This window comes from Marmota flaviventris, chromosome 4, assembly GCF_047511675.1.
Source record: "Marmota flaviventris isolate mMarFla1 chromosome 4, mMarFla1.hap1, whole genome shotgun sequence".
Lineage (NCBI taxonomy): Eukaryota > Metazoa > Chordata > Mammalia > Rodentia > Sciuridae > Marmota > Marmota flaviventris.
Genome location: NC_092501.1, coordinates 558,292 through 629,020, shown reverse-complemented (window position 1 = coordinate 629,020; position 70,729 = coordinate 558,292). Strand labels below are relative to the sequence as shown.

General features: G+C 50.0%; 2 protein-coding genes across 2 annotated transcripts; one reads left to right on the top strand and one right to left on the bottom strand.

Moving 5' to 3' along the window:
* Positions 1–37,274: 37,274 nt before the first annotated feature.
* LOC114083837 (olfactory receptor 226-like) lies at positions 37,275–38,231 on the bottom strand. The gene has a single exon (XM_027925111.2). It carries the CDS (start codon positions 38,229–38,231, stop codon positions 37,275–37,277), a length of 957 nt encoding a protein of 318 aa, XP_027780912.2.
* Positions 38,232–50,998: 12,767 nt separating this feature from the next.
* On the top strand, positions 50,999–64,815 carry Scart1 (scavenger receptor family member expressed on T cells 1). Its single transcript, XM_071611694.1, is given in 17 exon segments — positions 50,999–51,064; positions 52,014–52,034; positions 52,460–52,757; positions 53,681–53,977; positions 54,942–55,250; positions 55,652–55,984; positions 56,123–56,428; positions 56,505–56,544; positions 56,546–56,808; positions 58,175–58,492; positions 58,656–58,724; positions 58,800–59,114; positions 59,356–59,379; positions 60,060–60,197; positions 60,698–60,892; positions 63,837–63,905; positions 64,664–64,815. Coding segments are annotated over 17 exon segments (3,213 nt in total).
* The last annotated feature ends 5,914 nt before the right edge of the window (positions 64,816–70,729 follow it).

Below are 70,729 nucleotides of genomic sequence, written 5' to 3'. Positions count from 1 at the left end.
ATCCTCCAAGGTTATTACTGTTTATCCTGCTCAGGTAGCTTCTATTATTATCAAAGGTCGTTTGCTTTCTCGACAACATTTTGGCAAAGACCCTGATAATATTTTAATTCCATATACTAAGGACCAAACCCAATTTTTACTACAGACAGGGGATGAATGGGGTATTGCCCTATCAGGCTTTTTGGGAACAATTGATAACCACCTCCCCAATGACCCCCTTTTACATTTTGCCCAATTACATCCATTTATTTTTCCCAAAATTACTCAAAAGGCTCCCATTCCTCAAGCCCTTACTGTCTTTACAGACGGTTCCAGTAATGGCCGAGCAGTCTTTGTTGTCAATAACCAGCCTACCACCTTTGATACTGTCTATCAGTCAGCACAGCTTGTGGAATTGTTTGCCATAACACAAGTTTTTATAACATTTTTTGATAAGCCTATTAATATTTATACAGACAGTGCCTACATTGTTCACTCTGTGCCCCTGCTGGAGATTTCACCCGCTATTAAGGCTTCTTCCAACGCGGCCTTTCTGTTTCACCAGCTTCAGCAGCTAATTCAGGCCAGACAACACCCATTTTTCTTAGGACACATCAGGGCACACTCTGATCTTCCCGGCCCTCTAACACAAGGTAATGCCCAAGCTGATGCAGCAACTCATTCCATCTTTCCAATTTTTGTTGGCTCTGTTCAAAAGGCCACGGAGTTACACAATCTTCACCATTTAAATTCCCAGAGCCTTAGATTACTTTGTAAAATTACCAGGCAACAGGCACGAGAAATAGTAAAAGCATGTCCTGCTTGCGCTGTTTCCCTCCCCATTCAACACTTGGGAGTTAACCCCCGAGGATTACTGCCCAATCAGGTTTGGCAAATGGATGTTACTCATTTTCCTGAATTTGGAAAAACCAAATATGTACACGTTTCTATAGATACCTTCAGTGGCTTTATTTTTGCATCACCACATTCTGGAGAGGCTACCAAAGATGTCCTTTCTCATCTTGTTTCAGCCTTTTCTGTAATGGGTAAACCAATACATATTAAAACAGATAATGGTCCTGCATATACCAGTGCCAAGTTTAAACAGTTTTGTGCTACCTTACAAATTTGTCATACTACGGGAATTCCATACAACCCTCAGGGCCAAGGCATTGTGGAACGTGCCCACCTTACCTTAAAGACTTGGCTAACCCGCCTTAAGGCTTCTGCCCTTGTATTTACCACTCCCAGGGATCGCCTTAACCATGCATTATTTGCCCTTAATTTTCTTACCCTAGACAGTGAAGGCCATTCGGCTGCAGACAGACACTGGCATCCCTCGTCCAATTCTGTTCGCCCACCTGTAATGTGGCGCGATCCCCTTACAAATAAATGGAAAGGCCCAGATCCTGTCCTCATCTGGGGACGAGGCTCAGCTTGTGTTTTGGACCAAGAGCAAGCAGCCCCAAGATGGTTACCAGAACGCCTGGTTAAACAGGTTAATGACTTACCTCAACCCAGGGACGGAGGCCCTCCCCCTGAGGACAAATTTTCCTCTTTTGCAGATGCAGCCAACAATCTGTGTGAGGATCCTGCTTAAGGCACTTCTGCTGAACAGGTTTGTATACGGAGGCCTTAGCCCTCCACCTTCCAACATCAGGGAGTACCTTTTTGGCCCCCCCTGTGAATGCAGGGGAGGATCTTGGACTCAGGCTCCCACTAGTTGGACCCAGACTGCTGACTGCTTGACTAAGGTGGCTTACCTCCATGCCGAGGTTGAGTTCATCAGCCTAAATGGGTATGTGTTAACAAGCCAAAGATTATTCCCCCCAGTACAAGTAAAGCTCTCCAAAATTGTTCTGCAACTTGTATGCATACCCAGGCGATGCATGTCTCTTGTTATGCGTCAGCCTCAATTTGTGTTAACAAGCAGGGAGAACAATTTTTTGAAGCCACCCTAACTAAAACTCATGCAGCAGAGGGGACCACTATTCATTATACCCCCCTCCTCTTTGACCGGGGAGGAGAAGGCATATATACCAAGTTACAGTCAGCTGGGTGCCAAGGCACTGTTGGTAAACCCTCCTGCTGGCCCATTAAGGCCCCTACAGGGGTCTCTGATGGTGGAGGACCCACTGATGCTGTCAAGCATCTTCAGATAATCAAACTTTTGAAACCCCAAATCCCTGAGCTCACATATCATCCCTTAATGCTGCCTAAATCCCAGCTCCCAGATTTAGATACCAATACATTAGATATTTTGGAAACTACCTTCTCCTTGCTTAATAATTCCAACCCCACCCTTGCTGGTGATTGCTGGCTCTGCATGACAACAGGGGCAATCATGCCTATGGCAGTTGCTATTAATTCTATCATAGACAATGATAATACATGCCAACCTGGATTTCCTTTTAAAGTACAGCCTATAGGCACTTTTACATCATGTCTTTTAGGCGCGATGCAGAATAATACCTATGATATTGATGTTGGAGTTACTTCCTTTGGAAATTGCTCAACAGTAAAAAATTATTCCTCACCCACCCCATCTCTTTGTCCCCCCAATGGCACAGTTTTTATGTGTGGAGGAAACTCATCCTTCCCCAGGCTTCCAGCGAATTGGACCAGTGGCTGTGTTCTTGCCTTATTACTCCCTGATATAACTATTGTCCCAGGAGATGAACCTCTACCCATTCCTAGCCTAGACACCTTAGTCAAAAGACACAGGCGGGCAATACAGGCCTTACCACTCCTTGCCAGCCTTGGAATAACAGCTGCTGTGGGCACAGGTACAGCTGGCTTAGGCACGGCTATACACTCTTACCGTCGCCTATCTCAACAACTTATAGATGATGTACAAACTCTATCAGGAACTATTAAAGATTTACAGGACCAAATAGACTCCCTGGCAGAAGTGGTCCTTCAAAACAGACGAGGCTTAGATTTGCTGACAGCTAACCAGGGAGGTATTTGCTTGGCCTTAGGGGAAAGATGCTGCTTTTATGCCAATAAATCAGGCATAGTACGCACTAAAATTAAGCAGCTTCAAGAAGATCTAGAAAGGAGAAGAAGGGAACTATTTGAAAATCCCCTCTGGACTGGGCTTAATGGATTTTTACCCTACCTTCTTCCCTTATTAGGCCCTTTGTTGGGTTTGCTTTTAATGGTGTCCATAGGACCCTGCATTATAAACAGGCTGGTACAATTTATTAAAGAACAGATTAATATTTTGGCCTCTAAGCCCATACAGGTCCACTATCACCGTTTGGAGATGGAAGACCGCGCTGCCAACATTTAAAAGGATGTTCTACCCTTCTTTCAGGCTTATTTCTTAAGTTTACATCCCCACAGATCTCTCTTTCTTATATAAAAGTATAAGTAACAGCTCTGACCAACCATCTTCTGCCCTTGCCATAAGGGTTCGCTCCTCCATGGGCCCCTCCGCTTGGGGGAGGACTCACCCATGGAGTGAGGACATTAGGCCATAATGACAGAGGGTGCAGGAAGGACTGCAGGAGGATGGATCCACGGATCCCAAAACCCAAGACCTCTGAGTGACACGCTCTGGTGCATGGCGGTTGGCATGCTCCCCACTCAAAGCCGTCTCCTCCAAAAACATGCCAAGGCCACCACGAAATCTCCTAGTGAAGATGCTCGCTCAGATCAGGAGATATTCTAAGGCCTTCTAGAGGAACAGAGCCTCTATCACCCCCTAAAAACACGGCCGGTAAGGTATGGTCAAATATTTTATATAAGAAAGTGGGAGATGTCAGGGACTAGAAGGAAATTCTCCTTCAAAGATTAGCCTGACAGCCCCCTGGGAGACATCCTGCCTGGGAGGCATCCTGCAGCTACTTATCTCACCTGAGACATCCTGCGGCCACCTATCTTCCTGAAACCTATCTTCCTGAAACATCCTGCGGTTATCTCACCTTGTGCAGACATCCAGCAACTGCCGATAAGAGAGCTTCCCCATTCCCACCATATAAATACCCCTGTGTGAACAATAAAAGTTTGCAGCTTGATCAGAACTTTTGTCTTGCTGTCATCCTTCTGTGTCTCTTGTCCCTTCATTCCTCCCCATCTAGGTTCGCTGCCCACGTTGATGTGTCCTGTCAGACGGGACAGTTTGACATGTGTAAAAAGCAAACAATAACTATATGCTCTATACATATGTCACACTTTAAATACAATATGCCCATAGGTTAAAAGCAAACTAAGGGGAAAGTAAGCATGAGAAATCTGAAGTAGAGCTATTAATATAAAATACATTTCAAGAAAAAGTATTTTCAGAGATAAAGGAGAACATTTTATAACCATAATAGGGTAACTTCTTCAAGAAAGTATAATAATTCTAAATGTGTATGTGCCTAATATCAAAATTTCAAAATACATAAAGTAAAAATTAATAAAACTAGAAAGACAAATCCACAATCATATTTGGGGATTTCAAGCACCCTCACTTTGCTGGAAAGAGAAGTGATATAGAAACCCTAACAACATTATCAGCCACCCTGATCTACTTGTTATTTATAAAGAACTAAACACAAAATGACAAGTAGGAAATTAATAAGGATAGACTATGTTCTGTCATAAAATAAGCTTTGAGAAATTTAAAAAATTTGAAATTATGCAGACTGTGTTTCTTAGAAATTTTAAGAAGATTTCTTAAAATCTTCACTTTAAGATATATAGAACCCCACCCCCACATCTCAACTACTTCCAAATTAAATAGCGCACTTATAAATATCTCACAGATCAAAGAAGAAGCACACGAAAAGTAAATAAAAAGTGATTTAAACTAAGTGATAATAAAAGCTTAAAATATCAGAGTTTCTGGGATGAAATAGAACTCAGATGCACACTTATAACCTAGAAAATTTGTATCAGAAAGAAGGTAGATTAAGTGGATGCTGATCCATAATGGGGGGGGGCATGGCAAAAACAGAGGACTTTGGGCCAAGAGGAGTGGGTATGGGGGCAGGAATGATGGTGGAATGAGATGGATGTCATTACTCTAGGTATATGATGACTGCACATATGGTGCAATGCTACATCATGTACAACCAGAGAAATGAAAAGTTGTGCTGCAATTGTGTACAATGAATCAAAACACATTCTGCTGTCATATACACCTAATTAAAATAAATAAATTAATTAATAAAAATAAGCTAGATTAACAATCAAATTATTTTCAAATTAGATAGTATGAAGGAAAAAAATGAGAGTAGGAGCAGAAATATGTGAAATGGAAAAAAAATACAGCTAAAAATTGATAAAAATCTAACACATCTAATCAAGAAAAAATATAAACGGAAAGGGAGCTATCAAAACAACCCTACAGACACTAAAAATGTATTAAGTTAATAATACAATTGTATAATTATAATTATATAGCTTACATAACTTAGTCTATTTTAGAGGATAGAAACCTCTACTTGTTTACATGATCCCTGTGAGTGATCTGTTTTCTCCATCCTTTCACCTTCAGTCTGTGGATATCTTTGTCTATGAGGTGAGTCTCTTGGAGACAGCATATTGCTGGGTCTTGGTTTTTAATTTAATCTACCAGTCAACGTCTTTGGATTGATAAATTTAGACCACTAATGTTCAAGATTATTATTGAGGTATGATTTTTGTTCCTGGTCATTTGGGTTTATTTCTAGTTACTAATTTGAATTAGTTTCTCCTTTGATCAACTATTCCTTTAGTGTAGTTCCTCCTTTTGCTGGCTTTCACTTTTTTTTTCCCATTTCATCTTCTTGGAATATTTTGTTGAGAATATTCTGAAGTTAAGGCTTTCTGGCAGCAAATTCTCTTAATATCTGTTTATCATGGAAGGTCTTTATTTTATTGTCAAATCTGAAGCTTAATTTTGCTGAATATAGGATTCTAGGTTGGCATCCATTTTCTTCCAGAGCTTGGTATATGTTATTCCAGGACCTCCTAGCTTTGAGGGTCTGGGTTGAGAAATCAGCTGAGATCTGAATTAGTTTCCCCATTTGTAATCTAACACTTTTCTTTCACAGCCTTTAAAACTCTAACCTTATTCTGTATGATAGGCATTTTCATTATAATATGCCTTGATGTGAATCTGTGGTAATTTTGCATGTTTGGGGTCCTGTAAGCCTCTTGTATTTGCTTTTCTATTTCATTCTTTAGATTTGGGAAATTTTCTGATATTATTTCATTGAAAAGACTGTGCATTCCTTTGGCTTGTATCTCTGCATCTTCATCTAGCCCAATAAATCTCAAATTTGGTCTTTTCATGTTATCCCATAATTCTTGAAAGTTCCATTCATGGTTTCTTTTCTTTTTTAAATATTTATTTGTTAGATGGACACAACACAATGCCTTTATTTTTATGTGGTGCTGAGGATCAAACCTGGGTCCTGCCCACACTAGGCGAGTGCTCTACCGCTGAGCCACAATCTCAGCCTCATTCATGGTTTCTTAACATCTCTCTGTGGTCAACTCTATTTTTAAGATTACATATTTTGTCTTCATTGTTTGAGGTTCTGTCTTCCAAGTTGTCTAGTCTGTTGGTCATGCTTTCTATAGAATTTTTAACTTGGTTTATTGTTTCCTTCATTTCAAGGATTTCTATTTTTTTCCAGAATCTCAATCTCTTTATTAAAGTGATATTTTGATACCTGTATTTGCTTTCTTACATCATCCTTTGTTAGGGTCTGTAAACAAGTGGGATGGCGCCTGGCATTTTGCCAGGGGGAGTGGTTTGTGAGGTGGCATCAGCGAGCCATTAAGTGTGGAGATTCCTTATTGGTTGACTGCTGTATCTAGTTTATGTTAATTAAGATAAGCTGTGTGTAATATATATATACCCCTCCTGTCCTACAATAAACGGCTCCCACTCCTGCTGTATCAATCTACACAAGTTGCTCATCACGCCCCAGTTATTTTGCTGCAGCCGGACTGCGGCAATCCTTTACTTTGCAGATCAGTTAAACTCCTTCTCTGACATTTCTTCCACTGTGGTGTCAATGGATTCTGTTACTGGAATATCTTGGTTTGCTTGGGCTGATTTGTTCCCTTGCTTTTTCATGTTGTTTGTGTAGCCCCCCATCTAACAGTATGCATCTGAGGCAGTAGAGTTTCTACCTTGTGGACTTATAGTGTTCTTGAAAGTTTCTAGTACCGTATTATTTAGGGGGAGACAAATAATAATAAAAACCAATGCAATTTACAGGATTAAGCCAAATAGTTCCTACTATGACCTCTACAATGTTAATTATCACAATAAACAGAAATGATGTGATCAGTTATGTCTATAATAAGAATAGCAAGTTTGCAAAAGTGTTTACATTTTCAAATGGTAGACAGGGCGAGAACAAAAGTGACATAGGATGTGATGATTATGAGGGAGGAGGAGAGAAGATAGAAATAAAATATTAAAGGAAGAGTGAAAGAGAGAACAATAGAGATTGGCTGTTAGCAGAAGAAAAGAGAGAATCAAGGGCAACAGATAGGCAGGAGAAAAATATATATTGCAGAAATTTAAATAAAAAATTAAAAATAAAAGAACACAAAACAAAACTAAAATATACTAATCAAGCATCCTACTTCACAAAAAACTAACCCACGTAAAATAACTGTATAAATGTCCATGTACTGTTAAGGTCACAATTGAACAGTGAAAAAGAACTTAAAAAAATCTTGATGAAAGGTTAAAGAATTCTTTCCGTTGGAGTTCAAAATATTCTCAGCTTCTCAGCAGTTTTAGGTGGGGTCTTCTTGAGTGTGATGCTCCTCCCTCTGGAATGCTAGAGTGAGAGAGGTGATCCTGTGGCTGGAATTCCTGGAGGCAGGGTTTAGGCTTAGGTGGGCTCCAGGCTCTTTGCTGAATGCTAATTGGTCTGGAGAATCGGTGCACCTCCAGCGCCCAGTACCTGCTGGCCCATGCTGGAGGACTCTACCCCAGGGCTCCCTGGGTTCCACTCGTGTGGTGGGGGAGCCAATTCTTAGTTCCCTATGACACCTGCAGACCCCACATTTCCTGGTCTCCTGTTCAGTCTCCAAACAATTTCTTCTGCCACCAGTCTTTTCAAGTTCCTGGGCAGATGTGTCTTGCCCAGCCAGTCCTGCAGTCAGTCAGATTCGAGAGGGAGCGGGGGAGCTGGATGGGTTTCTGAGACCTGCTGTCCCTTGTGTGAACCTCTCTCCACATTGATTTTCTCCTGGTCACTAAGCACACTCTACGGAGTGCAGTGTTTACTGGGCCTGTAGTTCCAGGAATGGCTCCCTCAGCTGCCAGCCCCCACGCCACAGCTGCGAAATGGCTCCTTCCTTTGTCTTCCCATGCCACCTGGAGAGACGGTGGCTTCTGTTTCCACATGTGGATATCGTGCAGCATGTCCTTAGGTTTGTTGGGCAATGTCCTTGTTCTCCAAATGCTCTGTACCCAGACATGCCTTGGGTCTCCCAGAAGTGCAGGTCCCTTTAGCTCCCTTATCCCTCCACCATGCTCACAGAGGACCTCTCTGGTAGAGCTTCCCGCTTGGCAGGGGCAGCAGCTAGGCGGCTGGGGTTTTCCTTATTTTATTATAGTCAACTGTTGGGGGAGCCGCTCCAGAAAGCACTCTCAGTTTGAATTTCAAATCAAAAGAGAGCTTTATTTACCTGGCCAGGGACTGTCACCCACTATAGAGACTCAAGCTCTGTGGGAGGACAGCAGCTTCCTGGTCCATCCAAGGAGAATATAAGCACAAAACCACAACTTAGAGACTTGCTTATTGTCACGTAAGCTAGCCAATCACAGAAATCAACACATTAATAAGTGGGATCTGTGGGCTCTAGGCAGGACTGGAATTTCCCAGTCAGCAAGCAAGCGATAAACAGAAACAAACAAACAAAAAATTAGCTTTGCAATTCAGTTGACCACAGTCCCAGGTTCAAGCAGACACTGGACAGTTGCATCCTGAATTGGGGCAGGGTCAGCAGGGTGAGAATCTACTTCAGAGTCATGTAGACCCACAGGGGCATTCAAAACCAGGATGTAGCTCACCACGACCACCTCTGCATCCTGAGTAGGATACGATTTGTGGGATACAAAGTGCAGAAAGACAATTTTTTAAAAAGAAAACAGCTTTAGTTTTTATTTCCTAGAAATGGGTCATGCAGTTCTCTCTTCAGAGGGACAGTAACAAAGAAACTAAGATGGAGTTTCTCTATCACATCTTTGTACTCAAATGACTACAGTGACCCCATTCCCAAAAATCCCAGCAAGGTGGGAATCGTTGCAAGTGACTAATGAGTCTCTACCAGAGAAATTGCTTTACACACTCAGTACTAGTAACTTATTTGATGCCTGCTTAAAACTACAGTTATCTTCTGGCTTACACACACATTTTCGTCTATCATTTTATTAATATCTATAAACCCTACATCTTTATCCTATGCAAGGCTTAGTTGCTATGTTAACCTAACCTTATCTATATCTATATTAACCTACTTGCTTATATTTATTTATAACTACACTGACTCACTGACTTATCATATGGCTTAAATCCTATGTTTTACAGTAACCTGATGTTTCTACTATTACTTAAGCTTATTCCTGATGAAGTTATGTCTTACTATCGCTTATCTGTTATCTTACCTTATTCCTATAGTCTTTAATCTATGTCTATTGCTTATTGATTATCTATTATACCTTGCCTTATACCTATAACCTATATCTATGACTTATTGATTATATTGACCAGCTCATACCATAATACAACCTCCTGCATTTGAGCATTTCTTCTTACTTTCTCCCTTGATCCTGGGCTGGGGAGCAGGAAAGGGTTTCTGTGGGACACTCCTCTGCCCACTGGCCTCAAGGACTGCACTTGGTCATATGATGGTCAGCAGTGCCCAGAACAAGTGCCAGCCTGTAGGTGGTGGGCCACATGCCATCTCTGTCCCCTGTTGTGCCTCCCAAGAGTTCCATGGGAAATGGATAAAATCAGCCAGCAAGCTCATCTTAAGTCCTAAGATGTGCTGGATGGGGCCAGAGTCAACTGTGAGCGGTTCATGCCTTATGTGGGTCCCCTCAGGGACCACCACTGGGTAGCACTTGGCTCAGGTCCTCTTAGTAGCTGTGTCTGAGTAAACATGCAGCTCTCCTGTGCTCAGGTTTTCCATCTGCACAGAAGTGATGATCACACCTGCCTTCACACTTGTCTTCCTAATGGGACTGAGATGGAATCCCACTCGGCAGGTCCTTGGTGCAGGATCTGGGCTTCTACCTGCGTCTCATGCCTGGCTCAGCCTGGGAGAAGGAGGCACCTGAGACACATGGCTGTGTGGTCCCTTTGGGAGCCAGGGACTGTGAAGTCTCAGTGTGCTGTTCTCTCTCTGTGGGAAGTTCATGGCCCCAGGTCCTTGGCCGTTTGGGCTGTGCTCTGAGAATGCTGTCTGTTGCTGTCCCCCGTCAAGCCTGATGGGCTGCTCTGCACATGACTCTTAGGTGAAAACACCCTTTGGGCATAAATCCCCTCTGGCCTGTGAGCTTTCCCTAGTCACTGTGGTCACCGTTGCTGTTCACACTTGTACTGATTGGTGTGCACTATTGTGAGAGGTTGTACTCAGGCAGCAGGTGGTGAGCCCTAGATGGCTGCAGGGTGGTGGCAGGTGCCACAGTGTTTCATAGACAGCTGGAGAAACCCCTGCCCATCCCTGTCACCCTGAAGTCAGCTCACATGCCAGGACACGTGACATGCAGTCATCCAGGCCCACAATGACGGGTGAAAAATTGCCTCTGACCTCAACAGCTTGCTCTGGGAGGATGGCATGGAAATAGCTCACATATAAACATAAGCACCTTCAGCTTCCTCTGTGCCCTGCTGAGCCCTGGGCTGCACTGAAGGCATCCTTGACAGCTAGAGGTGGAATTTCAAGCAAAGTGTTGACGCTCATCAACAGACACCCTGGGGTCCCATGTTCAGTTGATCTTTCAGAGTGGCCCTTCCCTGAGAAATCTGGAGGAACAAATACTGGCAGCAAGGCCTGAGTGTTCAGGACCCTAGAGCCAGCCAGACAGCAAGGCCTAAGGGCCCAGATCTGAGATATGAGGGAAGGCCCAAAGGGCAACCCTGAAGTTCAGATCATTTCTCTCATGGAGATGCTGCTGATTCTGGTAGAGTCACATGGGGAGGACAAAAATCAGAGTTTAGAGCTTGCTAAAGTGGAGAGCTCTGTCGATTATCTAGGATTGTCTGGAAACTCAGAGGGATATGCTTTTAGGGGAAGGCAAACTGAAATACACCAGCTCTCAGCAGCAGTGCAAACTTTGAGTCGCCTCAGCCTCTGAAAAGATCCAGGAGCTTTGGCATTGTGGATGGCCTGTTCTAGCCACCTTTCAGGGGCAAAGGCAGACATTCCTCAGAGGGCTGGAATACAGATCGGAGCCACAAATAAGTACTGTAATTAATTTGTATGACTTACCAAACCCAATCAGAAATAGCCAGACATATGAGGAGACAGGATGTACAAAAAGATCAAGAAAAATAGTAAGTAATAGGAACAGATTCACAGCAACAGGGGCTATCAGAGGGAATTTAATAAGATGTGCATAATATATGTAAAGGACTAAAATAAAGAGTTGAAAATTTTGGCAGGGAAATGGATAAAAAATGAAACAAAATACTTCCCACCCCTGGAAGTCCTGAAACTGAAAAATAAAAAAATGAACTCAAGAACTGAATGGATGGGTTTAACAGAAGATGAGACACTGTTGAACAGAGAATTAATGAAATGGAATACAGATTAAACATCCTGACGAGACAGAGAGACCAAATGATATACAATGCAGGATGTGTACAGGAGATATACCTAGCTCACAGCCTGCACCCTCAGAACACACAATGTTTCATGTGCTTGTGAAGCATTTGCCTACTATGCTGACTTGTGCAGTGTTCACTGCCTTGCTTGCTATCCTTTCCCACCCTCTGTGCTCTCTATGCTACATGGCAAACACCCTCCAAATTTGCACACTTAAAGTGAGAACAATTGGCTGGATATTTCTCAGGTTGGTCTTACCTGGCTCATTCTCTACAAGCAGCTCATTTACATGGGGGGCAAGGAAGGTGGTCGCAGCTGAGCTGCTGTCCACATCTTTTATCCAGGCATCTTCATGGCCTGGTGGTTTCAGGGTTCTTTGGGGGAGCAACAGCTTCCATTGTGAGGTTGCCCAATATCACATCACAGCATTCTCTTGATCAAAGCAAGTCCAACGCCAGCACAGGATCAGGGTATGAAGAGTGAGGCTGCCTCCATGAATGGTATGAACCACAGTGCCACCTGTGGAGGGTAGATAAAAGTTATTGGCTCAAAAGATACCAATTTTTATTAAACACATGCTTTGAAATTATTTTCTCCCAGGTTGTAGTTCATCTTTTCATTATCTGAACTGTATCTTTTGAAGATTTTAATTTTTATAAAGTGAAACTAATTAATTTTTTCTTTTATGGATTTTGGTTTTGCTTTCATATCTAAGACATTTTTGCTTAACTCAAGGTTAAAAAAAATTTTTTTGCATGTTTTATTATAGAAGTTTTAGATTTTACACTCAGGCCTGTGACTTTATTCTTTCTTCATTCCTTCCTTTTTTTTTTTTTTTTTTTTTTTTGTGATGCCAGGCATCAAACCCAGGGCCATGCACACGCTAGGAAGCATTCTGCTACTGAGTGATATCTGCCAACACTTGAGTTTATTTTTAATTGAATTATGGATCAAAGCCCATATTTTGGAATCTGGATATACATCATTTTCCAGTACTATTTGTTGAAAAAATTATTCTTTCTATACTAAACTACCTTTGAATCTTTTAAACACAGCTGTCCTATCCATTTCTGCACTCTCTGCTGTTCTGATCTGCTTGTCTACCTTGATGCCAATACCACACTTTCTATGTGACTGAAGCTTCGCAACAAGTCTTGTGATCTGGTTGTGTTAGTCCCTGGACTCTGTCTTCTAGGTCCTTGATTTCCCATATGAACTTTAGCAACTGCTTGGCAATTTCTAAGAGAGATCTGCTTGGATCTTGATTGGGGTTGCATTAACTTTATAGACCAATTTGGGGAGGAATGGCATCTTAACAATATTGACTATTCCAATCAATTAACATGGGTTATTGATCCATCTTTTTAAGTGTTCCTTATTTTTCTCAACCAAGTTAAAGAATTACATAACCTAAGCATAATAAAATAATTTAAAAACTAAAAATAAAAATTTAAAGTAACAAATGAATTTATAGTTTTCATTGTATAAGTTTTGCATATATATTTGTAAGATCTACACCTTTTGCATGTATATTTTTAAGGTTTATGTTTTTGTTACTACTGAAAATATTATTTAAATTTTTCTATGTTGTTGTGAGTATGTAGAAACACACACAATCCAGTCATTAAAAAAGATTCTTACTTCTTCCTTTCCTATCTGGGTTTCTTTTATTTATTTTTCTCTTATTGCACTGTTGAGAGCCTCCAATACTGTGTTGAGTAGAAGAGAAAGAATAGACAGTTTTTCCTTGTTCTAGCTTCACTGTTAAGGATGGTGTCAACTGGGATTTTTGCAGATGCCCCTTTGAGTCACTGGATCCTCACGAATTCTTAGTTTGCTGAGAGCTTTTTTTCATGGATAGGCGTTTGATTTTTGTCACCTGCTAAGATGATCACATGGTTTGTCTCTTAAAATTTATTATTGTGTCAAATTGTATTGATTGATTTTCAAATCTTAAGCTAAACTTGCATTCCTGATAAAAACCAAACTTAGTCATGGTGTATTTATTGTGCTTTGTGTACATTGTTGGATTCTGCAACCTAAAATTCATTTAGAAAATTTGCATCTATATTCATAAGAAATATGGTCTATACCTTTCCTCTTTTGTAAATTTTTTGAGGGGTTTGATTTTGAATCAATGTTATGCTAGCCTCATAGGATGAGTCATGAAGTATCCCTTCACTTCAGTTTTATGGAGATGTTTGTGTGTTTTTTCTTCAGTGTTTTGTAGCACTCACCAGGAAATCCATCTCTCCTGAAATATTTATTTTTTGTGTGTGTGTGGAAAGATTTTAATTTAAAATTTAATAGGTACAGGACTATTTTGATTATCAATTTCTGCTTGACTGTGCTTTTGAAGCATAATTTTTTTCAAGCACATTGTCTAATCTATATTAATTTATTGCCATAAAGTTGTTGGTAATGCTTTTAGTATCCTTTCAAGGTCTGTTGAATCTGTAGTGATATCACTATTCTCATTCTCATTAATTTATGTTTTATCTCACTTTTCCTGATCAGCATGATTAGAAGTCCATCAATTTAATTGACATTCTCAATGAAAAAGTTAGTGGTTTTACTGGTTTTATGTGTTGCCTTTCCCAGTTTCTATTCCATTGATTTCTGCTCTGATCTCCACAACTCCCTTGTTTTCCTCATTTCGGGCTTCACTGATCACTATATCTCAGCTCCTTCAGGTGGAGGCTGAGTCACTGATTTAGGATCTTTTTCCTGTTCTAATACAGTCTGTGGTGTTATAAATTTCTAAGTACTGCTTTAGTAGCATCCTGTAATTTTTGACGTGTTGTGTTTTCATTTCATTTCATTTCTTCCTTTCTTTTTTCAATGCTGAGGATCAAACCCAAAGGCTTGAATATGCCAGACAAGTGCTCTACTATGGAGCCATATTTCTAGCCCTAAAATATTAATTTCTTCTTGGATTAATGTACTATTTAGAAGTATATTGTTTTTGGATACTTGGACATATTCCAGAAAACTTTCTAGTTTCTTGATTTTTATTTTAGTTCTATTGTGGTCGGAAAACATGCCAGGTATCACTTTTAGTTATTTTAGGTTTGGAATTTCTTTCAAGGCCTAGAATGTAGGTCTGCCTTTGTAAACATCCCATGTGTGCCAGAAAAGAATACTGTGTCAGCTTTTTGTGGTGGTGACTAGAGTGTTGACAAGAACTACTTACTCAGAGGAGGAAAAGTTAATTTGGGGCTCAGTCCTTTATCAGCCAGCATCACTGTGGTGAGCTTGAGGTGAGGCAAGACATCAGGTGTAAGGGCCCAGAAGATGAAGGCTGTCAGCTCACAGGGCCAGAAAGCAGGGCGAGTGGGAGAAGCCATGGACAAGATGCTCATCCCCAAGGCATGACCCACCTGCAGGTACTACACAGTGGTCCATTCAAAGCATTAATCCATCAGATGGATTAATCCACTGATTGACTGACAGCTCTCATCCTCTGACCATTTCCTGCCTCAGTGTAGGAGCTTCTGGGGGGACACCTCACATCCAAGTCATAACAGATGTGCATGCTGCTGCTGGGCGAGCACTCTGTGAATATCACCTGGGTCACCTTGATAGAGGGCCAGCCTTCCATGCCCTCTGGCTTTCTGATGGCCCCTTTTAATGGGTTTCATGGAAAGAGCTGCTTTGGAGGCTGCTTCCTGATAAGCCTGATGCTTGCTCTTCCACCAGCTCTTATTTCTTCCTGGGACATCTCCATGTGTTGAACACTGTTGGAAGGATTACTTGAGGGAATGATTCCACTCACTCTGACACTGACTTCCTCTAGAAGGGACATTTTGTGTTTTTACTTCTTCTAGACACATGGTGGAAGTCTAGCATCATGTGACTCCAAGTTCAAGGTCTGCACTTTGACATGACTGGTGATCCCAAGTTGTCCTTGGCCCCCAGAGGCTGGGTCCTACCTACTCGTCCTCAATCCTGGGGTGCACCCTGTGGAACCCACTCAGGCAGGGTGGGGTTAACCTGTGTCACTGCTTCTGTTTCCCCTGAACATTCTGGAACTCTCTCCTCATGTTGTATCTCCTCATCTAATTCTGTTCTTAAAACACACCCAGTCTCCATTTTCCACCTCACCTTTGGTTTTCCTCTGTAAGCAGTTTCTTCTTCCTGTACTTATTGAGTCTTTATCTGCCCACAGACTGGGTGTTCTCCTCTTTTTCTCCCCCTTTATCCTTTCTTCCTGCTTTAGTCATCTTTTTTTTTTGCCACTGTGACCAAAAGACCTGGGCAAGAACAGTTTTAGAGGAGGAAGTTATTTTGGGGGCTCCCAGTTATAGAGTTCTCAGTCCATAGACAGCCAGCTCCATTCCGTGGGGAGCAAGGTGAGGCGATTCATCATGGTGGAAGAGTGTGGTGGAGACGAGCCTCTTAGGACACAATTATCAAGAAGGAGAGTGGGGTGCCCAAGGGCTTTTCTTCCTGCCACACATGTCCACCCTGGACAGAGGGTCAACAGGACAGGTGTGACCTGGCCACATGGTGCCAGAGATGCGCACACGGGCTTTGGCAGGCCTGGGAGTCCTGACTCCCACCAGGAGCCAGGCTGGACTAAGGGCATTGCTCTGTGCAGACGCCCTTGGAGACAGGCCCGTGGGGGGCTGGTGGGGGGTCACCCTTCTCAGTGTCCTGTGGTGGGGCAATAGGAACAGATGTGCCAACAAGCTGTCAGTGAGGAATGGGGCACAGTAAGTCCCAGGGAGGGACGATAGCAGGGTCACTGCAGTCCTGACAGGCATTTCATGGTCACCCTATGAAAACAGAGGACCTGGTGGTGCTGGCGATCAGAACAGGGTGGCTGGTGGTGGTGAGGCCAGGGAATAGGAGCTCTGGAGGGCCCTGGAGGGGTGTGGGCCAGGGTTGAGGAGATCTGGAGGGTCCTGGAGGGGTCTGGGACAGGGAAGAGGAGCTCTGGAAGGCCCTAGAGAGGGTATGGGCCAGGGAGGAGAAGTTCTGGAGGGACCTGGAAGAGTCTGGGACAGGGAGGAGGAGCTCTGAAGGTCCCTGGAGGGGCGTGGGACAGGGTGGAGAAGCTCTGGAGGGCCCTGGAGAGGTCTGGGCCAGGTAGGAGGAGCTCTGGAGTGCCCTGGAGGGGTCTGAGCCAGGGTAAGTGAGCTCTGGAGGGCTGGAGGGGTCTGGGCCAGGATGGAGGAGCTCTGGAGGGCCCTGGAATGATGTGATCCAGGGAGGAGGAGATCTGGAGGGCCCTGAAGTGGTCTGGGCCAGGGTAAATGAGCTCTGGAGGGCCCTGGAGCTGTCTGGGCAAGGGAGGAGGAGTTCTGGAGGGCTCTGGAGGGGGTCTGAGTCAGGGTGAAGGAGCTCTGGAGGACCCTGGAAGGGTCTGGCCAGGGTGGCGTATCTCTGGAGGGCCCTGGAGGGGTCTGGGCCAGGAAGGAAGAGCTCTGGAGGGCACTGGAGGTGTCTGGGCCAGGAAGCAAGAGCTCTGGAGGGCCCTGGAGGGGGTCTGGGCCACGAAGTAGGAGCTCTGGAGGGCCCTGGAGTGGTGTGGGCCAGGGAGGTGGAGCTCTGGAGGGCCCTGGAGGGGTCTGGGCCAGGAAGCAAGAGCTCTGGAGGGCCATGGAAGGGTCTGGGAGAGGGAGGAGGAGCTCTGGAGGGCCATGGAGGTGTCTGGCCTAGGGAGGAGGAGCTCTGGAGGGCACTCAAGGGGTCCGGGCCAGGGAGGAGGAGCTCTGGAAGGCCATGGAGAGGTTCTGGGCCAGGGAGGGGGAGTGCTGGTGGATCCTGGAGGGCTGTGGGCCAGGGAGGAGGAGTTCTGGAGGGCCCTAGACGGGTGTGGGCCAAGGAGGAGGAACTCTGGAGGAACCTGGAAGGGGTCTGGGCCAGGGTGGAGGAGCTCTGAGGTCCCTGGAAAGATCTGGACCAGGTTGGATTAGCTTTGGCGGGCCCTGGAGGGGGTCTGAGTCAGGGTGAAGGAGCTCTGGTGGACCCTGGAAGGGTCTGGCCAGGGTGGCGGAATTTGGAGGACCCTGGAGGGGTCAGGGCCAGGGATTAGGAGCTCTGGAGGGCCCTGGAGGTGTCTGGACAAGTGTGGAGGTGCTCTGTAGGGCCCTTGAGTGGTGTGAGCCAGGAAGGAGGAGCTCTGGAGGGCCCTGGAGGGATCTGGGCCATGGAGGAGGAGCTCAGGAGGGCCCTGGAGGGGTCTGGGCTAGGGAAGAGGAGATCTGGAGGGTGCTGGAGGGGTTTGAGCTAGGGAGGGGGAGCTCTGGCCAGCCCTGGAGAGGTTTGGGCCATAGAGAAGGAGTTATGTAGGGCCCTTTAGGGGTCTGGGCCAGGGAGGGGGAGCTCTGGAGGGCACTGGAGGGGTTCTGGGCCAGGGAGGAGGAGCTCTGGATGGCCTTGGAGGGGTTTGGGCCAGGGAGGAGGAAATCTGGAGGGCCCTGGAGGGGTCGGACCAGAGTGGAGGATCTCTGGAGGTCCCTTGAAAGGTCTGGGCCAGGGTGGAGTAGCCATGGAGGGCCCTGGAAGGGGTCTGGGCATGTATGGAGGAGCTCTGGAGTACCCTGGAGGGGTCTGGGCCAGGGTGGAGGAGCTCTGTAGATCCTTGGAGGGATGTGAGCTAGGGTGGAGGAGCCTTGGAAAGCGCTGAAGGGCATCTGGCCCAGGGTGCAGGAGTTCTGGAGGGCCCTGGAGGGTGTCTGGGCCAGGGTGGAGGAATTCTGGAGGGCCCTAGAAGTGTGAGAGCCAGGGTGGTGGAGCTCTGGAGGGACCTGGCGTGGTCTGGGCCAGGGAGGAGGAGCTCTGGAGGCCCTGGATGGGTCTCGGCCAGGTGGAGGAGTCCTGGAAGGCCCTAGAGCTGTCTGGGCCAGGGTGGAGGAGCTCTGGAGGGCCATGGAGTGTCTGGGCCAGGAAGAAGGAACTCTGGAAGGCCCTGGAGTGGTTCTAGTCCAGGGAGCAGGAGTTCTGGTGGGCCCTGGTGTTGAGAGCCACAGCTGAAGCGGCCCCAGCAAACTTCCAGCTGATTGGCTCACAGCGGCCCCAGCAAACTTCCAGCTGATTGGCTCACCAGGCCCCAGCAAACTTCCAGCTGATTGGCTCCTCTGCGGTGATGCTCATTGGGCTGTTTCCCCGCCCTTTCAGACCACAGAGCTACTCACTGGGGGACTCTTTGGGCTCCGCCCACGCAACCCAGCCACTCGGCCTCAAGAGCAGGAGGAGTGAGGGTTAGAGGCTCGCTGGAAGCCGGTGGTGACAGTTGGGCTCTGAGGGAATTCCTGAAGAGCTTGTGTGGTGCGTCGTGTGTGTACTAAAAATAAAGTTCATTTCTGCTTGACAAGTGGCTCGTGAATTGTGCCCAGCTAGACTGCGGCATTTGGTGGCCCGCATGGGGAACAACTGAGGGTAAGTGATAAGATAAACTACTCACCCCTGAGGGCAGGGCAAGAGGATGGGTAGACATTTTAAGATTCTTCTTTCGTTTTGTTTCGCTTTTGTTTTAAGTTGCCTGTCCCTGGAGATGGGTGAGATGGAAGAAAAACTGCTCACATCTGAGGAAAAACTATTTGCGTCTGAGGAACAGATAGGGAGAAAGGACGGATGGACATTTCAGGAGGATAGAAAGGCTGATATAATGAATTTTTGTTCCATTTTTTGTTTCATTCTGTTTCGGTTTTGTTTGGTGTTCTCTTGTTTGGTTGTGTTATAGTTATAGAAATATGGGATCAGAAATTAGTAAAAACAAACCGAAAGAGTGTTAAGTAAATTGTTAGAGGAAGGAGGCGCCCCAGTAATATCAAGAACAGTTAGGGCATACGTTAATACAATAAAAAAATGTAGCCCATGTTTCATTAAAGAGGGGTTATTAAATATATCACAATGGAACCATCATGGTGAAGATTTAAAAAGGATAGAAAAGGAAAACCCAGGAACTCTGCCAGTTGGCACATTGCCATTGTGGATGATGATGCGATTTTATTTGCCTAATCCAAAGCTTTCAGTGCAGATTATGGTGGAAGACATATTAGATCAGGAAAAAGAGGAGGCCTCCGGAGATAGTCAGAAAGGGGAAGAAAGTTTAGAGCAGAAAAAGCTATCAAGGGAAAAGTTACAACAGGAGGCTGCTACTAACACCTTTCTATCACCAGAGGGCATAAGTGTCCAACCAACAGCTCCACCTATGGAGACAACATATGCTGAGTGGCCCTTAACCCCTGTAGTTGATAGATGGGATCCTGAGACAGGACCTCAAAGATTAGCATGCCCTGTATTTGAGCAGGCAGGAGGGCAGCAAATTCACCATGCTTTAGATTTCAAAACAGTGAAGCAGCTAAAAGAGGCTGTAACAACCTATGGTCCTCAAGCACCCTTCACTGTAAGCATGGTTGAATCAATTACCAACTTGAACATGACGCCAGCAGATTGGACTAGTATGTGTAAAGTTGTGCTAAATGGAGGACAATACCTGTTATGGAAGGTTGCCAGTGAGGAATTTTGCAAGGAGATGGCTAGGTGAAATGCAGCAGCCAGTTATCCTCAGAGAAATCTAGATATGTTGTTAGGAAAGGGACCTTATGAGGGTCAGCAGCAACAAATTGCATATGATCCTGCCATATACTCACAAATTGCTGTAGATGTGGTTAGAGCATGGAAGACTTTACAAGGACATGGAGGTTTACAAAGTCAATTATCTAAGGTAATACAAGGAGCTAATGAACCTTACGTTGAATTTGTAGATAGCTTATTCAAAAGCTACCAGAGTTTTTGGGAATACAGAACAAGCAATGCCATTAATAAAACAACTGGCTTATGAGCAAGCAAATCATTGGTGCAGAGAGGTCATTAGACCATGGAAACATGAAGATTTAAACACATATATTAAATTATGTAGAGACATTAATGAACAAGGGCAAGTCTTGGCAGCTGCAGTACAACAGGCTTTAGATGCCAGGCCAAAAACATGCTACAATTGTGAACAAACAGGACATTTTAAAAGTAATTGCCCCATAGAAGGAGGGTTTAACAAAACTAGGTATCAAAGGAGTAGAATACTGGGTATTTGCCCACGATGCCATAGAGAGAGACATTGGGCTAATGAATGCCATTCTCAAACCACCATAAAGGGTACTCCATTATCAAAAAACGGACAAGGACCAGGTGTTTACCCACAATATCATGGAGAAAGGCATCGGGCTCCATTGCCAAAAAACAGACAGGGGGGCCCAATGCTCCGGGGCCCATGACCACAAATATACAGGGCACTGGAGGAACCCAGCAACACCATGGAGGAACCCAGCAGCACCATCAGGGTAGTGCCCAGGACACATTATCAATTAGATCCCTCACTAGACAAACCAGAGGAAGTACAGGATTGGACATCTGCGCCTCCACCAGAGCAGTACTAACTCCAGAGATGGGAGTTCAAATCATTCCTACAGGGGTAAAAGGGCCTCTTCCCCAAGGACTTCTACTCTAAAAGGACTTATGATAAGTCCTGGGGTAATTGATCCCAATTATGAAGGTGAAATAAAAATTATAGCCAGTTCTCCAAGGGGTATATCAGTAATTTCACCAGGAGATAGAATACCACAGTTATTAATAAAACCCAGCCTGCATGATAAATTTTCCAGTCGTACTGTAGAAAGAGGTTCCAGAGGATTAGGCTCCACAGGTGTAGATTGGGCTATGCTTTCTTTAAATTTAGATTCTTGCCCCATGCTAAAACTAAATATTCAAGGACATGAATTTAATGGGCCACTGGATACAGGTGCAGACCTTAGCATCATCTCTCATCAAGAATGGCCAAAACATTGGCCTTTACAACAAGCCACTCAAACGCTTCGAGGCTTAGGAGTGGTGACTAATCCCCATAGAAGTGTGATGGTATTAGATTGGAAGGATCCTGAAGATGTAAGGGAACTATACAGCCATATGTATTGGATCATCTTCCTGTAAATTTATGGGGACGAGATGTCCTAAATCAATTAGGACTAACATTAACAAATAACATCAATTCAAATGCGCCCACTATTATGGCTAGACAAGGTTTTAGGAAAGGAAAAAGATTAGGAGAACAAGAACAATGTATAGCAGCATCAATACAAATAGATCAAGGAACAGACAGACATGGATTGGGTTTTCAGGAGGGGTCACTGAGACAATAAAAATTACTTGGAAATCAGAAAGGCCAGTATGGGTTCCTCAGTGGCCCCTGACTAAAGAAAAGATACAAGCAGCCCATGACCTGGTCAAAGAACAATTAGCAGAAGGACATATACAACCTTCTGTATCTCCCCATAATACTCCCATTTTTGTCATCAAAAAGAAATCTGGTAAGTGGAGATTATTGCAAGATTTAAGAGCCATTAATGATGAGATGGTTATTATGGGACCTGCTCAGTCGGGGATTCCTCAATTGTCTGCTTTGCCAAAAACCTGGTATGTTTTAGTTGTAGATATTAAAGTTTGTTTTTTTTCAATTCCAATTCATCCTGATGATAGTCCACGTTTTGCATTTACTGTCCCTGCACTGAATCATGAAGGTCCTGATCAGAGATATGAATGGAAAGTACTCCCTCAAGGGATGGATAACAGCCCAACTATGTGTCAAATTTATGTTAACAAAGCAATCCAGCCACTTAGAAATCAAAATCCTGAACTACAAACATTTCACTATATGGATGATGTATTATTAGCACACAAAGATAAAAACACATTGCTAGAATGTTATGCTACACTTACAAACTTATTAAAAAATTATAATCTAGTGATAGCAATAGATAAAGTACAATTAAATTTTCCAATTAATTATTTAAGAGTTCTATTATCCTCAACCATTGTCCGTCCACCAAAAATTCAAATATGAGTAGATCAACTCAAATCACTTAACGACTTTCAAAAGTTATTAGGAAGCATAAATTGGATAAGGCCTTATCTAGGCATACCAACAGGACAGTTGGGACCTTTATTTGATATCCTAAAAGGTCCATCAGATCCAAATTCACCCCAAATGTTAACACCTGAAGCAAGAAAGACATTAAAAATCATTGAAACATATATGGAAAATATGCATTTGGATAGAATTGATATAAGTTTGCCTTTATTATTTATTGTACTACCAACAAAAAATATTCCTACAGGAGTATTTTGGCAAGAAGGTCCATTATTATGGACACATTCATCTTATTCTCCTAACACTATTCTTACTAGGTATCCTGAGGCTGTAGGACAATTAATACTCAAAGGAATAAAAGCAGCAAAGGGAGTGTTTGGAATTTCTCCCAATAAAATTATTACTCCATATACTATGGATCAAATTGATGAGTTAGCTAATGAGTTAAATACTTGGGCAGTAATCATGTGCAAATCTAATGTTTCATTTGATAACCACTTACCATCTAATCCTTTGTTGTCTTTTTGGTCATCGCATTCTGTAATTTTTCCAAAAATGACAAGAAAAACACCTATCATGAATGCTCCAAATATATTCACTAATGGGTCAAATAATGGTACAGCAGCAGTAGTTACCCCTGATAAAACTTTTACATTTTTATTACCCAAACAATCAGCTCAAAAGGTAGAGCTTAATGCAGTATTACAAGCTTTTGTGATGTTTAAAGATTCTGTATTTAATTTATTTTCTGATAGTCAGCATATAGTTAATGCTATAGTATCCCTTGAAGATGCTGGTAGCATTTCCCCTTCCTCTACTGTTTTCTCTTTGTTTTCCACTATACAAAGTCTAATCTGGGACAGAAAAGATCCATTCTTTATAGGACATATCAGGGCACATACAGGATTGCCTGGAGCCCTTAGTTTGGGCAATGACTTAGCAGATAAAACTACACATGACATACATATTTTCTCTACAATAGAAGAAGCTATGAATTTTCATAAAAGGTTCCATGTCAATCCTAATACTTTACAAAAGCATTTCAAAATAACTAAGGAACAAGCTAGACAAATAATAAAACAATGTCAAAATTGTGTGACCTTTTTACCACAAGTTAATCTTGGAGTCAATCCTAGAGGACTGATGCCTAACCATATTTGGCAGATGGACATCACACACTTGCCAGAATTTGGCAAATTAAAATATTTGCATGTTACAGTTGATACTTCTTCCGGATTTTTGATGGGCTCCCTTCATAATGGAGAAAAAATTAAAGATATTATAGCTCATTGCTTACAAAATTTTGCCACTGTAGGTGTTCCAAAACAGTTAAAAACAGATAATGGCCCTGGTTATACTTCTACCTCTTTTAAACAATTTTGCTCAACATTTGGCATTACTCATATAACAGGAATCCCATACAATCCACAGGGACAAGGCATAGTTGAAAGAGCTCATGAAACTATTAAAATGGACTTATTAAAGCAAAAAGAGGGAATTGGGAAGGGGTATATATCCCCCAAAGATAAACCTAAAATAACCCTTTTTACTCTAAACTTTTTAAATTTGGATTCATCAGGGCTTAGTGCTGCGGAAAGGCATATGTGTCCAAAAAATGTACATAAGCCCAAGGTACTTTGGAAGGATATTCTAACAGGACAATGGAAAGGTCCTGACCCAGTGATTGTCTGGAGTCGGGGGTCTGTTTGTGTGTTTCCACAGGGAGAACAGCAGCCGATTTTGATTCCAGAGAGATTAACTAAAGCGATTTCTACAGACCAAAAAGAAGATGATTTGGCTCAAATCCATAACAGCTGATATCCAGAACTCCAGTTTGGCTATCCTTACATCTGTGACAGTGGTTCTCCCACACCTGGAGGCTCATGAAACCAGAATTTTTTTTTCAATATCTATTTTATTATTGCCCTTTCCCACACCATGAAGTTCTATTTTATTTTTTGAGCTCATACAGACCTAGGTTAATGTTTTGCTGATCAGTTCTATTTTTTGACTATGGAGTTTTTAAACATTGCAATGGAGATTTCACCTGTAAAAAGTTATAAGGCCTTTACTATTATGTTATGTGTTGTATGTATTATATCATGTGTGCACACTTGTGTTTTATGTTGTATGTTTGTATGTGCGTATGTCCATATATCATATATGACGAGCACTCATGAAAAAATGGATTCAAATTTTTTTTCTTATTCATGTGATTTAAATGGTTTAATTTAAATTGGTATACAGCTGTTGAGGATTGTTTTAATATGTGAACAAAAAAGGAAGTTAACAGATCTGTTTGTTTACTTTCACCTTTCCTTTTCATTATATTTAATAATTCTGTTCAGGATAATGTAAATTGTTCAGAAAATTGTTTTCTTTTAGTGCCTGCTGAAATGTTTCATAATTTTTTCTTTAGCCATTATTGCCAGAATTCCTATCTTCATCCCCGTACCGGTGAAGACAAAGATAAAACCAAACTACAGCTTCTGCAATAGCTATCACTGAACTGCTTGTAGAACTTGCCTGGATTTTGTATCACTTGTATGCATTGTGAACTATCTGTTGGTGCAGCGACTTGTGGTAGTGCTGGGGTATTTTTGCTGATGGTGTCATCAGTGGTACAATTTTTCCAAAAGGAGCCATCAATTGGCTTGGTGTATCCTCCTCCTTTCTGCTTGTGATGGTCGTTCAGCTAAAATTTGGGGGCCAACAGAGGTGAGGCAAAGAACCTCACCCTCCCACTGGTACAAAGGCCTATCCACAGGTGTGGCTGTATGCTGGACCAGTAGTTAATGACAGGTAAGATCCAATTGCAATGGTACCAACCTAAGACAGGAGGCTGATGCCTTGAGGTCAGCTCATCTGATGACGGGTAAGGACCATATGTAATATTGGACAACCTAAGGCAGGCACGGTCCCTAAGCCACATGCTTGTTGTTTAATTAAACAGAAGGGGGGAGATGTTGAGAGCCACAGCTGAAGCAGCCCCAGCAAACTTCCAGCTGATTGACTCACAGTGGCCCCAGCAAACTTCCAGCTGCCAGCTGATTGGCTCCTCTGTGGTGATGCTCACTGGGCTGTTTCCCCGCCCTTTCAGACCACAGAGCTGCTCCGCCCACATGACCCAGCCAATCGGCCTCAAGAGTGGGAGGAGTGGGGGTTGAGAGGCTTGCCGGAAGCCGGTGGTGGCAGTTGGGCTCTGAGGGAATTCCTGAAGAGCTCCTGTGGTGTGGCGTGCGTGTTCTAAAAAAAAAGTTCATTTCTGCTTGACAAGTGGCTCGTGAATTGTGCCCAGCCAGACTGCGGCACCCTGGAGGGGTGTGGGCCAAGGAGGAGGAACTCTGGAGGACCCTGGAGGGGCTGGGCCAGGGTGGATGAGCTCTGAGGTCCCTGGAAAGGTCTGGACCAGGGTGGAGTAGCCTTGGAGGGCCTTGGAGGGGTTCTGAGTCAGGGTGGAGGGGCTCTGGAGTGCTCTGGAAGGGTCTGGCCAGGGTGGCGGGGCTCTAGAGGGCCCTGGAGGTGTCTGGGCCAGGAAGCAAGAGCTTTGGAGGGCCATGGATGGGGTCTGGGCTCATGTGGAGGAGCTCTGAAGGCCCCTGGAGTGGTGTGAGCCAGGGAAGAGGAGCTCTGTGTGGCCTTGGAGGGGTGTTGGCCAGGAAGGAGGAGCTCTGGAGGTCTCTGGATGGGTCTGGGCCAGGGTGGAGTAGCCATGGAGGGCCCTGGAGGGGGTCTGGGCCAGGGTGGAGGAGTTGTGGAGGGCACTGGAGGGGGGTCTGGGCCTGGGATGTGAAGCTCTGCAGGGCCCTAGAGAGGGTCTGGGCCAGGAAGGAGGAGCTATGGAGGGTCCTGGAGTGGTGTGGGCCGGGTAGGAGGAGCTCTGGAGGGTCCTGGAGTGGTGTGGCCAAGGGAGGAGGAGCTCTGGAGGGTCCTGGAGTGGTGTGGCCAAGGAAGGAGGAGCTCTGCAGGACCCTGGAGGGGTGTGGGCCAGGGTGGAGGAGCCTTGGAAGGCCCTGGAGGGGGTCTGGGCCAGGGTGGAGGAGCTCTGGAGAGTCCTGGAAGGGTCTGGGCCAGGAATGAAGAGCTCTGGAGGGCCCTGGAGGGGGTCTGGGCCAGGGAGGAGGAGCTCTGGAGGACTCTGGAGGAGTGTGGGCCATGGTGGGGGAGCTCTGGAGGGGCCTGGAGGGATCTGGCCAGGGTGGAGAAGTCCTGGAAGGCCCTGGAGCTGTCAGGGCCAGGCTGGAGGAGGTCTGGAGGACCTGGAGTGGTCTGAGCCAGGGAGGAGGAGCTGTGGAGGGCCCTGGAGGGGTCTGGGTCAGCGTGGAGGAGCTCTGTAGGTCCCTGGATGGGGTTTGGGCCAGGGTGGATGAGCTCTTGAGGGCCTTGGAAAGGTCTGAGCCAGAGTGGAGGAGCTATGGAGGGCCCTGGATGGGTCTGTGCAAGGGAGGAGGAGCTCTGGAGGGCCTTGGAGGGGTGTGAGCCAGGGAGGAGGAGCTCTGCATGGCCCTGGGAAGGGTCTGAGCCATGGAGGAGGAGCTCTGGAGGGTTCTGGAGAGGTCTGGTCCAGAGAGGAAGAGTTCTGGAGGTCCCTGTATGGGTGTGAGCCAGGGAGGAGGAGCTCTGGAGGGCCCTGGAGGGGTGTGGGTGAGGGAGGAGGAGCTCTGGAGGGCCCTGGAGTTGTCTGGGTGAGAGAGGAGGAGCTCTGGAGGACCCTGCCTGGTCTGGGCCAGGGTGGTGGAGTCCTGGAAGGCCCTGGAGGAGTATGGGCCAGGCTGGAGGATCTATGGAGGGCCCTGGAGTGGTCTGGCCCAGGGAAGAGGATCTCTGGATGGCCCTAGAGGGGTCTGGGCAGGGGAGGAGGAGCTCTGGAGGGAATTGGTGGGGTCCGGGCCAGGGAAGCAGAGCTCTGGAAGGCCCTGGAGAGGTTCTGGGTCAGGGAGGAGGAGTTCTGGTGGGCCTTGGAGGGCTGTGGGCCAGGGAGGAGGAGTTTTGGAGGGCCCTGGAGGGTTGTGGGCCAAGGAGGAGGAACTTTGGAGGACCCTAGAAGGGGTCTGTGCCAGGGTGGAGGAGTTCTGAGGTCCCTGGAAAGGTCTGGGCCAGGGTGTAGTAGCCTTGGAGGGCCATGGAAGGGGTCTGAGTCATGGTGGAGGAGCTCTCGTGGGCCCTGGAAGGGTCTGGCCAGGGTGGTGGAGCTCTGGAGGGCCCTGGAGGGGTCTGGGCCAGGGATGAGGAGATCTGGAGGGTCCTGGAGGGGTCTGGGCCAGGGTGGAGTAGCTGTGGAGCACCCTGGAGGTGTCTGATCTGGGGAGGAGGAGCTCTGGAGGCCCTGCTTGGGTCTGATGGAGGAGTCCTGGAAGGCCCTGGAGTGGTCTGGGCCAGTGTGGAGGAGCTCTGGAGGGCTCTGGAGGAGTTTGGGTTATGGAGGAGGAGCTCTGGAGGGCCCTGGAGTGGCCGGAGCCATGGAGGGGGAGCCCTAGATGGCCTTGAAGGGGTCTGGGCCACGGAGGAGGAGCTCTGGAGGCCTCTGGATAGGTGTGAGCCAGGGAGGTGGAGCTCTGGCGGGCCCTAGAGGGGTTTGGGCCAGGGAGGAGGAGCTCTGGAGGTCCCTGGAGAGGTCAGGGCCAGGGAGGAGGAGCTCTGGAGAGCTCTGGAGGGGTGTGGGCCACAAAGGAGGAGCTCTGGAGGGCCCTGGAATGGTGTGTTGTGGAGAAGCTCTGAAGGACCCTGGAGGGGTGTGGGCCAGGGAGGAGGATCTCTGGAGGGGTCTGGGTCAGGGTGGAGGAGCTCTGGGGGGAGCTGGATGGGCTGGGCCAGGGAGGATGAGCTCTGGATTGCTTTGGATGGGTCTTGGCCAGGGTGGAGAAGTCCTGGAAGGCCTTGGAGTTGTATGGGCCAGGGAGGAGGAGCTCTAAAGGGGCCTGGAGGGGTCTGAGCCAGGGAGGAAAATTTGTGAAGGGCCCTGCATGGGTCTGGGCCAGTGTGCAGGAGTCCTGGAAGGCCCTGGAGGTGTCTGGGCCAGGCTGGAGGATCTCTGGAGCACGCTGGAATGGTCTGGGCCAGGGAGGAGGAGCTCTGGAGGGCCTTGGAGGGTTTTGGGCCATGGAGGAGGAGCTCTGGAGGGCCCTGGGGGGTCTGGGCCAGAGTGGAGGAGCTCTGGCGGTCCCTGGATAGGTCTGGTACAGCGTGGAGTTACCTTGGAAGGCCCTGGAGGGGGTCTGGGCCAGGGTGGACGAGCTCTTGAAGGCCTTGAAAGAGTCTGGGCCAGGGTGGAGGAGCTCTGGAGGGCTGTGGAAGTGTCTGGACCAGGGAGAAGGAGCTCTGGAGGGTCCTGGATGGGGTCTGGTCCAGGGTGGAGGAATTCTGGAGGGCCCTAGGGGCTCTGGGCCAGGGAGGAGGGGCTCTGGAGGGCCCTGGAGTGTTCTGGGCCAGGGTGGAGAAGTTCTGGAGGGTTCTGGGCCATGGAGGAGGAGTTCTGGAGGGCCCTTGAGGGGTCTGGCCCAGGGAGGTGGAGCTCTGGAGGGCTCTGAAGGTGTCCGGGCCAGGTAGGAGGAGCTCTGGAGGGCCTTGGATGGGTCTGTGTCAGGGGGGAGGAGCTCTGGAGGGCTGTGAAAGTGTCTGGGCCAGGGAGCAGGAGCTCTAGAGGGCCTTGGAGGGGTGTGAGCCAGGAAGGAAGAGCTCTGGAGGGCCCTGGAAGGGTCTGAGCCATGGAGGAGGAGCTCTGGAGGGTTCTGGAGAGGTCTCATCTAGGGAGGAAGAGTTCTGGAGGTCCCTGAATGGGTGTGATCCAGAGTGGAGGAGCTCTGGATGGCCCTGGAGAAGTCTGGGTGAAGGAGGAGGAGCTCTGAAGGGCCCTGGAGGGGTCTAAGCTGGGGAGGAGTTGCTCTGGAGGGCCCTGGAGAAGTCTGGGTGAGGAAGGAGAAGCTCTGAAGGGCCCTGGAGGGGTCTGAGCTGGGGAGGAGGAGCTCTGGAGGGCCCTGTCTGGGTCTGGGCCAGGGTGGAGGAGTCCTGGAAGGCCCTGGAGGTGTCTGGGCCAGGCTGGAAGAACTCTGGAGGGTCCTGGAGTGGTCTGGCCCAGGGAGGAGGAGTTCTGTAGGGCCCTGGAGGGGTCTGGGCAGGGGAGGAAGAGCTCTGTAGGGCACTGGAGAGGTTCTGGGTCAGGGTGGAGGAGTTCTGGTGGGCTTTGGAGGGATGTGGGCCAGGGAGGAGGAATTCTGGTGGGCCCTGTAGGGTTGTGGGCCAAAGAGGAGGAACTCTGGAGGACCCTGGAGCGGGTCTGGGTGAGGGTAGAGTATCTCTGAGGTCCCTGGAAAGGCCTGGACCAGGGTGGAGTAGCCTTGGAAGGCCCTGGAAGGTGTCCGAGTCAAGGTGGAGGAGCTCTCGAGGGCCCTGGAGGGGTCTGGGCCAGGGAGGAGGTGCTCTGGAGGGCCCTAGAGGGATTTGGGCTAGGAAGCAAGAACTCTGGAGGGCCCTGGAGGGGGTCAGGGCCAGTGTGAAGGAGCTCTGGAGGGCCCTGGAGTGGTGTGAGTCTGGCAGGAGGAGCTGTGGAGGGCTCTGGAGGGGTCTGGGCCAGGGATGAGGAGCTCTGGAGGGCACTTGAGGGGTGTGAGCCAGGGAGGTGGAGCACTGGCGGGCCCTGGAGGGGTCTGGGCTATGGAGGAGGAGTTCTGGAAGGCCCTTGAGGGGTCTGGGCCAGGAAAGTGGGGCTCTGGAGGGCCCTGGATGGTTCTAGGCCAGGTAGGAGGAGCTCTGGAGGGCCCTGAGAGGTTCTGGGCCAGGGAGGAGGAGCTCTGGATGGACTTGGAGGGGTGTGGGCCAGTGAGGAGGAGCTCTGGAGGGCTCTGGAGGAGTCTGGACCAGAGTGGAGGAGCTCTGGAGGGTTCTAGAGAGGTGTGGTCCAGGGAGGTGGAGCTCTGGAGGGCTCTGGAGGTGTCTGGGCCAGGTAGGAGGAGCTCTGGATGGCCTTGGAGGGCTGTAGGCCAGTGAAGAGGAGATCTGGAGGGTCCTGGAGGGGTCTAGCCCAGAGTGGAGGAGCTCCGGCTGTCCCTGGATAGGTCTGGTCCAGCGTGGAGTTAACTTGGAAGGCCCTGGAGGTTGTCTGGGCCAGGGTGGAAGAGCTCTGGAGGGCCTTGGAAGGGTCTGGGCAGCCTGGTGGAGCTCTGGAGAGCCCTGGAGGGGTCTGGGCCAGGGAGGAGGTGCTCTGGAGGGCCCTAGAGGGATTTGGGCTAGGAAGCAAGAACTCTGGAGGGCCCTGGAGGGGGTCAGGGCCAGTGTGAAGGAGCTCTGGAGGGCCCTGGAGTGGTGTGAGTCTGGCAGGGGGAGCTGTGGAGGGCTCTGGAGGGGTCTGGGCCAGGGATGAGGAGCTCTGGAGGGCACTTGAGGGGTGTGAGCCAGGGAGGTGGAGCACTGGCGGGCCCTGGAGGGTTCTGGGCTATGGAGGAGGAGTTCTGGAAGGCCCTTGAGGGGTCTGGGCCAGGGAGGTGGGGCTCTGTATGGCCCTGGATGGTTCTAGGCCAGGTAGGAGGAGCTCTGGAGGGCCTTGGAGGGGTGTGGGTCAGGGAGGATGAGCTCTGGAGGGCCCTGGAAGGGTTTGAATCAGGGAGGAGGAGCTCTGGAGGGCACTGAGGGGTCTGGGCCAGGGAGGATGAGTTCTTGAAGCCCGTGGAGAGGTTCTGGGCCAGGGAGCAGGAACTCTGGAGGACCCTGGAGCTGGTCTGGGCCAGGGTGGAGACGCTCTGAGGTCCCTGGAAAGGTCTGGGCCAGGGTGGAGTAGCCTTGGAGGGCCCTGGAGGGTCTGAGTCATGGTGGAAGAGCTCTCGTGGGCCCTGGAAGGGTCTCACCTGGAGCTCTGGAGGGCCCTCGAGTGGTCTGGGCCAGGGTGGAGTAGCTATGGAGGGCCCTTGATGGTCTTTGTCAGGGAGGAGGAGTTCTGGAGGGCTCTGGAAGAGTCTGGGCCAGGGAGGAGGAGCTCTGGAGGGCCCTGGGCGGGTCTGAGCCAGGGAGGAGGAGCTCTGGATGGCCTTTGAGGGGTCTGGGCCAGGGAGGAGGAGCTAGGAGGGCGCTGGAGGAGTGTGAGCTAGGGAGGAGGAGCTCTGGCAGGCCCTAGAGGGCTCTGCGCTAGGGAGGTGGAGCTCTGGAGGGCTCAGTTGGGGTCCGGGCCAGGTACGAGGAGATCTGGAGGGCCCTGGAGAGGTTTTGGGCCACGGAGGAGGAGCTCTGGATTGCCTTGGAGGGGTGTGGACCAGGGAGGAGAACCTCTGGAGGGCCCTGGATAGGTCTGGGCCAGGGTGGAGTAGCTATGGAGGGCCCTTGATGGTCTGTGTCAGGGAGGAGGAGTTCTGGAGGGCTCTGGAAGAGTCTGGGCCGGGGAGAAGGAGCTCTGGAGGGCCTTGGAGGGGTGTGAGCCAGGGAGGAGGGACTCTGGAGGTCCCTGGAAGGGTCTGAGCCATGGAGGAGGAGCTCTGGAGGGTTCTGGAGAGGTCTGGTCCAGGGAGGAGGAGTTTTGGAGGTCCCTGTATTGGTGTGAGCCAGAGTGGAGGAGCTCTGGAGGGCCCTGGAGGGGTCTGGGTGAGGGAGGAGGAGCTCTGGAGGGCCCAGGAGTGGTCTGGACCAAGGAGGGGGAGCTCTGGAGGGCTCTGGAATGGGTGTGGGTCAGAGTGGAGGAGCTCCAGGGGCACTTGGAGGAGGACAGGCTTCCAAGGGGGACTGGCAACTCAGTGCCTATGAGTCACTGTGGACAGTGACAGGCGTCTGGGCTTCCATAGTCAATGGACTTTATGGTAGGAATCTGCTCCCAGAGTCGGAGAAGCCTCTGGTGTGTGGCCCTTGGAAGGGTGTGGGAGGTAGCAGGGTATCCCCAGGAGTCCTTCTTATCCAGCAGAGACTCTCCAGCTGCCAAAGCTGCGCTGCCCTGTGCGTGCCCTGCCTGCATCACCTTCAGTTCCTCTCTTTCTCCAAGTCCTTTCTGTCAGTGAATCTGTGGGTGTCACTATCTCCACCTACCTCTCCCACCCTGCTCCCCAAGCCTCCGACCTCATTCTGGGTGTCATTCATGGGCCCCAATGCTCAGTCTTCCCAACAGCCAACTGTGCTGATGGGCTACCTCATCCATACCCACTGGCCGTCCCCAGTTCTCATGCCCCTGGGGGTTCCTCTCTTTCCGTTGCCCTGATGCACTCTATCTACCCACCTAGGAGGTGTCCTTGCACAGTGATATCTCAGTATGTTCCTGCACTATTGGAAGTGCTTTCATAGCTCCCACCTCCTCAGGAGGATGTGAAATTAGCCCTGGGGTCAGGAGGAATGCCAGACAGCCATGTGTCCTAGGTCTTACACTTAAGGAGGAGTTCTGCTGCCTGTAGGACCCCACTCCTGCTGGGACTCACTCACAGATGCCTCCCTGTCTCCAGAACACCATGTCCCTCCTGGAGCAGGTCTTGTGCCCCCACACCCTCTGTTCTGTGCCCCCACATCCTGTGCCTGGCAGACCTCACTGTGAGCAGATCTTGTGCCCTATGCCCTGTGTTCTGTGCCCCCACATCCTGTGCCTGGCAGACCTCACTGTAGGCAGGTCCTGTGCCCTATGCCCTGTGTTCTGTGCCCCCACATCCTGTGCCTGGTAGACCTCACTGTGGGCAGGTCCTGTGCCCTATGCCATTGGCCCTGTGCCCTGTGCCTCCATCCCCTGTGCCTGGTAGACCTCACTGTGGGCAGGTCCTATGCCCTGCAACCCCTGTCCTGTGCCTCCACGTTCTGTCCCTGGTAGACCTCGCTCTGGGCAGGTCATGCGCCCCCATGCCCTGTGCCTGGCAGACCTCACTGTAGGGAGATTATGTGAGCTCATGTTCTGTGCCTGGCAGACCTCACTGTGGGAAGGTCCTGTGCCCCATGCCATGTGCCTGGCAGATCTCACTGTGGGCAGGTCCTGTGCCCCCATGACCTGTGTCTTGGTTCCCACATCCTGCGTCCTGTGCCCCAAGCCTATGCCTGGCATATCTCACGGTGGGCAGGTTCGGTGACCCCATGCGCTGTGTCCTGTGCCCCATTCTCTGTGCATGGAACACCAGAAAGTGGGCAGGTCCTGGGCCCCCGCGCCCTGGGCCTGGTAGATCTTGCTGTGGGCAGGTCCTGTAGCCCTCACACCTTGTGCCTAGCAGACTTCACTGTGGGCAGGACCTGTGCCCCCACACTGTGTGTCGTATGCAGCCATGCCCTGTGCCTGGCAGACCTCACTGTGGGCAGATCCTGTGCCCCCACACTGTGTGTCGTATGCAGCCATGCCCTGTGCCTGGCAGACCTCACTGTGGGCAGATCCTGTGCCCCCACACTGTGTGTCGTATGCAGCCATGCCCTGTGCCTGGCAGACCTCACTGTGGGCAGATCCTGTGCCCCCACACTGTGTGTCGTATGCAGCCATGCCCTGTGCCTGGCAGACCTCACTGTGGGCAGATCCTGTGCCCCCACACTGTGTGTCGTATGCAGCCATGCCCTGTGCCTGGCAGACCTCACTGTGGGCAGATCCTGTGCCCCCACACTGTGTGTCGTATGCAGCCATGCCCTGTGCCTGGCAGACCTCACTGTGGGCAGATCCTGTGCTCCCACACTGTGTGTCGTATGCAGCCATGCCCTGTGCCTGGCAGACCTCACTGTGGGCAGATCCTGTGCCATCACACACTCTTCCTGGCAGACCTCATTGTGGGCAGGTCCTGTGCCCTCATGCACTGTGCCTGGCAGACCTCATTGTGGACAGGTCCTGTGCCCCATGCCCTGGGTCCTGGCTCCCACACCCTGTGTCCTGTGCCCCATGCCCTGTGCCTGGAGACCTCACTGTGGGCAGGTCCTGTGACCCCACACTGTGTGTCCTATACTCCCATGTCCTGTGCCTGGAGACCTCACTGTGGGCAGGTCCTGTGACCCCACACTGTGTGTCCTATACTCCCATGCCCTGTGTCTGGAGACTCACTGTGGGCATGTCCTGTGACCCCACACTGTGTGTCCTATACTCCCATGTCCTGTGTCTGGAGACCTCACTGTGGGCATGTCCTGTGCCCCCACACTGTGTGTCCTATACTCCCATGTCCTGTGTCTGGAGACCTCACTGTGGGCAGGTCCTGGGCCCCCACACTGTGTGTCCTATACTCCCATGCCCTGTGCCTGGAGACCTCACTGTGGGCATGTCCTGTGCCCCCACACTGTGTGTCCTATACTCCCATGTCCTGTGTCTGGAGACCTCACTGTGGGCAGGTCCTGTGCTCCCTCACTGTGTGTCCTATGCAGCCATGACCTGTTCCTGGCAGACTTCACTCTTGGCAGATCCTGTGCTATCACACCCTCTTCCTGGCAGACCCTTTGCGGGAAGGTCTTTTGCCCCCATGCCCTCTCTTGGCTCCCATATCGTGTGTCCTGTGCCCCATGCCCTGTGCCTGGCAGATATCACTGTGGGCAGGTCCTGTGCCCTCACGCCCTGTTCCTGGCATGCCTCACTGTGGGCAGGTCCTGTGCCCCCAAAGTGTGTGTCCTATGTTCCCATGCCCTGTGCTTGGAGACCTCAATGTGTGCAGGACCTGTGTCCCTAGGCCCCATCCCTGGCAGACCTCAATGCAGGCACAGGGCTTCAGCTTCCAGTGATCATGCCAGGCTGTGGCCACCTGGTTAGCTGGTCTGTATAGTGTAGCAACTAGGGCTGGCACTTGATATGTAATTTACTAATGAAAAGGTGCATGAGTGGAACATTTTTTTTTCTGTTTTGGTGATTGGATTGAAATCAGTGCACTCTACCACTGAGCCACATCCTCAACCCTTTTTATTTTTTATTTTGAGACAGGGTTTTCTATGTTCCCTGGGGCTGATCTTGAAATCCTCCTGCTTCAGCCATCTGAGTCACAGGATGACAGACATGTGCCACCCTGCCAGCTCCATTCTACTTTTTTAACAGATAGATTTACAGAAGTTTGATTTGGAAGTCCATCCATTTGGAAGAGAGAAGTGCTCATGATTTCTGAGTTAAGGCACCTCTCTTGGAACATTTGCTCCATTGTCAGGCTGCAGGGCCAGGCCTCCTCTGCTGGGCACATGGGGCACTGCTCTGGGTCTCTCCTGATGCAGATGCAGAGGGGGCCCCTCAGGTCCAGCAGTGCCCGGAAGGAAGCCCTCAGGTGGTCTTGCCCAGAGTCCTGGCTGGAGTGCTTGGTTTGTTTGCCTTTGTTCCTCTCTGCTCACATCTCCCCTGTTGGCAAAAAGTACCCAGAGAGACCCTGAAGCCGCACACTGCCCCTGGAACAGCTGGGACGCCCTGGTGCATGTCCCTGCACCCCAGGCACATGTCTTGTGAGCCTTCTGCTTCGGTTGGGTCCATGGTTTGCATGCTTAGGTCGGCTGTTGGTCAGCAAGGGGCCCATTCCACATAACCAAGCACAGACTTGAGTGACCAAGGAGGGCCCCTCCCTCTGCTGTGTGTGCTGTGAGGGTCCTGAGCGCAGCACAGGACTGCCCAGTGTCCTTTGTAAGGTGGATGCTCTGAAGTTTTGCCAGCACAGCTGGAATTGTCTTCTGAACCCACATAGGCCTGGTGGCTTCTGACCACATGCAGTGTCTCTGGCTCTGGCTGGGGCGAGGGTGGCCCTGGTCCTTGTGGAACCTGATTGCATGATGACATGGCTCTCACACAGCCCTCAAGCACTGGGAGGGGATCTGGAGTGTGGGCCTGATGTTGCTGCCAGAGCCTTCCTCTCGAGCCCTGAGGAGGAGCAGATGGAGGCTCCTCCAGGAGACGGAGGGTCTGGGTTCCCCAGTCAGCCCTTTGAGCTGGGCCCAAGGTTGGCATGGGCACTGATGGTGGGTCTTGGCTGGGCTCAGGGCCCTCCGCAGATACCCACCCTTGAGTGGCTTTGAAGCATCTTTATAGGGGACTGCTTAGGCCTCCAGGGGCTCCTCCTCTGTGCTGGTGGACAGCATGGGACGGGGGTAGGACAGGGACTGGAGAGTTGGGCTCTGGGTATAGACCTTGGGGAGGACCTCCCAGCTCTGGCCAGTGTCCAGAGGGCTGGGTTCCAGGTACCATTTTCTGTCCCAGACTCCTTTCTTCCTCTGGCTCCTAACAGCTGGATGTGGGCCATGGACAGGTGAGTCCCAGGTGGGTACTGGGTGGCTGAGCAGCTGCCATTGCTTGGTCATCCCTGTCCCACCTCCTCTGCCCTGCCCTGCTCTGAGCAGTGTGTTGCCTTCCTCAGATGTCCTCTCAAAGACCATCATGAGGCCCCAGAGGCCTGGTTGGAGGGCTGGAGGGGACCACACAGCACAGGCCCCAGGGCCTGGGTCAGTGGGGTGGGGACGGGCCTGGCACTGTCTGCTGCACTCCCTGTGCAGGTGTGCAGCCAGAAGATCTGTGCACTGAGGTTCCCACCTGCAACTTGGGGTTCCCTCCCCCCTTGGTTGGAAGGGGCTGTGATGTGTGTTGAACACTGCCCTTGTGGGGCCCCTGGAGGGTCAGTGAGGGCTCCTGGGGTGCCTTCTGGGCATGGTGGAGGTAAAACACATGGGGGCAGCCAGGACACAGGCCAGGGCATGAGGAGGTGCCCATACCCTTGCAGCCCCCACTGGCCCTGCTGTCTGCAGGGGCTGGGATCAAATGAAGGTGACGTGGGCCTGCCTAGGAGGGGTTCCCCAGGGCCTGGGTTGCCCTCTGCACCACCCTGCGCAGTGCCCACTTGACCTCCTGGTTCCGCAGGCAGTAGATGACTGGGTTGAGCAAAGGTGTGAGCACAGTGTACACCACGGACACCAGTTTGTTGTAGTCGAAGGAGTAGATGGCACGTGGCCTGGCGTAGATAAAGAGGGAGGCTGAGTAGAAGATGACCACTACGGCCAGGTGTGAGCTGCAGGTGGAGAAGGCCTTCTGCCGGCCGCCGGGGGACGGGGTGCGCAGCACTGCACCCAGGATGGCCGAGTAGGAGAAGATGGTGAGCAGTAGTGGCCCCAGCAGGATGAGCAGAGCCAAGAGGAAGTCCACCAGCTCTGCCGCTGACATGTCAGAGCAGGCAAGGTTTAGCAGCGGGGACACATCACAGAAGAAGTGGTTCATGACGTTGGGGCCGCAGAAGCCCAGCCGGGAGATGAAGAAGACCTTCCCCAGGGAGATGGTGAAGCCTGAGAGCCAGGAGCCTGCGGCCAGGAGGCTGCAGAGGCTAGGGCTCATGACAGCTGGGTAGCGCAGGGGGTTGCAGACGGCCACGTACCGGTCGTAGGCCATGACGCCCAGGAGTGTGCACTCAGTGCAGGCCAGTGCCAGGAAGAAGTACAGCTGCGCCATGCAGCCCGTGAAGGAGATGCGCCGGAACTCCGGTGCAGCCAGGCTGAACAGCATCTTGGGCACGGTGACAGAGATGTACCACACCTCCAGGAAGGACAGGTTGCTGAGAAAGAGGTACATGGGCTTGTGCAGCATGGGGCTGGTGCGGATCACGGCGACGATGACCAGGTTCTCCATGACAGTCAGCACGTAGGCCAGCAGGAACAGCAGCAGGAGGCACAGACGGAGCCCCACAGGGCCTGTGAAGCCCACCAGGATGAACTCCACCACCTCTGAGTGGTTGCCCCTTGCAGACATGGTGCCTACTGCCTCACCTGGGGGAGCAGAGATGGAGGGTAAGGGGCTAGGAGTGGTAAGAGGTTGAGCTCCCCTTGGGTGGGAGAAAGACTCATCCTTGGTGTGCTCCAAGACTGCCCAAGCTCACCCTGGGCTCTGGGCCTGTTTCCTGCTGGACCGTGGAGGCCAACAGCCACCTAGCACAGACAGCAGACAAGCGTCCAGGTACTGAGAGGATGCCTGGCTGCAAGAACTTGCAAAAACAGTTGGACAACTGCACAGACCCGCCCTCCCCGCCCCTGCCCCAGTTTCACCCCACCCCAGTCTGGCCCTGTTCCCCCTCCACATACCGCTCACACCCACTGCCCGTGGGGTGGGGAGATACCTTGGCTGGGGTCATCCCAGGCCCAGGGGCTGGTGGGCAGGGGTGTCAGAATCAGGAAGGAGGACCTTGGGCTGTCTCAACACTATCAGGCAGACCCCAGGAAAGGTGGCAAGGAAGGAGGCCTGGGGACGGCAGAGGAGTCGTGGGTTCAGTGGGCAGGTGAGTGGCACTGGGCGAGATGGTAAGGGCTAGGGCCTACCCAGAGTCCTCGTCTGCATGAAGCAAGGTGGGGCTCTGCAGAAGCTCCCCAGGGATTAAGAGGGTCCAACCCCACCCCCAGTGCTGCTGGCACCATAGGCTCCGCAGAGGGAGGTTGACCTTAAAGGAGTGGAGCCCAGAGCAGAGGTTGCCCCTTGCCCCCATTGTGGAGGGAGCCTTCTCCCCAGCCAGGTCTCCCCAGACATGGCTGAGCTGCCCAGCTCAAAGTCAATCTGCCCTGTGGAGCGGGCTTGGGTTTTGCTGCTTACCTGGCATCCTCAAGCCTAACCTCAAAGCAAAGCTCAGCAGTTTGCTGCACAAGCTGGTGTTTCCTGAACACACCTGGGCAGGCACAGTTGAGGAAACTCCAGACTTCTCCACCCTGTACTATCTGTCCTGCCCTCAGCTGAGGTGGCTGGTGACCAACACAGAAGGCAGTGTCCACCGGCTCCACAGCTGTCCAGGAGTCCCAGGCTTCTCCTGTCCTAGGCTGTAGGGGCCTCGGATGCTGGTCAGTGAGCAGAGGAATCAATGGGTGCCTGCTCTGTGCTCCCTGGCCCCAGCAGCAACTTAGACCAAGATCCCTGTAGGGCAGCCCTCCCGTTTGGTGCCCATCCCATCCCTGCTGTTGGTTGCCCAGATGCCCCCTCTCCCTCTCCAGGCCCTGTGTGTCTCCCACCCCCAACCCCAGCATGCTGCTAGGGGCCTGGGAAGACCTACAGGAAAGGACTAGAGAGGCAGCAGAGCTCTGGGCATGGGCTCTGGGACAGCAGCTGGGTTCAAATTTCTCCCTGTCCTTAGCCTGTGATCTTGGACAGAACAGTCTATGGCCATGATGAGAGTCATGGCAGGACTCCACTTGGCTACAGGGACAGGCCACAGCAGGCTGCCCCAGCTGCTCACAGGGTCAGAGGGCAGGCTGTAAGGACAGGGCAGCCTACAGGTGGCATTTCTTCTGCCCCATGGAGTGGGAGCAGTCTGGAAGCTCTGCAGGTGCCAGGCCCTGGGTGGACACCGCAGGATGTGCCCACTCTGAGCACCTGGGGACCGTTAGGAATGCAGTGCAGCAGGAGGGTCTGGTTAGGCCTGAGTAAGGTCAGCCCTGGTGTGCCGAGGCCTCCCTTTGTGCAGCCAGATCCTATGCTGCTCTCTCTGAGTGGCCTGTCTAGGAGCTGGGCTGGGAAAATGAGGCCTGGGCATTGACATGGCTCTTGTGGCTCATGACAACCCGCTTCCACTCAGATCTGCCACCTGTCAGCTGAGGGCTTGGGACAAATACCTGCCTCCCCCAGTCGTCTCTGAAGGATGGATCTGACAGAACTGTGGTTAGGGAAGCAGCAGCAAGTTGGCTCTCCTCATGCAAACTTGTGGACACAAACCAGAAGGTCCTGGCACTGCTGCCGAGGGACCACGGACTGCTGGTGACCCCAGAGCGGCTGGGTCTGGTCCAGGGGAGTGTCACATCCTAAACTTGGAGACCCTGGGGACAAGCTCCAAGATACTCACACGCAGTACACACACTGCACAAACCCCCAATATGCTCACCCAACATATGCACCCCAAACTCAACACAGGTGTCAAATAACCCCATTCCCCACACTCAGATTCACTCACAGTGTAGCCAGGTGCCCACATAAGCATCATGCCCACATCCAGGCCACACACACATGCCCTTGGCACAAGCCTCATGCAGGCAGCAGGCTCCTGCTGGGTAGACAAACAAGCTCCCCAAACAGAACCAGCCTGGGCACATGCGGGTGTCCCTAGACCCTGGTGCACAGGAGATACACACTGAGTTCAGCCTCTGGAGCCCCCGCTCTTCCACAGAAGCAGGTAGGAAGATGCAGCCGTGGAACAGGGATAACCATGAAGCCACAGATGCATCGACCTCTATGCTGACACCCGCCCAAGAGAAACATGCTTGCCAGCAGACCCCTACAGGCTCCCTGCCAGCAAAGCCACAGCACAGGCACACATGGGCATGCTCAGGAGCATTGAGGTACATAGGAATGAGCAGGCTCACACAGGTATAGACACCTGTACAGGTGTGCAAACAGGTGAGCACACAGATGTACACTCAGACATACTTGGGCACATATGCAGGCATACACAGGTGCATACAAAAGCATATGGGCACACGTAGGTTCATGCAGGTGCACACAGTGCATGCAAATGCACACAGGTGCATGCAGGTGCATGCACAGGTGCATACACAGATACACACATAGACACATGCAAGTGTGTACAGGTGCACATAGGTGCATACACAGATGTGCCCACAGGCACTTGAAGGTGCATAAACAGGTGCAAACACAAGTGTACATACAGTCTCATGCAAGCACACACAGGTGTGCACACAAGCACACTCATGACACAAGCACTAGAACCCCTCATGTCTCACCTGTGCAGGGGCTGGTGAGGTTTTAGACGCGGATCTGGGTTTGAGCCCACCTGTGCCCCACTAGCTCTGCTCTGCCTGCCAGCTCACTTCTATACTGTGAAGGGACTGGGGCTTAACTGTCCTTCCCGGGCTTTCCTTTCCATGCTGCTTGATGGTTAGGGACCCAGCAGACTTGCTTCCTCACCTTGACCTTGAGGACCTAGGGACTCAGTGTGAGAAGTGGCAGTGGTGGTTCTGAGGGAGTGAGGACCAGGGCCAGGCAAGGCTGACCAGGGGCCAACCACAGAGGACCTCTCACTCTCACTGAAGCCATCTGGATCTCCCCAGTCCACAGGAATCCCCAGAAAATGAGGAAAGTGGTGTTTGCTCTTGGATGTAGCACAGTCTACCTGTGACCATCAGAGTCTGTTCCAAAAAGATCAGAGTTTGGGGAGTGCAGACCTAGAGGTGACTCCCCCCACAATAAAAGAGACTTGTCCGTGTCAGATGAGAATGGACGGCGGAGACTGAAGCAGGTGCCTCTTCCTGTGTTCTGCGGCTCCACACGTTGGGACTGGTGCAAGAGTTCCTGTGCTGGGCAGGCCTGCAAACACTGTCCTCAGCCTGGAGAGGGCAGCCAGCCTGCCCGCCTCAGCCAGAGTGTGCGTCCAAAGAATAAGCTGGCTGTGTACCTGAAAGCCCTCCTCCGCCCTGGCACAATCCCTTCCTCCAAGAACTCACAGGAGAGAGAAGCTGACTAGGCGGGGCTGGAGCTTGTGAAGGGAGTGGAGGCCACTCCTTACGCAATCCCCAGGTGACACATGGAAGGTCCTTCTTCCCTCTTCCCCTTCCCCTGTGACCATGTCTATTAGACTGGCTAGATCAGGGCAGATGGACACCTGCTCCCAATACTACTGTCCTTGCAGGACACAGCAGGTGTGGGGGGCATGCTGTGGGCCCATCAGTCCTCTCATCCCCAGCAGGGGCCTGAGGAACAAACCCTTGGGTCCCTGGGCCCCCTGCCTACCCAGGCCCAGAGCTGTGGGTGCAGCCCCAGACTTAGGCCTGCTTGCTCAGAGCAGTCCCACCTCATCCTCACCCTCCTATCCCTCCTTTCACTTTGAGGGACACGGGATGGGTTGAACTGTGAAGCAGGTGCAGGTGCCAGGACTCTCTGTCCTAGGCACTGAGACTGCAGGAGGACCACAGCCCCTGGCTCTGTCCTTTTTTGTTGACTGTCTGCTGGAAGCCCAGGGCATCCAGGGTTAGCAGATGCCCCCTCTGAGTGCTCCCACTGGGTGGGCCTGGACTGATGCTCTGGGCTGGGGTGGTCCTTGGGTCGGGGAGAAAGGGTAGTTGGAGGTGAGGGAAAGGTGCAAGGGCCTAATGGGGATTCAGCTCCAAGTTGTGGCTGGTGGCCAGGACTGCTGACCAGTCCCTTGGAAGTGGGCAAGCAACTTGCCGTGCACAGAGCTGAACTGGGTGCTGCCTTGCTGCAGCCCAGACCTTGGGGATACCTGGGGCCAGCACAGTGGTTTTATGATGTCCTGCTCCAGAATTACCTGACAAGTGCCAGTCACTCATCACTCCTCGGCCATGTCTGGGGGCTCCTCCTTTGTTGGGGTGGATACTGAACCCTGCCATGACCCCGGCTCTGCAGGGGCTCAGGTGTGGGAGGAGACACAGTGGGCTCATGAAGGGCAGCTCTGTGGCACGTGAGGGGCAGACCCCATGCAGAGGTGCAGAGGGGCCTGCAAGCACCACACCCACCGCTCTCCCACTTAGCTTCGGCCCCTTCTCAGAAGCAAGCCGCAGGGCAGGGTTGGACTTCCTGCTACACACCTCCTGGGCCTCCTCCAGCTGTGCTTTGCTCTGGGCTGTCCCCAACACCCAAGGAGGCTTCCTCTGGCCTCCACCCTCTTTCTCTCCTGGCTTCTGAAGTCAGTGAGGAAATGAATCTAGTCTCCTCTCCCATGAACTAAAGGCTGGGAGGCCCTGGTCTGTGCTGCCTTCTCCCTGTCTCCCTCTGCCCTGTGTCCTGTCCACATTCACAGGCCCACTCAACGCCACCACAGGGACCCCTCTTCCCCCAGGAAGCAGGAACTGGCCTGCCTTCTGCTGCTGCCCATGTCCCCTTGGGCCACGCTCTGAGAAGTCCCCATGGGGGCAGTCAGATAGGAGCAGCACCTCTGCCTCCAGCTCCTGTGTCGTGAGGGCTGCTCCTGTGGACCCCGCTGCCGCAGTCCGGCTGCAGCAAAATAACCGGGGGGGGGGGGGGGGTGACGAACAACTTGTGTAGATTGATACAGCAGGAGTGAGAGCCGTTTATTGTAGGACAGGAGCAGTATTTATACATTCCACACAGCTTATCTAATTAGCATAAACTAGATACAGCAGTCAACCAATCAGGAATCTCCACACTTAATGGCTCCCTGGTGTTACTTCACAAACCACTCCCTCTGGCATTCTGCCAGGCACCATCCAGACTTGTTTACAGACTCTAACACCCCGCATCAGCTTGTCAAGCCCCCCCCTCCTGCATTTGGATGTATGTCTTCTGGCTGGGTCTTCTGGCCCAAAGAGGTGCATTCCAGTCACCTCTGCCCTTCAGCATCTCTCGTTTTCTGCACGAAGGCCTTCCACATCTTTCATTGGTTAATTCCTAGATATTTGACATTTTTCGCTGCTTTTCTAAGTGGGACTACTTAAGAGAATTCATTTTCTGTTTGTTGCTGGGGTAGAAGCAGAGTTGACTCTGGTCTGTGGCTGCGTGTAGTAGATTTGCTGAGTGTCCCTGTGGTTCCTGCTTTTCAACCTCTGGCCTCTTTTTACTTATCTCCCTGCCTGTCACCACCTCCACCGTGCAGTCACTCAGATGTGGTGAGGGGAGAAAGTAGGACATTTACTCATGTGTGTTGACTGATGCTCCTCAGGTGGAGGAAGTTCCCTCCTGTCTCTATTTTGCAAAGAGGTGGCTATTTATCTATTATTATAAATGGGCATTGCATTTTATACAGATGTTTTCCTTTTCATAAGATGCTGATGTGGTTTTTCATCCTTGGTTTATCCATGTGGCAGGTTAGATGGCCTCTTACATTAGGTTTTCCTAAGGGCAGCTTGGGGCACTGGCCATGGGCTACACACATTGCTGGCTCTGCCTGTTCTGGGTATAGAGTTTTCTTTGTGGGAAGTCTCTCTTTAAAATGCTTTATGGAGGCCTATTTGACACACAATAAGCTGCATGTACTCTGAGTGCACAATTTGATGAGTTTGGATATTTGAATACACCAGGAAACCACAGCAATCAAGATAGGGAGTTTCCCATCAGCCCAGCACTCCGCATCCTGCCCTGCAGGAATCCACCCTGTGCTTTCCGGCCTAGATCAGTTTGCATTTCCTAGAACCTGTGTAAGTGAGTCCCGGTGCCCGCCCTGGGCCTGAGTCGGGCAGGTGCTCTCCTTGCTCCTCCTGAGCTGCATCCCTCCGCTGGGGCCCCTGAGCTGTCTGCACTTGCCTGCCATGGGCATTCGGGCTGTGCGGCTGTTGGGATGTTGAGCACTGAGAGTGGTCACGTATAGGCCTTTTCTTAAACAGATGTTTTAATTTCTGTAGGTACATGTCTGGGAGTAAAACCCCGAGTCTGGTGCGGTGTGTTTGGCTCACTGCCAGGTTCCAGACTGTTCCTAAGGGTGTTGGTATTGGAGTTGCAGCCGCCAGGCCCTCTCCATTCCTTGCTGTGGTCAGCCTCCCCATTTCAGCCACTCAAAGAGGCGTGGAGTGGCTTTAATTCTCATTTCCCTAAAGACTAGTGGCCTCTTCCCCATGTATTTGCCATCTGCACATCTTCTTTAATGAAGTAAAAATATTTTACCTATTATTTTATTGGGTTGTTGGTTTTTATATTCTTGAGTTTGAATGTCCACTATATCTTCTGAATATGCTTTGCAAATATTTTCCTCAGTTTAGAGCTTGTCTTTTTGTTTTCTTGACAGCCTATTTCAAGGAGAAAGCTTTAATTTCGATGAAGTTCAATTCCTTAATTTTTTTCACATTTTTTGGTGCCATATCCAAGCAATCTTTGCATTATTCAAAGCCACAAAGATTTCCTCCCATACTTTCTTTGAGAAGTTTCATAATTCTAAGTTTTTACACTTAGGTTCATGAAGCTTGTGGAGTTAATTTTTATACCTGGTGAGGTGTGGCTCAAAGCTGGGTGTTCTCTGACTGAATTGCCTTTGTGTCTTTCACAAAAGTCAGTTTCCATGTTTCTGTGAGTCCTTTGACCTCTGTTTAGTTGCATGGATCCATTTGCCTGTCTTGATATTAACTCCATACTTTCTTGGCAGATCTTTAACTGGTGGTGGAAGTCCTTGAAGCTGGTTACTCTTCTTCAGCTTCATTTTGGCTGTTCTAGGTCCTTTGAAGTTCCATGTGGATTTTGGGTTTTGGTTGTGACTGCATTAAATCTGTGGATGGGTTTGGTGAGAACTGGTGTATGGACAGTAACAGGCCGTGGTGTGGGTGCCATCCTCTTGCTTGCCCAGGTCCTTTGCTGGCCCCATAATCCCGACATACTCAGTGTACAGACCTTTCACACCTTGTGGCAATGTATCTCCAAGTAGTTTGCATTTTGGTGATGTGAATGGTACTATCACATTTTAACTTGTGACTGTCTTTGCTCCTGTGTTAGAAGTAGGACTGATTCTGTATGTTGACCTCATGCCACCTCATGCTGTTGAACACCTTCTTAGTTGGAAACATTAAGTGGGGACATAGAAGACAAAGAAAGATCTACAGCAAACTTCCAGAGCTGAATGCCCGAGATAACATTACTCAGGGTGGGAACATGCGCTTAGCAGGTGCACTAAGTAATGACAAGAAAAGATGAACACAGTGGGCCAGGAGAGGGAGGGCATGGGAATTCTAGAAAAGAATCTAGAAAAGAACCAAGCAGAAATCTTAAAACTTTAAAAATAACATCTGCTATTAAAAATTGTTGGACTGATTAATATGAGGAGGACATAAGTAGGAGGGGCATCATAAATGCTGTTGCATGAATTCCCAGCATATTGAGGTAAGTTAGGAATGCCTGTAATAAGGAAAGACAAGCAGTGGTAGCTGAAAAAAATACATGGTTAACCCAATGGGAGTAAGGAAGAGAGGAGCAAAGAGCAGTCCTGCACTGAACACACAGCTGTGTGGCAGACCGAGAAGTGTAGACCCAGCCATGTCCACTAACAGGGGACACACTGTAAATACAACAGCAGGAGCAGGGTTAGACAAAAGACATCCCATGTTCATGGATTGGAAGAATTAATATCATTAAAATATCTACATCACCCCAAGTGATCTACAGATTCAGTGAATCTCTATTAAAATACTAATGGTATTCTTCACACAAACAGAAAAGAGATTCCAACATGGAACCATAAGAGGCTATAGATTGCCAAAGCAATCGTGAGCAAAAGGAACAAAGCTGGAGGCGCCACACCACCTGCCTTCAAAATACACTACCAAGCAACAGTAACAGAACATCCTGGTATGGGCAAGAAAACCGACACATCCTGGAGAACAGACCAGCGATAAAGCCACATATTTGCAGCTAAGTTATCTTTGATGGAGGTGCCAAGGCCACATTTATTATTTCCTTTCAATAAATGATCTTGGGAAAACTGGATATCCACCTGCAGATGAATGAATAAATGTAAGATCCCAAATTCTGAAACTCCTGAAGCAAACAGAGGGGAAATACTTCCTGGCCTTGTTTTGGACAATGATTTTTGGCTATGACCTCAAAGGAAAAGGCAACCAGATCCCAGACAGACAAATGCGAGTATACCAATTGACTTGGTCTGCCAATAGTAAGCTATCAACAGTGCAAAGAGACAATATTCAGAATTCAAAACATTATTTGTAAACTATATATTTAATAAGGGGTTAATGTCTAGAACTGAGAAGAAACTCAAGCATCTCAATATCAAGAAAACAAATAACTCTATTAGAAATTGGTAAAAGATCTGAATAGATGCTTCTCTAAAGAAGAAACACGAATGACCAAAAGTTACATATTAAAAAAGCTCAATATCATTAATTGTCAGGGGAATGCAAATCAAAACCACAATAAGATACCAATTGAACTATGCTTATTTCAATTAATTTTGAATATTCTATCTTCTTTGCCATCTGATGTAATTTTTAATTGTGTCATACTTCAATGCCTGCACACTCATGTGATGATAAGATCAAGGTTGTCAATATGTCACTCTCTTAAACATTTAGACTTTTCTGCTCTGTTCATAGTTGCTTATGTGCTTTGTGATGGTGTGTAGCTCAATGCTTGTATGCAGTATGCAGTAATAAAATCAGGACAAGTGACATTTCTATCTCCTTAAAAATGCTACAATCAGCATGTCAGTGTCTACAGAGGATCTTCTGGAATCCTGACTGGATTACCCCATCACTTGGGGAGAAGACATCATCTTCCCGTCTTTCAGCATGGTGTCTTCTCACTTATGTAGACATTCCTTGATTGATTTCACCAATGATCTGTGGTTCTCAGTATGCAATCCTGCACTTGTGTTGTTAGATCTATCCCTCACTAGTAAATTTTTAACTAATATTGTGAATGATACTTAAAGAAATTGCTAAATTCCAATTATTCACTGCTAGTATACAGAAGTCCAATTTCTTTTTGTGTTTTTATTTTTGTATTCTGACCTTGATAAATTTAGTTATTAATTTCAAAGTCTTTTCTGTAGATTTCTTGATATTTTCCACCTAGATGATTATTTGACCTGGGAATAAAATGTTTTATTCCTTCCTTTTTAATCTATAATCTTTCTTCTTTTTTTCCTGCCTATGCACTAAGACTTCCATTAAAATGTTGAGAAGAGCAAGGAGGGTACCCTTCCTGTGTTCCTTAGTTTGTGGGAGAAGCACTCAATCTCATTAAGGGTGATCTTGGCTGAGATGTTTAGTCCCTTGAAGGTAGCTATTCCCTTCTGTATCCAGGGCACCGACAGCTTTTATCTTCAATGGAAGACCCATTTATCAAGTGCGTTTCCAACACCCTGGAGATGATCATCTGCTGCTGCTTTTTCAGTCATGTGACACACTACATCAATTAATTTTCTGTGTTGTGCAGCTTCTCATTCCTGGGATAGATTTAACTTGGTTGTACTGTCATTTATTTACTTAGCAGACTTACTGGTCTGTAAGTCATACAGCATAAAAAACACCCAGTGAATGGCTTTAAAAACAAGTTTTTTTTGAGTTGTAAATCTGCCACCTCGATCTAGTTTTGAACATTTTCATCATGCCTGCATTTTTCATGTGTTGCTAAATTTGGTTAATATTTTGTCAAGATGTTTACGTCTTTGTGCAGGAGATAATATTGGTCTGCAATGTTTCTTGCAATATTTTTGCTTGTTTTAGTATCAGAGCATGCTGAGAATTGCTGAATTAGTTCCTTTTTCTAGAATACTCTGTATATTCTTAAAATCATTAAAATACTCTTAATTATTTGGTGGAATTCCTCAGTAAGATGTTCTGGGCCAGTTTGGAAGTTTTTTTTAAAAAAATATTTTTAGTTGTAGCTCGACACAATAACTTTATTTTGTTTATTTATTTTTATGTGGTGCTGAGGATAAAACCCAGTGGCTCAAACATGCTAGGCAAGCACTCTACCACTGAGCCACAACTCCTTCCCCAGTTTGGAAGGTTTCAAACTAGGGATTCAAGTTCCCTAGTAGACACAGCATATTCAGGTACTTCGTGTCTTTGTCAGGGACTTTGGTCAGCTGTCTTTCAAGGACTTGGTCAGTTTCCTCTCCACTTACAGATTTATGGGCAGACAGCTGTGTCCATGTTTTCCTTATTATCTTGTAAGCATCCAGAGTCTTCAGTGGTTCCTGATCCTTAATTCTTGATGTTGGTAATTTGTGTCTTCTCTCTTCTTTTGTCCAACATTCTGGCTAAACTGTATATCCAGTTGGTCGATCTCAAAGAACCCACTATCAGGATCATCAATTTTCTCCTTTCTATAATTTCTATTTTGTTGATTTCTGCTCTTATGTTTATTTTCTTCTGCTTGTTCTTTTCTCCAGCTCCCTAAGGGAAAACCTAGATTATTGATTTTAGAGCTTCCTTCTTTTTGAGTAGAAGAATTTAATGCTACTAGTTTCCCACTAATTCCAGTTTAGTTGCATCTTACAAATCTCCATATGCTGTATTTTCATTTTTATTTTGTTCAAAAGGTTTTCTGATTTCCCTTCAGGCTTTATTTTGTCCCATGGATTATTTTGAAATGTGTGGTTTAATTTTCAAATATTTGGGAACTACCTAGATAAATATGGTGTTGATTTTAAGTTCAATTATAATAGAATCAGAGAGCATATTTCATGTAATTTCTATTCTTTTAAGTTTCCCAAGACTTATTTTATGGCTTAGAGTCTGCTCTATACATGTGGTTTTTCATGCTGAAAGAAGGGATATGATGTCCTTTCAGGACACTTCCTCCTCTTAGAAGGGACCCATTGCCACATCCTCCTGCCCTGGCCTGTGTCTGTGGCTCCTGTTCTGGACTCCTCATGTGAATGGGAGTGGTCCCTCTGTGTCTGGGTGCTTTAACTTGACATGTGCTTTCAAGGGCCATACACACTGCAGCCTGGATCAATGCTCATTCTGCTCGTGGAAATGACATTTGTGGAGTGGACACACCACACCTTGCTCACCACTCATGAGCTTCTGCATACTGGACTGTCTTTTTGTTGGTCATGTACAATGCTGCTGTGAAGATTCCTGTACAGGTGTTTGTGCGGACTTAAAGTTCCATTTCTCTTAGACACACACCTAAGGGTGGAATTGCTGGGTCACAGGGCACCTTATGTTGTGCACTAGTCTCCAATTCCACCTGCAAACGATGAGAGTTCTGCTAGCTCCATCTCCTCACCATGCCTCATTATTATAGCTTTTATTTCTTTGCTAAGATTTCTACTTTTGTCCCATTTGTTTCATTTGAAACAAACCTGCAATTTGCAACTTAATGTGGGAGCATTTTTCTGACAGTTTTCAAACCCTCTCAGGTAGTTCTGACATCGAGTCCCGCTTGGTATTGGCATCAGCTGATGGTCTTTTACACCTTAGATTTCAGCTTTCTCAGTTCTTGATGGGGTGAGTGATCTCAGTTGTCCCTGGGGGTTCTGTTCTTCGCTCAGGAGACTCTGCATCCTCTCACATCTATTCTTTGAGCAGGCAAGCATCCGGCTGGCGTGTGATGCTACCTTCTCCATGGGCTTTTGTTTCCATGGCAGCTTAGTCTCCAAAACCTCCCAAAGTGCCCTGGTCTTTCTCACCCTTCTAGTGCTGCTGAGACTCTGCCCAATCCCTAGGGAACCATCCATGGGGGCAAAGGCAATGTCCTGGGCTGTCTGGGCATGGTCTTACTGTTTGTGCTATTGCTGGGGCTGAAGGGAAGAGCCTGGTTGTGGTGTGCAGAAACATGGGCTTGTTGCTGCTGGGTGTGGGCAGATTGGCCACCTGTCAATCATGGGGTCTGGCTTAGGCTCCCCCTCAGCAGTTGTCAGCAAGGGAGGAAAGCCCCAGCAGGGGCCCCTTGCTTACGTCTGGTGGCACATGGGACCAGCGAGGCCACTGGTTGCTCTGCTCACAGGGGGAGACAGCTGCCAACTTGCTCTGGAAAGGCCCTTGCTGTCCCCATTAGCCCAGGCCACTGGTGGCTCCCACATCTATATACGCAACTTTGGGCCACAACCTCCGCCATTGCCCCAGCTGAGTGGTGAGAGCTGGCTGGAGCCACGAGGAATTATGAGGGCAGCTCTCTGGACCTGGGGGCTGGGGCCCTTTCTTCTCACTCTCAGGGCAGCCCCCTTGGTAAGTTTCTCCTTCCTCATCCACAGGACTTTCTGGAGACAGTGGCTCTGTGGGTGCCCAGGCCCTGGGACACGAGCATTCCCTGCTGTCTCCATCTGTCTTCCTGGCTCTCCCTAGCCCCAAGGCTGATGGGACGTCCTGGGCAGGAGGGATATGGGCTGCAAAGGGCCTGACCCCTGAGAGGGTCCAATTGCAGGATAAGCTTGGAGCTCAGGCACGGGTCTGGGTTGGTGCCTGGTTCCATGGGCCCAGATGGACACCTAGTGCTGATGAGACCTGGGGGGACTGCTGTCCCCTGGGTTAGGGCTGGGGCCCACAGGGCAATGAAGGCAACATGGAGTCCCAGGAACTTCCAGGCAGGGTAGTGTGTGTGTGAGGGGCTGCTGGATCCAAGAGCAAGAAGCTTCAGAGGAGACCTGCTGAAGGGACAGCATGTGAGGCTGGAGGTGACAGTGAGGCTGGAGGTGACAGTGAGCCCAGGCTGAGTGTGCAAGAGTGTGCACATGTGAAGGCATGGTGGGCATCTACAGGGGTCTGCAGCTTTCACGGCCCTTGAAGCTGAAGGAGAAATAACGCATTGGCTGGGCTGCTCCAAGGCCCAGGAGGGAGGTCACCCGATGCTGCACAGAAGCCAAGTAGCGGCAGTGGAGTTGGGACCTGTTGGCAGCAGGGGTCAGTGGCAGAAAGGGCAGGGTACTGACACCTGCAGAGGTCAGTGGTGTGTTGCTGTGCCTGGGGTCACAGTTGAGGGCTTTGTATTGGTGTTCAAGATGGCAGACCAGAGTTTGATCCTTCCATGATCTGGGCAGGAAGTGATGAGGAGGCTCTGAGTGGAGGGGTGCAGGGCAGTGATGGTGGAGGACCCTGCAGGAGACACAGTTTCCCTTGGGGCATCTCCCTCTCTCTGAGCCCACTACCATATGGGACCTTCTCTCTTCTGAGGGTGAAGGGTCCACCAGGGGCCCTGAAGGTGGGTCTAGGGCTTCTAGGGGGCAGGCTGCCAAGACTGGAAGAGTGTGGGGTTTCAGAGACTGCGGTGTCTCCAGTGGAAGTGGAGCCATGACATCTGGGAGCAGGGGTGGGTGAAGATCCAGCCCAGCTCCTGGCCTCCAAGGACAAGGGAACTTCCTTACTTTGAGGGGCATCACTGATGTCGGTTCTCCAGGCTAGGAGGGGAGCAGGGAGAAGAATTGGGGGAGATGTGGGGGTAGTGGGCTGGTCTCTATGTGATCCCTGCTGTCATTTTTCCAGAATTGCTTTGGGGCTGCTAATTTGTGGAGCGAATCCTTGGAAGCAGCCCCAGGTGGATTCAGGCTGGTTCCTCTCCCCACCAGACCCAGGGGGCATTCTGCCCTCTAACCAGTCCTGTCTGTCCCAAGGTAGTCCTGGTGACCTGGGGCTGGCACACAGAGTGCATGCGATGGAGTGGTGCAGGTCCGACGTGATGGGGAGTGGGGACACTTGTGCAACCAGGAGTGGACACTGGCGGAGGCCTCTGTGGTCTGCAGGCAGCTTGGCTGTGGCTGTGCAGTTGGTGCTCCCAAGTATGTCCCGCTACCAGGAGAGGTGGCTCGGCCCTGGCTGCACAACGTGTCCTGTCGGGGTCATGAGTCCTCCCTCTGGGAGTGCAGCCTGGGCGCATGGAGTCAGAGCGCATGCCCCCATGAGTGGGTGGTGGTTGTACTCTGTGCAAGTGAGTAGGGGCAGGGGGAGGGGGAGGCTGGGAGGAGGTGTGGAGGGGTGTGGGGGTGGGTGTGGAGGAAACAGTATGAGGCTAGGGAGGACCTGGGAAGGGATGGGGAAGGGATAGACCTGGAGGAGAGGAAGGGTGGGTTTGGGGCTCTGGCAGGGACTCCTGGTTGGGGCCTGGAACACCCTGACTGCAAGTTGCTGCCACCTCTTCTCCCTGGTTAGTCCCTTATGTGTTGGGATCCTTTGATATTCTTCCAAATACTCAGATGCTGCGTGCTAGTGCCCAGCTGTGCATGGACTGGACAAGGGTCCTGCTCCACTGAGCTTAGGCTGCCAGTGCCTCAGCTTTAGGGAAGCAGGGTAGTTTTTAGGGTGGCAGCCACAGGCTGGGGTCCTCTAGGAGGGCCCCAGAGGCACACAGGCATGCACTCATGGTTCCTACATGGATGGCTGAGAGGCCATGCTTTCTCTTGGGTGTCTGGCCTGACATGGTCCAGCCGTGTCTGGGTGCCTTGTGTGGCCTGGAACTTGTGAGGACCCTCACTGCATCAGGTCGCTAGAGTAAGGGTCCCTTGAAAAGGCCCTACAGGGTCTTGGGGATTCATGTGAAGCCACCATGAAGGCCTTCTTAAAGCATGCTGAGTACTTCAAGGGGGTGACCCAGAGCATTGAACGGGGCTGAACTTGTGTGATACCAGGTCTCTGGACCCTGAAACCCGGCCCTCTCTGGACTCCCTGGAGAAGGGGTAGGTAGGTTTGCACTGTAATTCCTGCCTCTCAGACCCAAGAGAGTGCCTGGTAGGCACGGCCATGGTCAAAGGCAGTGCATCTGGAAATATCTGCTACCAGGGCGTATGCAGTCTTCAAGGGTCGGTGTGCCTAGCGGAGTCTGAATCTTCTGTAACGTGGGCCTGTGCTTCACAGATGGCACTTTCCGGGAGATCCGCCTGGTGAAGGGTCACAGTCCCTGTGCAGGACTCCCTGAGATCAGGAATGTGAATGGGGTGGACCGCCTCTGTGGCTTGCACACGGAGGAGGCCACAGTATTCTGCCAGGAGCTGGGGTGTGGCCCTGCGCTCCAGGCCCCCTGCCAAGGTGTGGACATGGTCAGGAAGTACATGGTTTGCAGGGGCACAGAGCCCACCATCCGCAACTGCAGACTCAACAACAACCTGCGCAGTGGCTGTGACCTCCAGCTGGATGCAGAGGTGGTCTGCTCAGGTGAGTTGTAATGCCATGCTCTCAGGGACCCCCAGGTGATACCAGGCCCGGGCACTGTGGGGGTGCAGGGGTGCCAGGGATCCATCCTGCCTGAGGCATTGGGTGCAGACCATTGTGGGTGTCGTGGGAGGGAAAGGCCTGTGTGTTCATGGCTGGTCCTCTCTATCGACATGTGGGCCACTGGCTCTCAGAAGGGACAATGAGTGGGCTGGGAAAGTCGAGGAAAACAGAGAGGACTGTGGAAACCCAGCTTTAGGGAAGCAGGGTAATAATAATAATAATAATAATTATAATCTCTAGCTCAGAGTTGCCTTTGGCAGGGACCTAGAGATAAAGGGCCCTGGAAGCTCTTTAGTATAGGCTGACAGGTGGGAACCCAGCAGGCCACAGGTGTGCTGAGGTCTGTGTGCTGTAGTCCACAAGAGTGGAGCTAGTTTCTGGCGACCCAGCGAGATGCCAACTCAGCATACCCAGGCCAGGAGTCTTTGCTGAAGGTGCAGGGCTGACCAGTTTCAGCTGAGATAGCTACAGGCTAAAAGGCATTTGGTGGATAGCAAGTCAGTTCCTCCCAGCCCTGTCTCAGGTGTATGTGAGCTGCACTGCTCACAGCTCCTGGTTGAGTATGAGGGGCACAGACTACCTGCCATGGTGCCCACAAAAGGCAGTGTTTATGGCCTGAGGGGACCTTGACCTTGCCTTTGAGATTGTAGATGGACTTGATACCATCACCCTGACAAGCAGAGGCTGTGACAGATGTGAGTGCCACAGCAGGTGACCCTGCCCTCTGGCCTTAGGTATAGGGTGGATGGGCCTCCGTCTGCCAGTTCTTGCCTGCGTCTGGCAGATGACTGACCCAGATGACATCCCTGGTGTGAGCCTCCTGTGGGTGTGGTTGAAGGTGTTAGCTCAGGGCTGTTCATGGGACAATACCCATCTCCACCTGAGAGGATGTTGATTCCCCCAGGACACATAGAGGCCTGGCTGGTGGGCGGTGAGCATCCCTGTGCTGGGCGCCTGGAGGTTGGGCGGGGCCTGACCTGGGGCACTGTCTGCCTCACGGACCTGGATCTGCCCACAGCCCACGTGGTGTGCCGGGAGCTGCAGTGTGGGTTGGTCATCTCCGTCGTCCACGGCACCCTCTTTGGCCAAGGCTCAGGGCCAGTGTGGACAGAGGCCTCCCACTGCCTGGGCAATGAGTCCCTGCTGTTCCACTGCCAGAGCGAGCCCGGGCACCAGTGCACGCATGACCAGGACCTGGGGCTCAGGTGCTCAGGTGAGGCCTGGGGCGGACTGCAGAAGTCCAGCCCAGGTCTTTCCTTGCCAACATTCCTCCATGGGCCCCACCTGTGACTCTAAGAGGAGCCCCTAAGGGTCCTGGGCAGGAGTGTATTGTGCTCAGGGACCGCTTGGTCCTGCTGGTTGAAAGGAGGGCAGGAAAGGAAGGGGAAGGGTTCTGGCCATTGAGAGATGTGACTCAAGGGCTGCACTGCAGACAGGGGGCTCCTCTGCAGAGTTGTAGGACCTGGAGGCTGATGCTCTGGTAGGTGGGGGCGGACACAGGGATCCAGGGTCCATTCTGTGTGCAGCATACTGGGTGCAAAAGAAAGAAATGGCCGAGTAGAGCTGCTTTTAGGGTGTGTGAATCTGAGGCCACAGGACTTCATCTCTCCCCAGAGTTCCGGCCGGTCAATGGCAGCAGCAGCTGTGGGGGCCGCGTGGAGCTCCAGGTGCAGGGGTCCTGGGCGCCCCTCTGCGCCTGGCACTGGGACTTAGCAGATACGACCGTCCTCTGCCACCAGCTGAACTGTGGCAACGCTGTGGCCACACCTCCAGGAGGCCACTTTGGGGAAGGAGGAGCTCCCCTGTGGCCAGATGTGTTTCACTGTGTGGGGACAGAGCTTTATTTGTGGAATTGCCCAGTGAGCACGCTGGGGGCCCAGGCCTGTGCCCCAGGAAATTCAGCCTCTGCCCTCTGTTCAGGTGGGTATGAGGTAGGATTGTGGAAGAGTAAGCGGAAGGTCAGCAGGAGGTTGGAAAAGCACAGAGTATGGACTCCAACTGAGCTGAGAGTGGGCAGGGCTTTGTGGGGGACGGGCTTTCCTGTGACCATGGGAACCCTCTTGCTCCCTGCCAGGTCTCCGAGAGCCTTACGTCTGAGGGGCGGTCAGAGCCGTTGTGATGGCCGGGTGGAGATGGCCCTGGACGGCATGTGGGGCCGTGTCCTGGACAACGCCTGGGACCTGCGGGCCGCCAGCGTGGTGTGCCGGCAGCTGGGGTGCGGAGGGGCAGCGCGAGCCTACGACGCGCCCACCCCTGGCCGTGGTGTGGTCCGGGTATGGTTGAGCCGTGTGCGCTGCGTGGGCTCCGAGACCCACCTGACCCCATGCAACGTGTCCACGTCCCAGCTGGTGCCCGCAGGGGTTTCACAGGACGTTGGCGTCGTGTGCTCTGGTGAGTGTGGGAACAGTTGTTCCCCCAGCTCCCTGGCCCCCAGAGTGCAGGCGCTCCTGACTCAGTCTCTCCGCAGGGAGCCTCCGGGTACGGCTGGCCGCTGGGCTGGGTCACTGTGGAGATGCTCCAGGGAGGGGAGTGGGGCACCGTGTGCGATGATGCCTGGGACCTACAGGACGCGCCTGTGGTCTGCAGGCAGCTGGGCTGTGGCCACGCCCTGAGTGCGCTGGGGTCCGCCCACTTTGGGGTTGGGGCTGGCCCCATCTAGATGGACGAACTGGCCTGTGTGGGCCATGAGTCTGCTCTGTGGCAGTGCCCGTCTGGGGGCTGGGGACGGCATGACTGTGGGCACAAGGAGGACGCTGGGGTCTTCTGCTCAGGTGGGTGCCTTGTCTTTTAGTGTCTTCATGGGGCAGTTGAACTTCTAGGAAGCCTAAGGTTACCCTGTTTGGAATTCTGCTTCTCTATGTTGCTGCCCTCTTGGTGGGTCACTCTTGGGTCACAGTTTGTCATTATTCACAGAGACAACCAGTGTCATGGTGACCAGTCACCCTCAGGTGGACAGCAGCACGGGTGGGCATGCATGGAGCTCCTCCCACTCTCTGGCATTGCTTTGTGCAGATGGAGGGCAGCCTCTGTTCTGTCATGACCCAGCAGGCTCCAGAGAGAGGGAGAAAGTGCTGATCTCACTCAGCGGCCAAAGTCCCAGCAGCGTCCCTGCAGTGCTGCTCCTAAGTTATCTTAATTAGTCAGATTTTTTTTAATTAGTTATGATTGTTGGAGGCAAGATATATCAAATTTTCTCTAGTTATCCTGTCATGGTTATATGAATGTTATAATTGCCACTTGAGGTGTAATTTTTTTAAAATTAGTTGTAGATGGACATGCACCTTTATTTTATTTTTATGTAGTGCTGAGGATTGAATATAATGTCTCACACATGTTAGGGAAGCACTCTATCTCTGAGCCACAACCCCAGCCCATGAGGTGTAATTTAAAGGGTCTCTATGCTCCACTCTGGGGCTGTATCAATAACCCTGCCACACATCAGCCAGGGGGACATATCTGGGCTTGGATCCATCAGGATTGATGCCTATTTAGAGCATGAAGCTCTGGACTAAATCATGGTTCTGACTTATTTTTTTCATGTCATTAACCAATTTTTTTTTAAAAAAATGTTATTTTAAACTGACACACAGTAAGTGCATATTCAATGGGTGCAGTATGACATTGCAGTGCACAGTGTATAGTGTGTCCTGACCATGCCAAGGGACTGGCAGAACTGTCACCTCAACGTGGCCCACCTCTTGGTCTTGGGAAGATTCCAGTCTTCTCTACTTTCCACTTTGAAGTATTCAGTTAAGTGTATCAGCCATGGTCATCCTGCCTGCCATGGAACATTGGGAACCAGCCCTCCCGTCCAGCTGCACCCGGCAGCCAGGACCACCTTCCATCCCCTCCCCTGCAAGAGTCTGGTGGCACACTGGCAATCGTCGCTTCCCTCTTTCCTGTGTGGTTTGAGGCTTCTTAATATGGTGCCATTCCATCTGCCTGTGTGTGGCCCTGTTGCTCAGACCACGGTCCTGGCTGTGCTGTCTTCCTCCAGGAGGGTGCTTTTTGGGTCTTGTACCTGAGTGTCTGTTCCATCCTGAGCTTGTCCGGTGTCTTCCTCCTGTGTGGTGCCCAGTGCCCTGCACTTTTACGCAGCACACCTTCCTTCTTACGGGGTGTGCTTGTGTCCTGTAGAATCTATGGCTCTGAGGCTTCGAGGAGGTCCTGGTGGCTGTGCTGGCTGGCTGGACGTGCTCTACAATGGGACATGGGGTTCTGTGTGCAGCAATGCCCTCAAAGACATCTCCTTGACTATCACCTGCAAACAGCTGGGGTGCGGGGATCAGGGCTGGCTGGAGAATAAGCCATTCCAAGGGGCAGGTTCCAGCACCGCCTGGGTAGACGACATCGAGTGCCGCAGGCTACCCAGCTCCACTCTGTGGCACTGTCCTTCTGCTCCCTGGGACCCACGCTCCTGTGTCCTGGGAGAAGAGGCCTGGATTACCTGTGCAGGTGGGCATGGCTCTTCTGGGTGTCCTGAAAAAGACTGTTCTGAAAGTCACAGATAGGGCTGAAGTGAACTGCAGCTCTGACCTGGAGCCTTGTGGATCTGTCCATGTGCTCTGAAGCTGCCTGCCCACTCATAAGCTTATAGGTGCTGGTTGCTTCTATACAGGATTTTCACCAACAATGGCACAGGCTTCAGGAGAGATGCTCAACTGCTCATCCGTGCTCAGTTGCCCAGGTATGCCTCTGTCCCTTATGTAGATGAGCCTGCTCATGCCTAGTGTGGCCCAGAGGTAACCTCTGCCCCTTCCAGAGGAGGGTGCAGTGTGCGTGCGTGGCGGCAAGGACGGATGCTCTGGGCGCGTGGAGCTCTGGCACAGGGGCTCCTGGGGCACCGTGTGTGATGACTCCTGGGACCTGGCAGAAGCAGAGGTTGTGTGCCGCCAGCTGGGCTGCGGCCAGGCAGTGGACGCCGTGCGGGGCGCTGCCTTCGGCCCTGGCTCGGGGCCCGTGTGGCTGGATGAGGTGGGGTGTCGTGGCAGTGAGGCGTCCCTGTGGGGCTGCCCGGCTGAGCCGTGGGGACGCGGAGACTGTGAGCACAAGGAGGACGCAGGTGTGCACTGCTCAGGTGAGTGTGCAAGAAACCCAGGGGGAGAGGGTGCCTGGAGGGCGTGTTCCTGTGTCCACCTCTTTTTCTCAGCCACTCCCCACAGGGTTCAGTTGGGTGCTCCCGGCACAGGCTGCCCCCTGGGTCTTATGATGCTGTCGCAGAGGGTGGCCAGGTGAGCCCCTGGGCCCTGACAAGTCTGTGCTGCTTAGAGCATCTCTGCCTCCCCATCCTGGTGCTCAGGCTGGTATGTCTCCTGCAGGTGTCCCTGGGACCACTGCATCTGGTAGGTGGCATCCTGCCCACCCCCCAACTCCCAGTCCTTGTGCACCTAGAGGGCCTGCAGTGGGTGGGGCTCAGCTCTGACTGTCCCGGGGAGCTCTAGGAGCAGGTGCCTGGTCACACCCTGTTCAGGTGGTCCAGGCCCCTCCCTGATGAAAGCAGCTGTCCTTCCTTGTGCCTGGGTGGGTGGGGAGCCTGTGAGGGGACCAGAGCCCAGGCCCGGGCCCTTGCTTGCTGTGGCCTTGAGGACACAGTGGCTCTAGGTCTGCAGCAGAGCAGAGGCAGGGGCAGAAAGGCCCATAGGAGCTTTTCCCTGTGTGCATGGGTGGGTCATGAGTCCTGGGCCCTGATCCTGGGCCTTCACACCTGGGCATTTTTCCCTGGATTTTCCTGGCTGAGCCTTCCGTCTAGGCCCTTTCACAGGAATGTTTGTTTTAAGCCCACTGCTGGGGCCTTGGCGCTTGGCAGTCCCATCTGTGAGCCTTGGATCCTAGGCCTTCACCCTGAGCTCCTCCACCATGGGACCTCTGGCCATCTCTGGGGAGCAGCTGCTTGTCCAGATGGCAATGAGACCCCTCCCCCATGCACACTGCCCCTTCTGAGAGGCTGAAGTCATCCAGGTCCAGGGTCACAATGCCCCAGGTAGCCAGGCACTCAGGAGGCCCCGCCTCTCACTGCCCACAGCCCTTTCCCTGGCCCCTCCACCTGTTGCTGAGGGCTGGACCTTGCCTGAAATCGCCTGCCTGGTCCTTGGCTTTGTCCTGGGCCTCGTCTTCCTGGTGCTAGGTGTCCAGTGGTGCCACAGCAGTGCTGCCTGCATGGGTAGGTGGATGACTGGGCATGGTGAGCAAGGTCCTGGGAGCAGAGGCTGGGGGAAGCTCTGGGAGACGCCAGCATTGGCACACCCTCTCTGTTCTGGCCACCCTCCTGCATACTGCAGGTGTCTTCCTAGCAGCCACTGTTGGGTGAGTTTCTGTGGAACCACACACGAGGTGTGGGTACCCAGGCCTCACTATGTTTTGAGAATAGATCTATGAAGAAAATCCTCTTTCCCTGGGCACCAAAGTGTCCCCCATCCATCCCTCATCCTTGTCCTTGTAGCTGGGGCCTGTCATAGTGTGTTCAGAGCCTGGGACTCATCCCTTTCCCCAGGTCCCTTTGATCAGTGCACGGCAGGGTGTGACTGAAGGCCATTGCTGTGCAGGGGCAGATGGAGAGGAGCCGGGGTCTCAGCATGCCTGAGGGGTCCAGGTGCCTGGGGGGTGGTGGTGGGAGGCTCCGTCTACAGGAGCGTTCATTCTGTAAGGTTGTTGCCTTTGCAGGTTCTGGACTGTCGGGGAACCAGGCCTCAGAGGGCGTCTATGAGGACATCGAAGCTGTCCCTGTGAGGGAGCAGGATGAAGTGTCCCCAGAATCCAGGGGGCCCATGCAGGAGGAAGATTATGACGATGCGGCAGAGCCTGAGGAGGGCCACCATGATGAGGGGGAGGAGTCTGGGGCCTTGCTGAGCCCCACAGGTGTGCATCTTTGCGCCCTGGGGTCCGTGGCACTCTTCTTACTGTACTGCTCCCACGTGCAGGGCTCTTCTCTGGCCAGCGCTTACATTTAAAGATCCTGAGTGCTGCTCTGTGTCTCTGGGTCCTCACTGCCATCTTAGGCACGAGGCATTGGAAAGTGCCCTGTCCCTCAAGGCTGATGCTTAGACTGGAATCTTGCAGTGGGCAGGATGGTGCTCAGTAAAGTCCTACCTGTCTTTGTTTCCTGTTGGAGCTGTGCCCTTTGTGCCTTCTACACCAAATCCCTGAAGGCTGAAAGGGAGGCTGCGGGTGGCTGGTGGGGCTGTGTCTTTATGTTAGCACACATCCCAGAGTGCCCCACCTGCTGCTCCCAACCTTGTCTCTCTCTCTATGGCTTCCTCTGCCATGGGGACCAGGAGCTGAGCATGGGGGCTCTGAGAAGTCCCTGAGGACCACAGTGTACGTCCCTCTCCTAATCACAGGTGAGGCTCCTTGTAGCCTGGTTCCTGGAGCTCAAGCTGGGAATGAAGAAAGTGGTAGCCCCTGGCCCAGCCCATGATGACCATGAGAGGACCCTCTGGGACTCTGAACTGTGTGTGCAGAGCATGAGATGAACCTGGCAGGCGGGTCTTTCTTGCCCTCATTGTTAAAACAGGTGTCGTTCAAGTCCCTTTGACCCCACTCATACCCCACTAGTCCCTCCAGGACATTTATCAGGTCCCATAATGGCCAAGGTGTGTCCTGGGCCCACTTCTCTGCCTCTCCTTGACCTTTGTCCTCCTGTGTGGGCCAGGCCTGGCATGTTTCTAGCCCATGGTGGTTCTAGCAGCTGTCCTGAAATGTCGGGTGAAGTTCCCGAGGAAGGTGCCATGGAGACCCTCTGATCTACAGGCAGGGACATCCTCCCTCAGCGGGAAGCTAATGCACCTCAGGCCCACCTTTCACAAGTGTGCTGGTCTGGATCCCAGCACGTGCTGGACACGTGGTCATGTGATCAATACATATGTGAGAACAGCTTTCCTGACCCCCTTGAGCACTCCCATCCAGGACCACGTGCTCCATGTCCAGACCTACCCCAACCACTCCCATTGAGGCCCCGTGCTCCATGTCCAGATCAGTCCTGGTCACTCCCATCCAGGACCACATGCTCCATGTCCAGCCTGCACTGGCCACTCTCATCAAGGCCACGTGCTCCATGTCCAGATCTGCTCTGGTCACTCCCATCCAGGACCATGTGGTCCATGTCCAGACCTGCCCTGGACACTCCCATCCAGGAACACTTTCTCTTTGTCCAAAATGTGACTTGTATTGCTCAATAAACAACCATGGTACCCAGGAAAAACCTAAATGATCCTGTAGTCGAACTTGGTCTCCCCAGTGCCCTAAGCATTTCCATACTGAGGTCACATGGGCCTCTTATTTATCATTAGTCTACCATCCCTTTGCTGTAGATTACTCCTCTAATGTGATTATGAAACTCCTTGCCCAGGATACTCTCTGGGGTCCCATAGGCAGATTTTGTTGAAAGCACCGATTCTTGGGCCTGTTCATGTCCCATGATGGTTGGATTGGGTGTGGGGGCTTAGCCTCTCTTTCCCAAATTGTGTCCATGTCCTTTGCTGCCTTCACCTTTGGATCAGAGTATAATCAGCACCACATGTAGACCTTTAAACTCTTGAGAGACATTTTGTGAAACTATAATATGGGGTTAACTTGACCCAGGCTTGCCTCACCTCCCACTCCCCCAGTTAAGGCTAAAGACACCATGAAGTGATATGCTGTACCTTAAAGGGAATGACAGGAGGTGGCATCTAAGTTCCTGGAAGATTTCTACCTATTCCCTAAGAAGGCATGATGTTAGCCTACCCCTCCACCCTCCAGTTTTGTGAGCAGAACTCCATCTTCATTCTCTGGCCACTGAATACAGCCTTTCTTTTCTATCATTCTTCTCTTAGACAGGGTTTCTCTGGGGATGAACTTATGAGTTGGGTAACGTCCATTGCTTCTTGCTCACCTCCATCCCAAACCACGTCCACCCTGTGCGCCAACCACCATGGAGTCCTCTGTGAGCATTCACTACAGGACTAAACCTCTGTGGCCACACATCTCTGGGAAACACGCCTTCTGGCACCTGCTTTTTTGCCACCTGGAATCTGTTTCTTAAGAGTGAATCTGTCTGTGGTCTGATGAGAATGGTCCCTGACAAGGTTCTGGTGGAGAATGGATCCTTGTGGTACTCCCATGTAGTAGAATTTACCTTCCTGGTGTCCTGATGGAGAGGTGGGCCCTACAGGAGGGCTGATGTAGGGTGGATCCTCCCAGTATCTTGGCGGAAGTGGACCCTCCTGGTGTCCTGATGTGGAATGGACCCACATGGTGTTCTAGTGGGGAGTGGACCCTCCTGGTGTCCTGATGGAAAGTGGACCATCCTGGTATCCTGGTTTGGAGTGGGCCCTCCTGGTAGGTCCAGGTGGGGAGCAGACCTGCATGTTGGGCAAGAACACTGTGAAAATAGGGTGCTGTTGCCCCACAGTCTACTCTGGGTGACTTGGTGTATGGTGGCTTTCCAGCTGTCCATGGGATCATTCATACTGATGACCTTCATGGAGTGTGGGCACTGGGCAGGACTTGGGAGGACAATGTGGTGTCCGTGCTGATCAGCTCAGCAAAAGCTTCAAGAGTCCCACAGCAGAAGAGGGTCTGGCCCTCAGCTCCTTGTTTCCCCACTGGCTGAGGCGGGATGCTGGCTGCAGGCCTCCCTCTGTGCTGCCCTCCCCTGCTCTGCTGAGTCCCTTTCACCTCTGGAAGGATCAGAAGCCCCCTCTGGAGCAGGAGGGGCCCAGCTCCGTTCTTCAGGAGAGTGGGAAGTCTGTGGGAATTTACCTAGAGATCTGGCACCTGGCTTACACTGTGGGGTCACATGAGAAATTGCTTTGTGTTTTAGAGACTGGGTTTCTGCTCCAGCGAGTGGACATCCTGGAGCTGCTGGATGGGAAATCAAGCATGATCTCAGGTGACAGGAAGCCTGGTGGTATTAGCAGGGTGGGGACGTGAGTTCATGGAGCAGCTCGCGGTCTGGTTGGGGTAGAGACAGAGAATGAACACACTGGAGAGCGTGGGCAGTGATACTAAGGCTAGACGTTAAGAGGGGCAGGGGCCAGAGAGGCCAGTGGCCCTGGTCTTCATCCTCTTGTGACATCTAGACAAAGCCTTCATTGTTGAGATGGGACCAGATGCTGGTGGGGAGCGATTCAGGGGGGACGCTGTGGGATGTTGGAGAGGTCAGCAGGGCCAGGCAGCCCCAGGGCAGGCTTTCCTTCTGGGGATCCTGTCCTCCCTGCTGTGGCCTGAACTCTGGGGGTGCAGGGACTTTGGGGAGATAAGAGCCTGCTGGCTGCACCCCTGAACCACGGGGTGTCATAGCCTCCCTGTTCGGACAGGCGGCCCAGAGGCCTTGGGTATACCCAGGTGCCCCTGCCCCTTCCTGCGTTCAGGCCGCCCCCCAGCAGGGGCACCTGTTGTTGGGGAGGAGTCCCCTGGCCAGCAGCAGTCGTCCTGGGAGCTCTGGGCACATGCGGGCGAGCTCGGGTCTTCCTGACGGGTACCTTTGCTTCCTGAATCTTGGCTCAGGTCCCAGGTCCTCTGAAGGGAATTAGTAAGGGAGCAAGAGGTCAGTCCTGCTGGCTTGCGGGTGCTCTTGACAGGACCCCAGGTGGCTCCAGGGGCTGTCCTGCCTCACCCCACTTTTGTTTCTTTCTGCTTATTCTCCAGTTCCTGGCCTGTCTGGCAGCGGGGCCTCACGTTCGCTGCTCTCCTCTGGCATCTGGGAAGCCTCCCCACTTCCTTGCACCCGCCTGGTGCTGCCTGGGCGTGGTGGTCTCTCCAGAGCCCCGCTGCGTTACGGGGCACGGCTGCCCTTGTGAGGAGGCGCCTGGCCAGGCTGCCTGGTCCTCTCAGTGCCTCCCTCCCGGGCCCTGGGGCTCTGGACAGTCTGGGTCACCCTGTGAAGGAGCTGCAGCGGCTGTGCTGCTGCCTCCTTGTCCTGCTTTGGGTGGAGGCTTCAGTGGCCTCACGGAATGTGCTGGGAGGCTTTGCCTCTCTTCTTCCTGGTGGGAGGGATTCTATGAGCATGCAGTGGTTTCACCTGTAAGACCATTTGTCTATTTCTGGAGGAGATTTTAGATGGACTTGTCGGTTCCCTTCATGGGCCGAGGACTGTTGAGGCTTGCTATTTCTTTTTTTTTTTTTTATTGTTGGTTGTTCAAAACATTACAAATTTCTTGATGTATCATATTTCACACTTTGATTCAAGTGGGTTATGAGCTCCCATTTTTAGCCCATATACAGATTGCAGAATTACATCAGTTACACATCCATTGATTTACATATTGCCATACTAGTGACTGTCGTGTTCTGCTGCCTTTCCTATCCTCTACTACCCCCCCTCCCCTCCCCTCCCCTCCCCTCCCCTCCCCTCCCCTCTTCTCTCTCTGCCCCCTCTACTGACCTTCATTTCTCCCACTTGTATTATTTTTCCCTTTCCCCTCATTTCCTCTTGTATGTTCTTTTGTATAACCCTGAGGGTCTCCTTCTATTTCCATGCAATTTCCCTTTTCTCTCCCTTTCCCTCCCACCTCTCATCTCTGTTTAATGTTAATCTTGTTCTCATGCTCTTCGTCCCTACTCTGTTCTTAGTTACTCTCCTTATATCAAAGAAGACATTTGGCATTTGTTTTTTAGGGATTGGCTAGCTTCACTTAGCATAATCTGCTCTAATGCCATCCATTTCCCTGCAAATTCTATGATTTTGTCATTTTTTAATGCAGAGTAATACTCCATTGTGTATAAATGCCACATTTTTTTAATCCATTCATCTATTGAAGGGCATCTGGGTTCGTTCCACAGTCTTGCTATTGTGAATTGAGCTGCTATGAACATCGATGTAGCAGTGTCCCTGTAGCATGCTCTTTTTAGGTCTTTAGGGAATAGACCGAGAAGGGGAATAGCTGGGTCAAATGGTGGCTCCATTCCCAGCTTTCCAAGAAATCTCCATACTGCTTTCCAAATTGGCTGCACCAATTTGCAGTCCCACCAGCAATGTACAAGTGTACCCTTTTCCCCACATCCTCGCCAGCACTTGTTGTTGTTTGACTTCATAATGGCTGCCAATCTTACTGGAGTGAGATGGTATCTTAGGGTGGTTTTGATTTGCATTTCTCTGACTGCTAGAGATGGTGAGCATTTTTTCATGTACTTGTTGATTGATTGTATGTCTTCCTCTGAGAAGTGTCTGTTCAGGTCCTTGGCCCATTTGTTGATTGGGTTGTTTGTTATCTTATTGTCTAATTTTTGGAGTTCTTTGTATACTCTGGATATTAGGGCTCTATCTGAAGTGTGAGGAGTAAAGATTTGTTCCCAGGATGTAGGCTCTCTATTTACCTCTCTTATTGTTTCTTTAGCTGAGAAAAAACTTTTTAGTTTGAGTAAGTCCCATTTGTTGATTCTAGTTATTAACTTTTGTGCTATGGGTGTCCTATTGAGGAATTTGGAGCCCGACCCCACAGTATGTAGATCGTAGCCAACTTTTTCTTCTATCAGACGGCGTGTCTCTGATTTGATATCAAGCTCCTTGATCCATTTTGAATTAACTTTTGTGCATGGCGAGAGAAAGGGATTCAGTTTCATTTTGTTGCATATGGATTTCCAGTTTTCCCAGCACCATTTGTTGAAGATGCTATCCTTCCTCCATTGCATGCTTTTAGCCCCTTTATCAAATATAAGATAGTTGTAGTTTTGTGAATTGGTTTCTGTGTCCTCTATTCTGTACCATTGGTCCACCCGCCTGTTTTGGTACCAGTACCATGCTGTTTTTGTTACTATTGCTCTGTAGTATAGTTTGAAGTCTGGAATCGCTATACTGCCTGATTCACACTTCCTGCTTAGCATTGTTTTTGCTATTCTGGGTCTTTTATTTTTCCATATGAATTTCATGATTGCTTTCTCTATTTCTACAAGAAATTCCATTGGGATTTTGATTGGCATTGCATTAAACCTATAGAGAACTTTTGGTAATATCGCCATTTTGATGATGTTAGTTCTGCCTATCCATGAACAGGGTATATTTTTCCATCTTCTAAGATCTTCTTCTATTTCTCTCTTTAGGGTTCTGTAGTTTTCATTGTATAAGTCTTTCACCTCTTTTGTTAGGTTGATTCCCAAGTATTTTATTTTTTTTGAAGATATTGTGAATGGAGTGGTTGTCCTCATTTCCATTTCAGAGGATTTGTCGCTGATATACAGGAATGCCTTTGATTTATGCGTGTTGATTTTATATCCTGCCACTTTGCTGAATTCATTTATTAGCTCTAATAGTTTCTTTGTAGAGCCTTTTGGGTCTGCTAGGTATAGAATCATATCATCTGCAAATAGTGATAATTTAAGTTCTTCTTTTCCTATTTTTATGCCTTTAATTTCTTTCGTCTGTCTAATTGCTCTGGCCAGTGTTTCGAGAACTATGTTGAACAGAATTGGAGAGAGAGGGCATCCCTGTCTAGTTCCAGATTTTAGAGGGAATGCCTTCAGTTTTTCTCCATTCAGAATGATGCTAGCCTGAGGCTTAGCATAGATTGCTTTTACAATATTGAGGTATGTTCCTGTTATCCCTAGTTTTTCTAGAGTTTTGAACATAAAGGGATGCTGTACTTTGTCGAATGCTTTTTCCGCATCTATCGAGATGATCATATGGTTCTTATTTTTAAGTCTATTGATGTGGTGAATAACATTTATTGATTTCCGTATATTGAACCAGCCTTGCATCCCAGGGATGAATCCTACTTGATCATGGTGCACAATTTTTTTGATATGTTTTTGTATCCGATTCGCCAGAATTTTATTGAGGAGTTTTGCATCTAGGTTCATTAGAGATATTGGTCTGAAGTTTTCTTTCTTTGAAGTGTCTTTGTCTGGTTTAGGTATCAGGGTGATGTTGGCCTCGTAGAATGAATTTGGAAGTTCTCCCTCTTTTTCTATTTCCTGAAGTAGCTTGAAAATATTGGTATTAGTTCCTCTTTAAAGGTTTTGTAAAACTCTGCTGTATACCCATCCGGTCCTGGGCTTTTCTTAGTTGGTAGTCTTTTGATGGTTTCTTCTATTTCCTCAATTGATATTGGTCTGTTTAGGTTGTCTATATCCTCCTGACTCAATCTGGGCAGATCATATGACTTAAGAAATTTATCTATGCCTTCACTATCTTCTAATTTATTGGAGTATAAGGATTCAAAATAATTTTTGATTATCTTCTGTATTTCTGAAGTGTCTGTTGTGATATTGCCTTTTTCATCCCGTATGCTAGTAATTTGAGTTCTCTCTCTTCTTCTCTTCGCTAGCATGGCTAAGGGTCTGTAGATTTTGTTTATTTTTTCAAAGAACCAACTTTTAGTTTTGTCAATTTTTTCAATTGTTTCTTTTGTTTCGATTTCATTAATTTCAGCTCTGATTTTAATTATTTCTTGCCTTCTACTTCTTTTGCTGTTGTTTTGCTCTTCTTTTTCTAGGATTCTGAGATGAAGTATGAGATCATTTATTTGTTGGTTTTTTCTTTTTTTAAGGAATGAACTCCAAGCAATGAATTTTCCTCTTAGAACTGCTTTCAGTGTGTCCCATAGATTCCGATATGTTGTGTCTGTGTTTTCATTAATCTCTAAGAATTTTTTAATTTCCTCCTTGATGTCTTCTATAACCCATTGATCATTCAGTAGCCTATTGTTCATTCTCCAAGTGATGTATGCTTTTTCCTTCCTTCTTTTATCGTTGATTTTCAGTTTCATTCCATTATGATCAGATAGGATGCATGGTATTATCTCTACTCCTTTATATTGTCTAAGAGTTGCCCTGTGACATAATATATGATCTATTTTTGAGAAGGATCCATGTGCTGCTGAGAAAAAAGTGTAACTGCTTGATGTTGGGTGGTATATTCTATATATGTCAATTAAGTCTAGGTTATTAATTGTGTTATTGAGTTCTATAGTTTCCTTATTCAACTTTTGTTTGGAAGATCTGTCCAGTGGCGAGAGAGGTGTGTTGAAGTCTCCCATGATTATTGTATGGTGGTCTATTAGACTCTTGAACTTGAGAAGAGTTTGTTTGATGAACATAGCTGCACCATTGTTTGGGGCATATATATTTATGATTGTTATGTCTTGTTGGTGTATGGTTCCCTTAAGCAGTATGTAGTGTCCCTCTTTATCCCTTTTGATTAACTTTGGCTTGAAATATATTTTATTTGATATGAGTATGGACACTCCTGCTTGTTTCCGAAGTCCATATGAGTGATATGATTTTTCCCAACCTTTCACCTTCAGCCTATGTATGTCTTTTCCTATCAAATGCATCTCCTGTAGGCAGCATATTGTTGGGTCTTGTTTTGAGATCCATTCTACTAGCCTGTGTCTCTTAATTGGTGAGTTTAAGCCATTAACATTTAGGGTTATTATTGAGATATGGGTTGTTGTTCCAGCCATATTTGTTTATTTATGTTACTAAACATGGTTTGTTTTCCTCTTTGATTATTCCCCCCCCCTTTACTGTCCTACCTCCCACTGTTGGTTTTCATTGTTATTTTCCATTTCCTCTTCCTGTAATGTTTTGCCGAGGATGTTTTGAAGAGATGGTTTTCTAGCTGCATATTCTTTTAACTTTTGTTTGTCGTGGAAGGTTTTAATTTCATCTTCCATCCTGAAGCTTAATTTCGCTGGATACACAATTCTTGGTTGGAACCCATTTTCTTTCAGTGTTTGAAATATGTTATTCCAGGATCTTCTAGCTTTCAGAGTCTGTGTTGAAAGATCAGCTGTTATCCTGATTGGCTTGCCCCTAAATGTAATCTGCTTCCTTTCTCTTGTAGCTTTTAAAATTCTCTCCTTATTCTGTATGCTGGGCATCTTCATTATAATGTGTCTAGGTGTGGATCTCTTATAATTTTGCACATTCGGCGTCCTGTAGGCTTCTAGAATTTGGGATTCTGTCTCATTCTTCAAGTCTGGGAAGTTTTCTCGTATTATTTCATTGAATAAATTGCTCATTCCTTTGGTATGGAGTTCTATACCTTCCTGTATCCCAATGACTCTTAAGTTTGGTCTCTTAATGTTATCCCATATTTCTTGGATGTTCTGCTCATGGTTTCTTAACATTCTTGCTGAGCTGTCTATGTTCTTTTCAAGTTGAAATACTTTGTCTTCATTGTCTGATGTTCTATCTTCTAAGTGTTCTACTCTGCTGGTAGTATTCTCAATTCAGTTTTTAAGTTGGTTTATTGCTTCCTGCATTTCTAGGATTTCTGTTTGTTTGTTTTTTATAACCTCTATCTCCCTGTATAGTTGATCCTTTGCTTCCTGGATTTGTTTGTGTAATTCCTTGTCGAAGTGATCTTTCATTGTCTGATTTTGCTGTCTAATGTCTTCCTTGATACTCCAGATCATCTGAAGCATGTATATCCTGAATTCTTTATCTGACATTCCATCTGCTGCAGCTGTTACCTCTTCTAAAGTTGAGTTGACCTGCATTGCTTGTAGTCCTTTCTTTCCTTGTCTTTTCATACTGCTTGCGTTTCTTTCTTCTTGGTGAAACTGTTGTGTTTTTGAAATTCCCCCCCCTCCCATATATTTATATTGCTCTTGTATAGTTGAAAAGTCTCCCTTGCAGGTGCGGGCGGGGGCTCTGCTCTGCCCCTCCTCCAATTGGTGTGAGGTGTCTACCACGCCTGCGGACCCCTGGGCCTGATCCGCCATTCTGTTGCAGGTCTGCCTACCTTGCAGGTGGGGGCGAAGGCTCTGCCCT

Bases quoted from the DNA above. Each gene is read 5' to 3' on its own strand.
- LOC114083837 (XM_027925111.2), bottom strand. From the start codon at position 38,231: ATGTCTGCAAGGGGCAACCACTCAGAGGTGGTGGAGTTCATCCTGGTG.